The sequence below is a fragment of the Diuraphis noxia genome, unplaced genomic scaffold (assembly GCF_037042655.1).
Source record: "Diuraphis noxia isolate RWA-SAM2 unplaced genomic scaffold, SU_Dnox_SAM2 contig0001, whole genome shotgun sequence".
NCBI lineage: Eukaryota > Metazoa > Arthropoda > Insecta > Hemiptera > Aphididae > Diuraphis > Diuraphis noxia.
In genome coordinates, this window is record NW_028301711.1 from 33,366,423 (window position 1) to 33,427,370 (window position 60,948).

The window sequence follows — 60,948 nt, forward strand, 5'->3', positions numbered from 1 at the left end:
TCCAATCTATAATATATTAATATAGTGCTGCACAAGCCAGTTGGGAAAAAACTATTTATTTTTTAGAAATAAAACAGAAACTTGTTGTATGGCTCTATTAATATAAATAATAAAATGCTGGTATAATCAATGTATTGTTATAGGTAGTTGTCCGACACAGTGGAGCAATCTGACAGCAAGATATGGGCCCAGCGGCGGCGGATTAACCCGATCGAGAGCCCCAAAAACCCGTAGAAAGCGTACGTTAACCCCGATAAACCGCGCGCCGTTTCTCTGCGGCCTGCCGCGGTCACTTTCAGTGACGCGGGCGAAAGTCGATTGATCATAAACTACCTACATCACACGCGCGATGTGTGTGTGTGTGCGCTGCTGTCTAAGTAATTTTTTAGTGAATAAACACACTAATAAAACGTTAATTATTATGGTATTATGTAAATAATTGTACACAGTAAAACCAAAACCTATCGTATATAGTTCATATTTTATACACTTCTAAAAATTAGGAAACTTGCTATTTATAAGTTATAACATAATGAACTATAAATAATTTTAAAAAACAGTGTATTTGGTTAAATTGTTAGTATTTATCATAATTCATGAGTGATGAGTCTATAGCTAGAGAATTAGAATATTTTTGTAACAATATAAATATTTAAAATAATATATTCATAATGCATATTAAATAGATATTAACATTTTGTTATAAAATGGTATGTTATTATATTAATATATACCTAATATTTATTATTAAAAAAATGACCCCCATATATTTTGTTAAACTGCTGCAGTATTTAAAAAAAACGTTTAAAATATAATAAGTATTTAAGTTTATAAATATTAAGCATATATTCATAAAAATAAAAATAGCTAATTTATGTTTTTTTAAATATATGATTACATCATGATGCAGATTAAAGTACCAAATTTTAATAATTTATAATATACATTGTATAGTTAATATCACTTTGTATATATTGCATATTTGTTAACTCAGAAACAATATACATATATATATATATATATATATATATATATAAATACACTTAATTAGTTATTACTTATCAGTGGTGCAACTAGGATCTATTTTCGGGTGAGGTTATTTATATATGGATATTTATATATAAAAAAATTAATTAACAAAAAATGGTCCATCACTTTAAAATATTTGACTTTGAAAAACATTTCAGGAGGGGCACAACCCCAAACCCCTTCCCTGGTTGCGCCACTGTTTCTTATTACCAATGACGTGATAATTAAATACGTCGTATTCATTGTAATTTATATTGCGTAAATATTGTAATATTAGCAGGTAGGTACCTAATCGTGCAATATTTATTTTTTATATAATTATGTCTATATGTAAATGCATAGAGTTTGATTTAAACATGTTAGTTTCGGGGAGTTAATTGACATGTCAATCGACCACGTAATAAGATAGATCGCATAGCTATTGTACAAAATATTCTGAACACGGTAGCGTTTTTATCATAAAGACCTATCTATACATGTAAAATCCAAATACCACTGACTCACTTATCACTGTATCTCAAAAATTGCTCAACGTAGAACTTGAAATTTGGAATATTGGTCCCTTTAATACTTTCATCGTGCAATAGCCAATACGAATGATAAACGGTCACTTTGTACGGTCCATTGTTTAAACTGCATAACTAGAGTTGCCAGATTTAAAAAACGCCAAACCGGGACATCATATTGAATAGCTTTTTTTTCGTATAATTTTTTTATTATCATGTTCAATTGTAATTGTTGAGCTATCATAGTTTAATACTAGAAGCTAATAAAAATAAAAAAATAAAAATAGTAAAAATCTTTTTTATATAATTATATGGAAATTAATAATATCCCATATTTTAATTGAAAAATGTATTAACCAATACAATTTTTTACATAAACTACATTTACTGCATTCATATTTATTAATTGTTAGTAATAACCTAATGTTCATAATTTTCGGTTGAATGAATTGTTTTCAATACAGCTGTATTACCTTTAATTTTTAAATAAAATTCTTTACAAGTTAAACCCCAATTCTATGTTTAATATTATTTTATGTTTTATTATTAAACAAAATAATATTAAAGTTATTTTCTCTTGTCTTCCATAAACCGAAACAAAATCCGGCCGGGACACCGGGACATGCTGTTAAAACGTGTACGATAACGTGTATGATTGGGTAAAAAAGTACATTGCAGAACGCGGACAGTTTGAACTGTTATGTACATTAAGTATATATTGATATATATTGTTATACATAAATGTTAAGCATATATAATATAAATTATTAAAATGTAAAAATTAAATACAAAAAAAAGTCAATTTATTAAAAACTTTATAACATATAGTATATTATCTTAGTAAAAATAATAAAATTGAAAATGTGTATATTTAAGTAGCCTAGGGACCGGTCCAATGTGTGATCTACCGATAAACGGCTGGTCCAATGTGTGATCTACCAATAAAATATGGCTGGTCCAATGTATAATTAACTTGCTATAATTTTGCTTGTTATATTCATACTGCAAAAATATTTTTTAAATCTGATAAAAAAAATCACCAAATATTTTAGTTTGTATTGGGTGGTATAATTGCCACCATTCTTCTAAGTTGGCTGTCTAATAATAGTGGAGATGCACCTTCTACTTTTATATTATACTTGGACTTGACTAACTTTCACAACGACTCTATTGTTTGAGTATGAGCTCTAGTATTCGATCCACAACATTTTCTGTATGATATACAGTTTGATGAATAAATCCGTGGTTCTTCAGAGAACTATATGTTCGCCACTGATCGCTTTAAATCTTTATACCAATTTCTACCTCGCTTTCTATTATTAGTATAAGCGTTTTTCGATTCCTTTTTTCTACAATGAAAAATCGACCTTTAGTATTGTTGTCTTTATTACACCACAAACCAAATACCCACGGTCGCTGTATTCTATTTCCATAATTTCGTTGGTTATTTTCTACCGGAGTTTCATTTTCATAATTTGAAGTTTCTTCACTATCTTCATGTGGTCGTGGGTTGTAATTATCACGTTGTGAGCGATCGTGATTATATTTTCGTTAGAATATAGGTATCTGTTATCGGTAGATCACACGTTGTACCTACAACGCTTTTTCACAGATAGCCGTTTATCTGTAGATCACACATTGGACCGGTCCCGTAGCCCAGTAGGTAGTAGGTACTAACTAGTTCTAAACGATTTGTAGACATTTTTCTTTTGTATATTGTAATTTGTAATTGTATATACTTTTATACTTTATATATATAATACTACAAAGTGTTTGCGTTTTGCAATCTAAAATTTTACATGACATACATAATGACCTAGAACCAATAAGAAAGGATTTTTCAGTATTTTGATTTTAAGTGGTTGAAATTAACAAAAATAAATTTGTACGTGTAAATTGTATATTTATATACATATTGAGTATTTATATAACAAGCTATTAAATAATATTAGTTGGCTGATAAAGTTTGATGCACGTTGGAAGTCGAGACAAAGAAATGTCAATTATGGATTTCTTATATTTTGATCGATTCTGTGTATTGAAATGGTGGTAAATAAGATTTTTTTTGTAAAATGAAACAATTTAAGTGGGGGTCAGAACCCTAAAACCCTAACACTGGGTACGCCATTGGGTACCCATAGGCCATAGGCTCTATAGCTCATGTCACATAAAATAATTCTGCGTATACAAATATTGGTATAGGTACGATTAAAATTTGATATTCGGCATACTGCTTTTTTTTTTAGTTCGGCGTCACTGAATATAACAACAGTTGGCCAGTTTTTAATATTCTGTTTCAAATATATTATTATACTAAATTGTGATTAAACAAAAAATTAATCAACAATTTTAGCATAATATAGGTAATCTTACAACACCAAAGGTACCTTCGTTAATACGCTAATAAATTTAAAATTGTTTACTGTGTATAGTGAAGTAGCCAGTTAGTCAGTTGACTCAGTTGTAATGTATTTAAAGTGATAACTTTTGAGTAGTTCTGTTTATTTATGAGCTCGATGATTTTTTTATTCTATATGCTTGATTCCTGTGATGAGAAATCATCACACATGTGATTTTCAAGTTAAAAATAAACTGTTTGAAACAGCATCATCAAAATATACTTATATTTTTCTTTGTTCTCCAAAAATGTAACTATTATACAGGCAGCTTAATGTTTATGCGTTTACGCTATTATACTATGCTTATACTTATAGTAATTTCGTTGTGCATGCTCTATAATTCAGGTAGACAATAAAATAAAGTGATCTACTGATTTAGCTGTTACCATATTATAACAAAATGCTTTCTGGATCAGTGTTACTATATCAGAAAAAAAAATACTAAATGAGTAAACGTTCTTTCTGTTTTCTATCGAATTAAATAAAGGTAGAATATATAATATCTTGTTGTGTACTAATCAGAACGTGACGCTGCAGGTAAATTATCATCTAAATTACTATTTTTTTTTTTTTTTTGTGAATGATATGCAATAAAAATCTTGACTAAACTGATAAATTTAAACTGAATTACGTGACATATTGAATCGACAGTAAGTGGATGTTAGGTACACGTGCAATATACTTGTCTACAATAGTTGGTTTGAATAACTTCTAGGAATACCTATCTATCGGGAATATATGAACATTTATAAAAAATCATACAAATATGCACATTACGAACATTTGAAAGATTATTGTTTAATGTACATTAGAGTTGGTACAGTTTCTCAATAAACACTTAGCTTGTAATATTATTATGTTGGATATTGGGTTAGCCCGTTTTGTTGAAATTAAATAAATATTACGAGTTAAATATGCGTATGTCTAATTAATTGTACTCGATTCGATGGAAATGTTATAATAAATTTACATCAAGCGCAACATATAGCTGGAGCTATCAAATACTATATAATGAATTTCGTCAAGTATACGAGAGAATCGAATTAAAGGGAATTCACTCGTTGGGCAATCGTTTAGTCACGTCAAAAGCTCTCTCTCTTTCTCTGATGTACGATTTCGCTCGTCATCTTCCTGTCAAGGTCGGAGGCCATGCGTTATAATTCTTTATCGCGTCAACTACGATGATGCGGACGCTCGACGGTGGCCTTACGCCCATATTATAATAATATATATACAATAATATAGCGTGTGCTAAAAAAATTAAAAAAAAAAAAAAGTTCACTACTATAAATAATGATTTCATATAATAACATTTTATGCTTTCTTTCCTTTTTTTCGTTCTTTCTTTCGTTTTCGAAACACTATGCACAGCAGCTACCACGCGTATTATTTTCGTACATGTGGGTAGGTATAGGTAGGCACCTATATATACAAAATATTATTATGTTGATGAATACCTAGGACCATCACACGCATGGATATAAATGACATATTATCAAGTCGAGATCAGGATTTCTACAATAGTGCCAGCTATCATAATACACGGGCGTACTGCATATATTATATACATATAATAATATAATATAATGATATAGGTACATACATATTGTATATTATTCATATTATAATAACATTATATTATATATTGGACAACCATCACAATCGTTGTGGCCTATACCACGTAGGCACAACCGACCGATATTGTTGTCACCACCACCATCGCCGCCACTAATACTATATTATAATATTATTATGCTGCTGCTATTATATGAACGTTACTGCTTAGGTATATATATAATATTATGTATACCTACCTTCTGTCTGCTATTGTGCATCAGATAACTTAAAAGAATAAAATATATATTTTTGCGGGTAACGCATATAGCCATATAGGTATAATCTATGTATGTATACTATAAGTTGCATAGGTATAATGAGCGAAGACGTGTTTATGCCAACAACAGTATAGTACTACTCATACATAATGTGTATAAATATGTGTATGCGTGTGTGTATATTATTATGTTACATTATACATTATACATAATTTATTATTATTATCCTGTTTTTTTTAACACTGTACACTTTAAGCAGTTATCTAATAGATTTTTTTTCAATCTCAACTAAAAACCACCAAACGTGTTATGAAAATTTGATTAAATCACACTTTTTTACGATATGCACGCGACAAATAAACTAACACACATGTATAACAATATTATATACATATTAAAGTAGTAATTTGAATATCACCCAAAAACAATTCTATTGTCCAAGGTTATAAACATGTTTTTACCAATGAAATTTAAACTATTTTTAATACTTATAATGTTTTATTTAGGTGTTTTTTTTTTGTTAAAAAGTTTACCATATGTAAGTAATTAGGTACAAAATATATATAATTAGTAAAAAAAAAGTATCATTATACGAATTTAAAATCAAATATTAATTATTAAACATACCTAATTACAACTATAGCTATCAATAAATCGTATAAGCTAAATTATTAATGAATGTGAAAGTATCTATATGGTAAGCAATATGGTAGTAAACGAAAGTAGATAAAATTGGTAAAACTATATAGAAAATTGTGGGTGAAAGTAAAATAAAATACACAAATTTTAATATAGACATTGACGATTGGCTATGAAAGCATTGAAAGCTTAAAACAATTATTAACCAATCTATATTATACGTAACATATAGGTAAAAAATATATTCTAGTGTTATGAATACGTTGTAATACAATCACCAAATCGTCTATTGATGACATTTTACTTAAAGATTTTTTTTAATGTTTTTAAATAATGTTTATAATATTCATCTATTATCTACCTATGTAACTAAGTTGATTTTAAGTCGCAAATATTTTAGGGTATAATCAATGCGCTATGCGCATCACAATAATTGGACACCATATTTTATGTTTATGCGTTTCACTTGATCTGTAGGTATTGATGACGAAGACTCTCTCGACAATTATTACCTTCGCCTTTTAACCGTCGTTCAAACGCGAACGTGCATTTTATAATTGCTTAACAACATGCAAGTTATATTATGGCATATTGCAACAAATCACTGAATTTTTTTTCTTACATGGCAGCGTGCAGTTAAATGACCCTGAGTGGCTGAATGGTATATTCATGACGCATTCGAAACTTTTTCAGAAAATTTAAAAAATATTTTAAACTATTACGATTTTATCTTTTAACCTTAACATTTAATTGTACATGACTCACAAAATAATTCAAATTACCTATACACACTTGTGTTCATTTTTCATTTTTTTTTTTGTTTTCCAATTAATAACTATTGGCAATTCTTATTGTAACACTTATTTATTTTCATATTATATTCATTTCAAATAATTGTACGCATATTAGTATAAATAACACATTAGTTTATAGTTTTTAGATGTAGATACATAATTTCTGTTGTTACATTTTCAATTGATACCTACCTATATCGAATTTAATTTTAAATATATTTAAATTATTTATGAAACTTATTTAACTTATAACATCAAGGTTAACTTAATGCCATACTAATACCTTCTCCATTAATCCACTACAATAAAAGCAAGAGTATATAGTTACCTATCATATTCTTAGGTTGCAGCCCACATGTATTGATTTAAGTGCTAGTATTGATGATAAACAGTTCCCACCCGTTCTTGATTTTTGAATTGGAAAAAAAAGTGCCTTAAATACCTTAAATTTTAAGGCTTAAAATAATAATATTGTTTTTGTAAAAAAATTTCACAACCGGTGTCAACTTTGTCAACCATGGAAGAAAAAAGGCTTTAGCTACTAGTTTCAAGTAATTTCCGATGCATAGTATGCCCAAAATATTTCCAACGTGACTAGAAATCAGTAATCACCAACAGAAAAGTTTATTTCCTACGATTTTTTTTAATGAATTGGAATTGGTCAGGACTATTCTAGACGATTTTGAGTCTAATAAGCGACTGAACCTTAGGTATATCCGTGAGTCTTATAAGTGATGTCCACTATATATAATATTAACACGTGTTTGTCGTTTGACATAAATTGTACAACTAACATTTTAAAGACTTGGTTTGTATATAATGATTAACAAATATTTAATTTTGCTTAATAATTATTTTTTTGTTAGGTTAGTAAATTAAGTATGGTAGGTAAGTAGATATTTTAGCTTAATGATCATTGACTAATGAAGTAATGACTATAATATATAGCCATAAATGTAAAATTATCTATGTAGAAAAAAAATCAACCTTAGATCTAGGTAGTACAATGGTACATTCTTATTTGTAAATTTTACAGATTATCTGCACAAAATATAATAGTTATTGGTATTTGAGGAAATTCGTACCTATAGTATTTTTTAGTAATTCTCACATTTGTAAACGTTAATAGCAATTAACATTCTGTATAATAATTATAAAACAATTTTATTCATAATTTTTATATGGATGATGTAGTTTACTTTTTACCACACCCCGAGTATAATAATATGTGTATAATTGTATTATTATAGGTACCTATATTTATATCTATTCCTGTACGACTTGTATTCACAATAATATATAACACATAAATATTAGTTATTACCATACCTATACTTGTAGTTATAGCAGTATAGCACTTATAAGTATAATGTATATACTATATATATTATATACTATGTATATATATATATTAGTTAATACTTGATAAAAAGACATACATCTACCAGGAAACAGTAGCCACACTACCTTTACTTACCTATAACTCACTATATATATATTATATTCATTGTCATGTATGGTGTACTTGTTTATATTAATCGTTAGAGGCAACATTATAAAATCCATACTACTGGTTTCGCCCATCACATACAATAAACGTGTAGCTGCTTTGTATGAAGTAGCTGAGGTAAACATAAAAATAAAACCATAATAAGTTGACAACTTGCAATCGTATAAAAACGGTAATTAATGATTGACAAATATAAATTTTTTTTCGAATCAAACCGTTTTAATTCATTAAAAAAATTTCAAGATACACTTCTCATTATTTATTGTACCTATATATGTATATACTGTATTTTATCCCTACATATTGTACATACAATACCAAGAATGAATAAGGAGACGAGTGTGTGCCAGTCATATAGGTATATATAGGCATATATTTTTAGGTAGTTACTATAGATAATGCGTTTCTAAAGTACAATGTTACGATAAGTATCGATGTTTCGAAAAATATAGGTTATATATTTTTGCCTACAAAACGTTTGCGTACAAAATCTTAAAACGTTCGGGATGTTCGGGACCTATATATAATCTATAATAGTGTAATAAATATAGGTATAAAAAATATGTAGATTTTTATGTAGGTACATCAAGTATAGGTACCTATATCATTCTTTATGTAAGTTTTATATAAGTATTAGCTGTAAACCATCTATTATGAGCACGAATTAAAAGAAAAAGTCATTGAAGCTATAAACGCATTATAACGACGTTACATGTCACGTACTTAGTATACTTTTATACTCACGAACTTTAACGATATACATAAATCAAAAAATGCCATGTAGTAATCTACCACGTAAAGCAGCCAACGGGATTTACTACGGTAATTATAATAGACTATGAATTATGATAAAGTGTTATACACTATTATCACAGACAATATCAAAAATTCATATGTAATTTTTCAAACATTTTTATAATTATTATATAATATCTTCTCGATTATTATTTATTACCATACAAATTTGAAGCAACAAATTTTTCACATATATTTTAATTATTATGAATATTTAATTACTAATTAGTAAATACCTATACTTATAATAACCTATTAATAATTTATTATATTATATAATATATATTTATACATATTACCATGTATGACATATACTTTTTATAGGGATATATACTAAGTGCCAAATTTATTGGATTTTTAATATTGAACAGATAACAATGGCCAACTATACCTTCACCGAAAGTATTTTTTAGATGCATTCAATTTGTACTATAGTTATTTAGTTGGAGTTGCACAAGGTGTAGACAAGGTGCACAAGACATAATATATTGCCTGCAGCCACATTTATTCGATAAGTATTCCACTATTCCCTACAAAGATTGACCTACCCACAACCCACTGCACATTGGTATTAGGTATAGTCCATAGGCGATTAGAGGTTTTATTTTTGGAATGTGTGAATCAAAAAATTGGGTTCTCTCTTCCAAAAAATATCAACAACAAATTTTATATTTTTTAAAAATAACTAGTTCTTACGTTTCGAGCTAAAAAATAAAGTCATGATGAATGCTGAATATCAGAATACCTATACATGATAACTTCTTATTTTCTTATATACAAAACAGAATATTATGTTAAAGATAAAGTTGAGTTTATTAAGAGATTTTTATCTCCTTGTATTTTTTAGTTTAGGTATCCTGAAAAAAATCAGTCTATGTATATCAGCCAATGCCCAATTATAATAATGCGACCAGTAAGTACATGTTTGCACGTTGCACGTTTTGGTATTTAGATTCCTACGAGTATATTGTATATGGAATTTATTTTTTATAATATATTTTATTTGGAATACTACCTGTTATAATCATTTTTCTTCACTATTTGGTCTTCAAATACAAAGCTTAATATCCTATAATACTACAATAATTATTTACGTTTTCAATTGATATACAACTATGAACATATTTTTTATTGTATAATTATTATTTACATATCTATAAAATGATTCAAATACAACATAAGATATTATATATACTTGCTGCATGTATTATACTATAGGTATTCACTCATCTTATGTGTAATCTTATAACTTTCGTCATATTATAAAGTCACAGAGTGTATAATTCATAAGTTTGTTAGTTAAAAGTAGATAGGTGCTATAAATGATAATGTTTTAATTATACTATTTTTATTTTTTATATAATATATTTGCATATCTGTATTTATAGGTGGTACTGAAAGTAGGTACCAACATATTTTGGCTGAGTTAGATACAAGATATACGTGCCAAATATAAATATTAAATATACGTTTCAAAGTACTGTAAGAAGTCTGTGAGTACTATAATTTTATTCGTCATGTCTTAATGATTTATTTTATTTTTTAATGTTTGCTCGGATAAGTGTTTTCAAATTTTTACTGCAAGTATACGTTTCATTTTTTATATCAAAAGAATCTAAAACAATCATTTATTCAAAAAAAAAATACATTTATATTTTTAAACATTTGTTATAATCGCCATATTATTAGTACCAATGCCTGTTCTCTGAAAATTTTTAGCTCCACAAACGTGAAAAGTCATTTGAAACACACACGTAACAATACAGAATATTATTATTGTGTTTTACTACAGACCAATACCGGTCGACGGTATTGTATTATAGCTAAATAGGAGTTAAACTTGGATAGGTATCACTTGCAGTAGCAGTAGCAGCATCAACAGCAGCAACAACAGCAACTACAGCTCACCACGCGTCGAAGCAGGCGCCTTCACGCGATCGTATCATAGATATACCTAATAATAATACCATTCTAATTAGTACAGCAGTGGTCAAGGCGTCGTCGTCGCGGTGAAAGTGCGCGCGTGCTTGCGGCGCATGCGCGCCAGAGACAGCGTGCGAAACGCGAGGCGCGTTCGCTGGAGTGGTTGCATGTGGCGGGGGAGGCGAAAAAGACCTCCCGTCAGGAGGAAAATCGGCCACCGAGCAACTTCCCCACCAGCCGGCGAACGCCCAACCGTGCGTTTTGTTTGTCCTGGTGGTATTTACGTTGCGTTGCCCGTATACTATCGTAACGCGGCTGCGCAGACGATAGGGGAGATGACTAGCAGGTCGTGACGGGACCGAGGATATCTACCTATACACCGACAGTGTTGGTCCGCGTCGCTCATTACACGATCCCACACGCAGTAGCGATGACGGGAAAAGCTGCTCTGGCCGTCGCGCTCCTGATGTGCCTGTCGCAGGCCATCGACAACTGTAAGTATATAACATGCATACACATATTATATATTGCTATAAATATATTATTATAAGGCGACCATCTCTCTACATGACAATAATAGATTATAATAATAATAATAATGCGATACCTTTATATATATTATATAGGTACACATACTACACGATGTTCGATTTTGTGTGATCCACAGAGTCCTCGTGGATACCTATGGTTACCTATAATTCGCAACTGTAATATTGTTGTATAGGTACTTTCTATAATAATATAGTAGACATAGAATGATACCAATATGTATAACATTATATATATCATAGTTTTACACTCCAGACGAATTCAAACGCTGTCCGTTATTTTCCAGCGGTCTGTACATCGCCGATTTTATTCTGCCAGACATTTTTTCAAACACAAAATACACATTTTAAGTACACTCTAATAGGCTTTCTGATAGACACAATATATATTATGATACGTGTAAGGAGATCGAACATCCAAATTGTGCAGCAGGGTTGAATAAGACTGCAGTTGTCAACCACCCTGCAGTCCCAGAAAGCGAGTGTCTGTTGGATTATAAATATTATTATTATCGTTTTCAATTTGTAACGAACAAAATCACGAGATACCTAACCCGATACCTATAATATATACGATAAACTATAATAAAGAAAATTTAAAATTTTGCTTATCAGTAAAGTATGTTTAAAAAAAGAAAGCAACTCGTTAGTGAAACAAAATTATCGTCGAGTTCGTTGCTCTCGTTTGTTTTTTGTACAATTATTACTCTTTATACGCCTGCGTTATTATCAAATGGTTACCTATACATAAAACGAAGGCAGGCATTGCAGAGATATTTAAACTATTTTAAAATTTTTTTATCGTATTTACACCATTAATAAATATAATTTTTTGTGTGATTCGCTTATTTAACGTTATAATTTTTATGTATTTTCTGAATATAAATATTGAGTCGTACATTCCATATATTAAAATATTATGTTGCCCACATGTACCATATTCGATTGCCACGATTTCTTTGATCGTATCATCTTTCATCAATCATCAGTAACCGTAATCATTTAAATTATCGAAATGACTTGAATATTGTACATGGTTTTCTGTCAGAATTTCATTTTTTTATTTAAATATTAATAGAAATGAATAGAATTAGTTTAATTTAATAGAAACTCGAACACTCTTCTTGTATAATATTATAACCAGAGAATAATTACTATTTAATAATTTTGTATAGATATATTAATATTATAATCTACTTTTCCACTAACGTCGGTTCAATTAATTTGTGCTGGATTCGGAGCCAACTGATCATGTTTTTTCGGCTCATCGTTCGAGAAAGTTGTTCAATTTGATTGTATTAATTTAATTAATTTATGTATAGTAAACATGACGAGATAATACATGATATTATATTATACTTAATATACTGTGGCACGATAATATACACATATTTGAGTGGGTCTATCTGGAAGTATGATATTGTGTTTATGACGTGCGATTCGACCGATTATTTTCTCTTTTCGTCATCACTCGAACCACATATTATTACACCTGTGTAATATCAACGATTTCCAACGCCTTTTACTCGCGCGTTGCCTGAACAATGGGCACTACGGCCATTCTACGTGACTTGGCCCGCTACACGTTCAATGAGCCCAACCTGCAGACTCTGCATATACAACTGTACTATATATTATATATATATATATTTATATAATATATACTGTTATTATATTGTGTTTTGTTCTGAGAAATATAACGACACTCGTGTGTATAAATCTGCTGAAATACAGAATAGGAAATAGCATGTCAAACACACCCACACACATGTACACGACACGCACACACACATTATTAATACATACGCATAATATAATATTCACGTAGGTACCTATATGGTACATTGTAAAATATAGCTGGTATTATAATCGACGATTTGTCGGTATGTATATGATATTATATTCTAGAACTGAATTTATTATTGAGTTATCTATTCACCACGTGTTATTGGCACTGACGCCAACGGCCACCAACCTTGATCAGTCGATTTGATCAATTGTATTCTTGTTAGTCTTTTTTACTTCAGACACTGTGTATAGAAATTTCTTTATATCGCTATACCCGAACGAATGTACAAAAATAATCATATTTCTCGAGTTTCACAATAAAAGTGACCCGACTGGCGTCATTATGTAGACAGTGTGAGATTGCACATATATAGAGTTTAAGGACAGCTCATCTCATATTATATCGTATGATAATAATTATTAAGATACCTGCAACATTTCAGTACAATAAACACAAATGATAAATTAATTCATATTAGTAGTAAAACCATAGTTTTGGCACTGTGAATAAACATACAGAGTGACGCGGAATTCTGAATTGGTGGAAATGCATCAACTTTAATGTTTTATTTTATTGGGGTTGACGTACATTAAATAAAATCTTAACTTGTTTGATAATTAGAAACATTAAATTTCGTTTTATGCAGGCAATGGGTTTATGACACCAAGAGAGAAACGTCAAGCTGATGAAGGTGATGAACAATCAGTAGATGAACTATGTAAAAACAGACCAGCCGATGAGTACTTTCGTCTGTCCACCGAAGGTGACTGTAGAGACGTCGTAAGGTAAATATCTAAAATGATGTCGATAAAATAGTATAAATGCATCAAATTCGTGTCTAATAAATAGTGATATTATCTATAAACTAATATATTGTGTTAGATGTCAATAACTTTCAAGTTATGACTTTATGTGTAATGTTGAAAGTATTAAATAATTATTATTCATTCCGTTACATCATCGTATAGTGGTACTCAGCTAGTGAACGTAAACTTTACCACGACGTCGTTTTTACAATCGATTAACCTCAAGAGAGCCACTAATTTACTATCAAATTTTTGAAAATATCTTTTAGTTTATACAGCATACACGTTTAGTTTTAACTTAATGCAAGTTATTTTTGTGAGAGAAAAATATATATATTATATAATATATATCATACCTATATCTAATAATAATAAAACAAACAGTAATGCAAAGGTATTAGAATTCCAACAATTTAAATAAAGACCCTAAGAAATAATTCCTCACCACACTATAGACATATATGAATTTAATTCAATTTATGTACATTTAGCTTTGTTTTCACAAAATCTTTTCACTGCAACAATTGTGTACACTTAATCAAGACGTAACTACTTAGTAATGTACCTCAACTATAGTCTATAAGACTATTATTGTACAATATTATATAGTATAATTCTTACTAAAATCAAAAGATTTTTTATTTTTTATAAATTCTACCAAACATTAGTTGTACGTTACGCATAGGTCGATTCAGTGCATGTTCGAAAACTTTGTATTTTTTTTATTGGTATGATTGATGCCCACAATAGGTGCGACCAAGCAGGCGAGAACGGCATTACCCGTCTCGCGGGCGTCCGATGCCCTCAAGGATTAGCTTTTGACATTGAACGTCAGACTTGCGATTGGAAAACTCGTGTGAAAAATTGTGACAAATTAGATAGTAAGTACGATGAACGGCCGGAGAAGGTGGTCTACGGGGCTTTAAGTGACATACGCATCATTATTGTTGTTATTTGAATCAAATAAAATCAAATTGGCCCGGGTTCTAATCTTAAGTCTACACAGCTCGAAATACACATCCATACTATATATATATACACATACTAAGGACACTACTACATAGTATTAAAATCGCCTCGAATATCATAAATATGCCTTTGCCTGTGTTCGTTGTTTTTATTAACAATACCTAACATAACCGTTATAATATAAAGTCGATAAGTATATATATAAATATTATAAATATATACCTATTTTAATGGTGTCTTATTTAAATGAACCTTACATGCATTGCATCTGTTTGTTTTGGCTAAAAAAATTAATTTTCAGCATACCATCGATTGAACATCATAAAAAAAGTGAAATTAAGTTAAATTTGATTATGTCTTTTTTAACATAAAAATAGCATGAACGCATTTTTTCCTTCAGGTGCACTAAAGCCGGTATAAAACAAATCACTTGCCCATCTGGTTTGGCATTCGACGTAGATAAGCAGACGTGTGATTGGAAGGGTAAAGTCACCAACTGTAACCGTTTGGACAGTAAGTGGTGATATCACTGTTTAGAGGTGAAGGACGAGAGTGTGAACTTTACATTGTAAAAAAAAAATTAACATATTCTAATATGTTGTCTATTATTCTATGTGGATGTATGTGTTATTTATCAAAGAAGTTGAGTAGTTTTGAAAGACCTGTGCGCCAAACACAGGTAGGCTTTTTTAGAATTAATCCCGGAATCATGTTTTTTTTTTAGAAGATGCATGTAGCTTTCGTATATATAAAATATAATAAGTATTATCATTTATCCATTTTTTATATTTTTTTAAACTGATTAAAATATCAGTTCATTATTTATTGACTTTGCATGTGCTTTATTATTATTATTCTAACACATTTTTCTGTAAAGAAAAGACTAACACAAACATGCTTAAAGCTTGGAACATGAATTATGATTAATAATTAACTATAGTACTATATATGAAACAGTAAAAGCGTTACTCAATTAGCCAATTAGGTAATTCATTGTTTAAATAATTTTTACAATATAAGATTTTACAGTGTTGATATCAAAGGTTATTTACTATCACAAAAAACAAAAAATAATAAGTTCATCCATTAATAATTATTGACGTATATAAATACAAGTTTCGATTTTTTGTACACATAACAAACGTTTAAGATTTTTAGATATATTGAGATCACGATATTCAATCAAATCACGAATCTCATACATGCTTGAACGTGACTTATATTTTTATGCAATACATGGGCAGGTACGTAATCACATACAATCCAGTTCCATTTAGTCGCCGCCTAGAGAAAAAGTTAATTATATTAAAAACGAGTTTTAAAAATAAAAACAAAACTTGAATCATCGAATTGGCTGAATGATTTAAAGTGTACATATATTTCTGGTTTTTTAGTCATTGGTGTTTGATATTATGAGAATATATTATTTGTTATAAGAAACAATAATTATTAACAGCACGAAGGTATGGCAACAGAACAACCGGTCTGTAAATTGCATAAAAGTACATTATTCTTCAATTGGTTAATAAAAATACTTAATCACTTTCAATATTCCTGTTTACAAAACTGATTAATATTAAATTTAACAGCATTAAGTTCCAGACTAAGAACCTAGTTACTTTTTCAGTACCTTATGTTAATGTGGTACTACCAAATTTAAGATTGGTGTGATAAGGTATATCATAATAAAACATACATTTGCAAATTATACATTATATTTTACTGTAGAAAATAGAATTGAATTTGTAGCACTAGATTAGATGGTGGTGTGTACCTTTGGTGAAATATTCAGTAAGGTACTATAGGTACAGTAAAAACTTATATTTCGTAAAATTAAAGAAATGCTTTTAGTCAACAAAAAACGTTCTTGTGTAATCATTTATCAAGTACCTACTGCACTTCTTATAATTCTTCCCATCGCTTTTTCTTAATTGAACATATTAGTAATTACTTGTATATAATAACTACAATTAAAATAATATTCAACGCCAAAAAAAGTTTTATCATGAAGTTAAAGAATGAAAAAAATTAAAAATTAAAAATATATTTTATCAAAATCATTTTAAACTATGAAACAAGCTCTTAAATAATAAAAAAATATTCATATGGGCGTTGAATATTATAATTTAACATAAATACATTTAAGTATAAAAATCTATAACCTAAACTATTTTCAGAACCCAGAAAAGCTTTGCCTAATTTGAAAACAGACGAACCAGTATGTCCGAAGGACCAATTACAATGTGGTAACGGTGAATGTATAAACAAAGATCTTTTCTGTAATGACAGACCCGACTGCAAGGACGAGTCTGATGAAAACGCTTGCAGTAAGTGTTATTGATTGTAGTAATTATGCAACTTGTGAACTGTAACGTGATCGATTATCGTTTACAATTTATACTCGTGACTTTAGGCGTGGAAACTGACCCGAACCGTGCGCCAGATTGTGATCCGAACCAATGTGTGCTGCCTGATTGTTTCTGCTCAGCCGACGGTACCAGAATACCCGGTGGATTGGAACCTAGTCAGGTAAAACTAAATAAATCGATTTTGTTTTTTTCCTCATTTTTTTTGTGGGAAACATTTTAATATATAACACACAGGGTTCAAAACCATAAAAAAAATAACAAATGTTTTAACTATTCCTTGAATAAATAAAATAATATGAACATGAATCGATTTTATGAGACAATACCAGCTATTATAGATATATAAAAAATTATAAATTGAAAAAAACGTACCAAGGTTTAATAACGGAATGGGATTTTAATAAACGTTTAAAATAATTGTGATATAGGTACCTCAGTTGATCACTATTACATTCAACGGTGCCGTAAATGTTGACAACATGGATTTGTACGAAGAAATTTTCAATAACTCGTTGCCAAACCGAATGAACCCCAACGGTTGTTCCATCAAAGGAACTTTCTTCGTGTCACACAAGTACAGCAATTACGCATTCATACAAGAATTGCACCGCAAAGGACACGAGATCGCCGTATTCTCGCTGACACACAAAGATGATCCTAAATACTGGACTGGTGGATCTTACGATGATTGGTTAGCCGAGATGGCCGGAGCTAGACTCATTACAGAAAGGTAATATTATACTTGCCATATGTCAGTGTTTATACACAATTTATCTGTTTATTAATTTAAGTTTTATTATGTAATACATTACATTTGCTTATTTGAAATTTCTAATCCGCCTTTAAACAGATTCGCAAACATCTCTGACGGTTCGATCGTCGGCATCCGTGCACCGTACCTGAGAGTCGGTGGCAACAAACAGTTCCAGATGATGGAACATCAGTTCTTCGTGTACGACGCTTCCATTACCGCATCTTTGGGCCGAGTTCCCATCTGGCCATACACCCTGTTCTTCAGGATGCCACACAAGTGTAACGGTAACGCTCAGAACTGTCCTAGTCGAAGTCATCCGGTATGGGAAATGGTCATGAACGAGCTGGACAGACGTGACGATCCAACTTTTGACGAGTCTCTTCCAGGTTTGTGATTAGATTCAGTAGAAAAAACGTATTTAGAGAAATGATTCACCTATAAGTCAACCCATACATATTACGTTATTATAGGTTGTCACATGGTCGATTCTTGTTCGAACATCCAAACTGGCGAACAGTTCGGACGCTTACTCAGACACAACTTCAATCGTCACTTCTCTACCAACCGTGCCCCATTGGGATTACACTTCCACGCTTCGTGGCTTAAGAGCAAACGAGAATTTAAAGATGAATTGATCAAGTTCATCGAAGAAATGTTGAAGAGAAACGACGTATATTTTGTCAACATGTTGCAAGTAAGTACCAGTTTTATACCTGTGTCATATGTGGAATATAGGTAATGAGATACTGAAAATAATATATTAGATATGATTGTGACATAAACTAGGACATTAGGGTGTATAAATATAACATGCCAAGTGGCGTGGTTTGATAGTAAAAGGCCCAGGGGCAATAAATTAACTAGTCCACCCCTCTAACTAGTATTATATTATCTTGGTGAACATTTAAAATAAACACGTAATATTGTAGTTCTTCGGATCACTGCTCCAATGTGCCCTATGATAGCTTAGTCATTGAATATGCCTACAGTAATAAGTAATAATTATAAATACTCAAAAGTTTACATTAAATATAATAAGTTCTACTAATTTGTACATACAAGTATACAACTATACAACTGATACATTTTTTAGTACCTATCTATGAAAATAAAATAAAAAAATATTTTAGTATTCATATTCTACATCGTAACATACATTTAGGTGATAGAAAAATATTAATTCATAACGGTATCTTGCTTTAAAGGTTATCCAATGGATGCAAACACCAACTGAATTGGACAATATGAGAGATTTCACCGAATGGAAAGATGAAAACAGCAAATGTGATGTCAAAGGACAACCCTTCTGCTCGCTATCAAATCCTTGCCCATTAACCACCAGAGAACTCCCAGGAGAGACAATCAGACTGTTCACCTGCATGGAATGCCCGAATTATTACCCATGGATTTTAGATCCTACTGGTGACGGATTTTCAACGAGGAGAAAGCGGAACATTCACTTGAACTTTAAAAACAAAAATCACTCCATCTAGTCGCGATTCAAATTCAATGTCAGTTAAAATAAAGACATCTCATCACTTGTGATTTTTTTATCTTTCGTGCTCTATATTTCATTGTTTTTATATTCGTTAGAAAGTAAATTTGAATGTAAAAATAATATTCTAATAATTATTATGAGTACAATATTATTATAAGTTTACTTAAATTATTTTATTCATTTTTTTCTAATTTTGTATTTTTACATTTAATTTTGCTCATTTGAACAAATTTGTTGTATGTGTTTGATTTATTAAATGATTGCATTTGATGAAAATTAATATAATTACTGTAGGGAAAATTACCTTGTAAAATAGATACAATAGCATTCGAGCAATTTGAAAAAATTCATTGCACTTTTTTATATAATATATTGTATAATTAATTTTAAAAGTGTCAATAAACTATTATTTTTGTTTTTAATTTAATGTTTTGAAAATATTTTACTAACAAATAAGACTAATTTATTGGTAAACTAATAAGTTGATAACTATAATTAAGTCAACTGATATATAGTGTCATGGTATAATAAACTTGACCCAACTATAACACGATTGAGCATAAAACACTTTTTTAAGACACGATTAAGCATAAAACATAACATGATTTGTCATATTCAATTTTGAACTACATTATACAAAAAATATTTATTTACATATAATTATAATATTTTAAAATATGGCAAGAGTTAAAACTGTTAAAAGTCTCCAATAAAATTATTGTTATATTATATTTGGAAAATGGAAATTTGGCAATATCCTATATTCCTATGCTCAATCGTGCTTTACTACTAGAACCATTCTAAAATTTCAACATTTCACCAACAAATGTAAAATTAATTATTTAAAACGGATACGTATATATTGATACAATATGTGTTATAATTAAAGCGCGGATTTCTATGAAATTGTTTATTTTTTTCCTTTTAATATTTTTGGATTGTTGTCAGTTATGTCCACAAATTTGAAGCTAATGGTGAAATTTTTTTTTGCATATTTTGGCAAAGTTCAAAATTTATTGCATATTGAAGCGAAAATTTAAAAATAATATTTTGTCAAGTAGAAAAATTAAAACTAAATTTCATAGTCACTAAATAATAACTTATATATATATATTTATTTATTTAAACCTTAATAAGATAAATAATCGATTACGACGTAAAGTAATGCTGTGTCAGTCGGTTAGGTTAGGTTTTAACTTTTAAAAGGTTAGATAGTCATCTGCAATTGTTTGAATGTGACAAAAAACTTAATCATAACTGCGTACGACCATCGAATTTACATAGGTACCAAAGGTATATGTTTAAAAAAATACCAAACGTATTGTGTCACTTAAGTTTTTCAAATGCGATAACTACTGACTTATAATGTTTTAAAATTTCTAATAAACTGTAATAAAAACCAACAATAAGTTATTATAGGCTTTTATAGCTATATGCTATATTATATATAATTTAGAATGAAATACAAAAAAATGCTGATTTAACATTTTTCTTTGCCTTATATAGTTAAATTAATTTTTAAAATCTAATATATGAAACAAAAAGTATCCACAAGCTACGAGTAACTTTTACAGATCTGATAAAGATCAATTTTAAAGGATTCAATGTTGACCTTTTTAAGGAGTTCTATATAGGCAATTTGTTGCCGTAGTGTTCGATGCATACATATTACCATTGAGTATAGATAGTATAGTATAGTATAGAATACTATCTATACTCAATGATATTACGTATGAACTTATGTGCGGGACTGTTGTGTTAGAAAAATAGTAAAGCATTCATTCAGGCACACACATCTAAATACAACGCTATGTCACTATACGACTTATATGAACATTAATAATTTATCTTATCAAGTATCAATCTATTAATAATTGTATTAAATTATTAACTAATTATTATTTATTCAATAATTTTCCTAAAATATATGTATTTAAATTCGTCATGAAAATTACTTGAAAACGACTTTCTTACATTTTAAAATTCTTAGTAAATAGTAATATTCAATATTTTAACACACAAAAATCTAATTTTTAAGGGTTAGGTCGTTAGGTGTTATTATCATGGTATTTTCATGAAAATGTATCTATTCATAACTCAAATAGTATTGTATATTTTCAAATGTTTAATATGGTATTTTATTAAGTTAATAGATCAAAAAGTCGGTATAAATGTACATAAGTTAGGTATACTGAGGACATTTTGGAATTTTTTATTATAACCTAACCTGTCATTTTTTATTTTAAAAAGACGCAACCATTGCATTTGTTATCACATGACATATCGAAATAACAAATTTTCGTCCAACAGTTTCAATAATACTGTAATAACGCGAAAATAAAAGAAAAGAAAAAGGAAAGAGGAGATATTAAAAATGAAATTATTAATAATAATATTATTTAATATAGTAATGTAATTATTTATTATTTATTTATGGGAGATGAATTGGTCTGAATAAATTGTAAGGCAAACACAAGGGACACAAGCCTTGAATGAATGCCTTAAATATATTTATAAGTTATTAATTATTTTTAGTTATCTTAACTTATGTCTTGTTGGTTTAAATTTGCGTATTACCTTCCTCCTGATCGTCGGAGGGTTCTCGAGGTCGTGATTCGAGAACGATCAAGTACACCGCAGTAATAAAATATTAGTTATTAAATTATAAAAAATTGAATAAATAAAATATAATATATAAAATTATATAAATATATGAATATTGATGCGCATGCACCTTACCTTATTCGCAGCTGTATTTGATATGCAGTTGACGTAATAAAATAAATAAAGGTTTTTTATTAAACACTCAGATTAAAGAAAAACAACACTGTTAAATTTCGATTTTAAAAATGAAACGGTCCAGCTGTCGCTCGCAATGTCTGGTTTTGAAAAGTTTTTAGGTGCTCCTGCACTCTTGATGTTGTTTTTTAGTTTTGGATGGTGCTCATGCACTTAAGAGTGGAGACGACTTGGTCAAGCCAGCCAGGGTCGCAGGCGGCTCCATCAAAGGCCTCTGCGTTTCTAAAGATTTACCGTTATCCTTGGTCGCAGAGGTCCTCATTGGGCCCGGTGCAACACGATTGCGGACTTTTTACCTTTTTATATTTGAGAAAAAAACAACACGATTGCGCACCTTAAATATTTTTTCTTTGAGCAAACACAAATATTTAAATAAATTTACCAACATTAATAATAACTTAATACGTATACCTATAGTAAAAAAAAACTCTTATAATATATCACAGTAATTACGCGTCATTATCCATCGGATGTGAATACTCGTACGTTGGAAAAGCACAGCCACTAACATTTATCAGTTATTATCGGTTATTAGAGTAATAAAATATTATTAGACGCCATATAATAATAGTATCCACTGGCCGTAGCAATTGTGTATACGTATACTATACTATAGGTGAGTTTCTTAAACTATAACCATTTATTTCAAATTATTTAAATATTTGTGTTTGCTCAAAGGTAAAATATTTATAAGGTGCGCAATCGTGTTGTTTTTTCTCAAATATTAAAAGGTAAAAAGTCCGCAATCGTGTTACGGCCCATTGGGCCATCCCTTGTCTCTGGCGGCACACAGGCACACAAAATAGATAAAACGTGCGGCGACACATTGTCACAACTACGTCTGGGTTCCTACGTGACCAAACAATGCAGATCGTTCCTTCCATCAGTGATTAAATAAATTTATTGGGGTTTAATCTCTTTTCTATGGGTTTAATGGTTATTTGCGGGCGACATCTTGACCGTTATTTATTTTATTTGATAACTAAGCAATATACAATTATGATATGTGAGCATATTATCATTACAATACGCAGTTCGTTTTGATATCGGAGTGAAATAACCTATAATTGATAAATTTTTACGATATCTGTGCTTAGATTTAATTCGATAAATAAAATTTTCAAGCAAGACAGGAGTATTTTAAATTTGTGATATTTCACATACCTACCCATTTCTTGGTTGAAAATTAAAATATTATAAAATCACCAACACTCAACCATAAATAATGTCCTTACTTAAAAGTTTGATCATAGGTGAATTGACCACTCTAATATCAAAACTAACATCATACTATGTTGAAGCTAGTGAATGAAAACTCTCCATGTCGTACATTTGTAAGAGACAACAAACATAAGCGTAAGCAATGAAGATAAAAAAGTAAAAACAAATAAAAATAAAAATCAATAATAAAGCTAATACAATTTTTTACATTTTCTATAGTAGCTACGATAGGTTAGGTTAGGTAGATAGTTAATGCATTGAAATTGAACCATTTATATGTTATATTTATTACATTTATTACCTAATGATATTATTTTAAGTACCTAAATTTCAATGGTCCAAGAGTAGTATTATGATTGATAATTTGTTGTTTTTCGTTGTAAAAAATATAGTAAGATTTGGTTAAATAGGTTATAATAAGTTTGCATTTTTTTTTTTTTGTAAATGTATTTGTATTCTTATTCAAACGTTATGAAAAAAGTAATCTGTAACAAAAAATATTTATAATAATGTTACCTATTAATAATTATTGTTTGATGAAAAATGGATATTTTCATATCTAAATTTCTTACTTATTTATAGTTATGTGGACACCAAAAAAAAAAAAAAAAAACAAAACAAAGACACAATCAGTTTCTTTAAAATTCAATCTTTCATCCAACACAAATTTTACAACCATCTGAGCAATAGCAAAGAGTGCCATAAATTAGAAACTTTAACTTCGTTGATCTTAAAACAAGTTTTTCTAGAATATGACATTTTTTCACCTAGGTCCTATACTATCAATAGTTAAAAAATTGTTTCTGTGTTATAACATTGTTGTTGAAATATGCTAAGATAATTACTTTTCTTTCAATCAAAGTAAAAAATATTCAAACTTTAAGACAGTATCACAGTTTCGCGTTGAAAATATAAAAAATACTACCATTTGTTCAGATTTATCATGAGAACAACTTGTTAAAATCTAAAATAGGTTTTGTATCTGAGATTAAAATGTTGACAATAAATTATATTTATAATTCAAACAATGAGTTCTAAGATATTTTCACGTGTAATTAATATTGTTTAATTTTATTTTATTCACATTATGCTATTATAAATAATATATTTTGATTTGTTCAATTATTGTTTAACGAATGCCAATTCTATATTTAGAAGAAAGATGATCTGATACTAAATAAAATTATTACAAACTAGTAAATTCATTACTAACGCTAATAATATTTTATTGTGCCTATAAATCACTTATGAGTTTTGAAATATATGATCACTTTGAGAGGGATGCGATTTCAGTTTATTACCACTTAAAAAAAATGAATAAAAATAAATAAATAAGGATGGATTTAAAAGTGAATTAAATTATACCTTTCTGCACTTGAAATACATTTCTAAGATGCCAATAGTAATTTTTTTTTTTTGACTAAAACTAATTTTATTTGAATCTTTAACCAGTGTTTTTGAATTGTTATTACAGTGTTATAAAATAATTAATGTATTTTTATTACAAATAAAAAAATTAATTTAATTTTAAAAAAACATTATGACATATTTTAAATTCTGAGTGGAGATTTTAGAATGATGTGTTAATTTTTTTTATTGTGTCTGTCATCACGTTTTGGGGAAGTTAAGGTGATTCAATTTTCGACTTCAGTACTTTGTTCGATCAGAAAGTGAATCTAGTTAGTACTTTGGTGCAGGGGGTCAAAAGTAAAAGATTCCCAATATTTTTTTTAATAATTGGGATAAACAAAATAAAAATTAAGGAATAAACGGGAATTTTTAGCACAATCAATTTTCGACAAAATCAATTTTGGTTTTTGATGTAAATGACCATAGATACCTGAAATTTTCACAGAATGTTTATATAAGTATATTCTATCCACCATGCAATTTAAAAATAATTTTGACTTAAGATGAACTATTTATAGGCATATGCAATTTTTGATAATTATTAGTTTTTTTTAAAATTAATATCGATAAAAATTTATTTGTTGGGTAGAAAAGCTTGAAAATTTAATACAAGGCTCACCCTAACATATTGTTACAATAGCAGTTAAAAAATAAAAGAAATAATAGACACAATTTTTTTTATACTAGCATTCAAAGTTTGAATTTTAACAACATACATAAAAATCACTTAAATTCATAAATTATTTTAAGCTAGAAATTTCTTAAAAAATTTTCTTTTTAAATCAAACTAAGATTTGAAAATTTGATACAAGGCTCTCAACATATTGTTACAATAGCAGTTGGAAAATATTAAAAATACATAGGCACAATTTTTTTTATAAGCATTAAAAATATTAAGTTCAAATTTTTACTAAACATGTGAAAATTACACTAATGTTAAAATCATTTTAGATAGAAATTCATAAAAATTTATTTTTTTTAAATTTAAGATTTGAAAATTTAATTCTAGATTCCTTATAAGTTGTTTTATCTTAAACAAATAAAAAAAAAAATTTTCATCGGACAGTCAAGTATTTTAATAAGTATTAATAATAATCTATAATAATGTATCCTAGTCAGATAAACCGTCTCCGCTCAGAATCTTTTTTTGTATACTATGATATAATATTATTGGATTCAAATTTAATTCCATCCATTACAGTAACCCGCTTGTAACCTACTGTACAGCAGAGCGATATCCACTTTATCCCTTTTTAAATTTATGAATTCATGTAACTGTTTTTCAGTAAAACAAATACTATTTCCGCAATCATTATTTTTATTAATGTAGAAAACATTTACAATCTGCATTAAAAAAAAAAATAACACAATAAGTAATTGTATTGAAATTTATTTATTTTAATCAATAAATTAATAAATAAAAGCAATTATTTAAAATTAAAATAGTTTATGGAAAAATCCAACATTCTCAACAATAATCAAATCATTTAGAGTTATACATTGACCAGAAAATGAGGTTTTCCAAATAGCCAAATAAATTATTACTTTTAACTTTTTCAGTGGTTAATGGAAAAAAATTTCTAGCAAATTACATAATAAATAATATCAAATTTTGCATTTTTAACCCAAGATTTAGCCAATATTTTCAAACCATTCTGTATTATGATTTATGAAATTAAAATAAACTACCAGAAGTCTTAATTACACAAAACTACAAAAGATTTTATTTGTACTACTACTATTTGTTCTTATTTAAATTTTTAAAAACTAATGGGTTTAAGCCAGCATATAGGGTTCTTTTTTTTTTTTTTAGTTTTCTATTAACTATTGTTTCAGCTTTTTCTTCAGTTTTTGATGTTTTATCAATGCTCTTATTTAGTGTTGAACTTATTGGTAATTTTTCAGTAGATTTTTGATTTGATATTTTATTCTTCTTGTATATTGAACTGGTCGTATTTAAACACACCAAGCATTTCACTACCTAAAGTAAGTATTTAATAAATTAATATGATTATCAATATTGTTATAATTAATTATATTCATCTCAACATTTACCAAATTAAATAACTTTGTAGAACGCTTTTTTTGTATTTTATCATTTTTATTTTTTTGATTTGGAACAGTTTTCAAAAAAAAATTGCCATGCTTCCAAGGAGTTAAACAGTGTTGACAATAGTTTTCTATGTCTGTAAATTTGTTTTCATCTAATGAACTGCTTTGATTGTGCTGAGAACATCTACAAAAAAAAAAGTGTCATATCAAACTCATATTAACCATTGAATAAAACTGCACGTTTTAATACATACAAGGCCGGATTAAGCACCTATTGGGCCCCGGGGCTGAAATTTTATATGGGCCCTTTTGACAAAACATGCTTTACAATATAATGTTAACACAATATGAAAGATAATACAATACACTGCACACGAAAGAAATGTGAACTATAAAGCTTGTAATAATATTTAACCGAAAATGGCAAAAATATCCGACTAAATGAATATTATTAGTTAGTAGTCACTAGTCTCGTATTTGCAATAGTTTTATAAAATGATACTAGATCGTATAGATTAATATATCATAAGCACTACGGGTTACTATAAATAACTTAAATGCATCGAGAATCGAGATAAGATATACTCGTACAATACTAGAGCGCGAGCGATTTCCCGTATTCCACCAATACTGGCAATATTACCCACAGACTTGTAATTATTTTCTAATTTTATGTCTATGTTATTACAGAAATAAAAATAACATAAATTATAACCACGGACTAAGATATACATAATATATATGTCTTAGTGCGTGGTAAAATGCATCTTTTCTACCATTGTGCTTTTGTAAGTATTTACTATTTAGTTATTTTTGTCGATAAAAAAAATGGTTTTTAAAATATAGAAAAACTATTTTTTTTAAATCACTGAAAATTATGTATCGGCTTAAAATTGTTTGGGCCCCTTTCACTTGGGTATTTGAGAGGGCCCCGGGGCTTCCACTATTTATTGTTTTATTATAAAAATAATAATTAAGGGCAAATATTTACTATAAAATATTAAAATTAAAAATAAATATTTCAATAACTTAAATATAAGTTAAATTATTATCATTTTATTTTCATTATTTTTTTTTCATTGTAAATATATAATCAAAGATTCTTAGTAAATAATTAATCCAGACTACTTATTTTTAAAATTAATTTGTGATAAGTTGGGTGAGTAACATATTATACCAATACGTTTCGCTTGATAAACAATATTTTTATATAATAAATTTAAATGTTTGAAATTCTACTGAAATTTTTTTTTAAATTTAAATTGAGTTAACCAAATTTCTTATTAATACTGAAATAACACTAACAATTTTTTTAAATCTAGATTAATCACTAATTATAATATGTATACCCATTATTTAAACATTTTAATATATCTGCAATTTCTTACCATGCTTCATATAAACAGGTAAATCAAAAAAAAAAATACAAATTTATTGAAATATTTGTTTAAACAACATGTATTCAAATTAAGAATTACATTTTTACTAAAATTATTTACAATCTTTAATGTACAATAAGTATGATGAGTAAATTTGATAGTTATGGTTAGTGATAGCATATAAGCATCTATTCTATTGACAGACAATCAACAAAGCCAATCGTACTTCAAACTGAACAGCTGTGCTAATAAGTAATAATATATTACATTAACAACACTGATAACTAATTAAACATATTGAATCTGGTAACGACTAACTACAATCAAGAAAGGATCAATGTTAAAATGATAATGATTTATAAAGAACAATAATCAATATTAACATTTAATATTATTCAGCGAGTTATAAACTTTGATTATAAAAATAGTACAAAGCCAAAATAATTAAATAAGTCTATAAATACATTATTCAATTTCACAAGAGATAATTGATGGTTAGGCAGTATCGTGGCTTTAATTTTACCCGAGATTTTACTTAATATTTATGTTATATTGAAATAAAAACAACGATAATCAATACAATTAAAATTAATATTCAACTCTCCACGCTAACCTAATAAGATAATATAGAATACTATAGTATACCCATAGTATATAGAAATATTGAAAACACAATACATTACTAAACAACGGGAACATTTTTGGTTCCAAAAGTTTGACGTGTTGTAATTATTTTTTTGTATGACTACCTAATAGCAATTTGGAACCATTTTGAAGTTAGAATTTATTCCAGAATTAATTAAAGAATTTTTCAATTTTTTCAAACTCGATTCTGTTTTTTAAAATATGGTTTCATCCACCTCTAACTATCACTATAATATGTGATAAAATACAGTATCAATATAGATTTTTTAGTTTGGTTTTAAATTATAAGTTAAAAATTAAACAAATAATATTGTTTAACAGTTATCTAGTAACACATTTTCAAATTGCAATTAGTTATGCCCAATACTATAATATAATAAATTCGGACAATACTTACAAAATAGAAACCCTTAAGGGGGCCAATGCTCTTTGGTCGTCGTGCAGTTTACTCAACAATCTTAAATATTTGGAAACGTAATCTGCAGTCATCATTTTTGGATCCATGACGTCGTATTCAATTAAATCGTTTTTATGAATAATTGATAAAATTGATTGAATTGTTAATGATAAAAATAAAGTATATTGCTTATACGATGATTATTTAAAATGTATCATTACAAAAAACAAAACTGAAAACACTTATTAAAAAATCGTTGTTATTATTTTTGTCGTGTTTTCACGACGCGTATTATCTACGATAATAAATCCACGAAGACTTGAATGATAACAGTGTTACAACTTACAACTGACTCGTGATTGCTGTGAGTGAGATACCTACATTATTTATTATCTGCAGTTATGGATAAAAACGATCATTAAATCCAATGACATTTAAATGTAATTAATTATAATTTATGTCCGTGATTAAATCGAAAACCTATTAAATATTAAAATTTATTAAAATTTTGGTTTATTTCTTTACACCGTCATACCGATTAAATCGTACATTTCACCAGTTGATATACGTACAGATTTCTTTCACACAATGAAAATCTATTAGAAATTAGAATAATTTATTATTCTATATCTATAGAAAAAAAACCTATAAATCTATATTATTGTCTGTGTTTCTTTGTTGCCATGTACAATAATAAATATTAAATAACAATACTCAATAATATCGTCTCGTCATGTTCTCTATATTATTATTATTCTATATGACGTAAATGTCAGATAGATAACACAACGTTGGTAACACGTTGGTGGATATTGTAAAAAATTATAATAATATATTCAACTTGACAGTACATGATACAGTCGTGAACGAAGCCGCGAGCATGGTTATCTAAATATTTTGTAGACGGGTGTAAGTTGATAACCGTGGTTGGTACACGCTGTTGAAAGGATAAAAAAAAACCAAAACGACAAAAAACGCGACGAATACAATTGTGTACCTATTTTTTTTCCTACAGGTACTATTATTATTATTGTTTAGTAAGTACCTATTGTCCTCGAACGTCGACTGAGATTTTGTTTTCACTAGCGGTGACATTCGTTGTTGTGTGAGGTGACGACAATCAATTATAAAATACAATTAACTTGCTGCTGAAACTTTGGCGCGAGCAGTCATATAGTTCGCCCGTGACTGGCAATCACTACATGGATACATTATTTTGGGATTACTCGACGTCTGTTACCAAAGTCTCTTTTGTGCGTGTTTCACGTACGCCATCGCCATTGCTGCACCATCATAGATCGGGCACCTAACATTTGGATTGCTGTCGTTTCAATTTATTCGGGTGAGTACCACAGTGGCTCAGTCATCCGGTTTTGAGACCGCAGTAGGTAGTATTAAGCACCCATAACGATGCCTTAATGATGAAGGATTAAAATAGTATATAATATAGACACATAGGTAGTTCTACAATATCTGTTTCTCAATAATTAGTTAGGTTAAACAAACAATTTATTTTTAACTTAAATGGAATGGATCAATCGCTATTGGCTAATAGCACTACTTATTAATCTAATGTTTAGTGTTTGTGTATGCAACCTAAAGTTAGAGCACATTGAGCACAGTATAAAGAATAATATAGTAGGGAAAGTCCACTTATCAACGTCGGCCATTTTGAAAACTGCGAAAATTGGCGGTATTTTGTTAAATATTCAAGAATCCCTATTAACATTTAAATATTGTATTAATCTATATTAATAATATGCTATGTTTGTATGTCTGAAAAACAATTCACACTCATGTTTATCATACTTATAGTTCTGAAATGTTGTACTTAGGTAATCCTCTACTCAAGGGTGTGCACCTCAAATGCAATTTTTAAATTTTGCACTTTAAGAGCATGTAACAGTGGTATTTGTTGTCTCCGTCTTACCATTGCGTAATATTACAAATTTACGCTCAGCAGAACACTTGTAGCTCCTTTAGTTTAAAAATTACAGTGAATGAACCTATTATGAAACTTGATGGTAAGAACATTATCTGTGGTGGTACATTGGTTTTATACGATAATTCAATTTTTAAGTGAGTTATGAGCGTATAATATACAGTACATTAAAAATGCTCATAACTCACTTAATAATTGAATTATCGTATAAAACCAATGTACCAACACAGATAATGTTCTTACCATCAAGTTTCATAATAGGTTGATTCACTGTAATTTTTAAACTAAAGGAGCTACAAGTGTTCTGCCGAGCGTACATTTGTTATATTACGAACTGGTAAGACGGAGACATCAAATACCACTGTTATGTACTCTTAAAGAGGGGCTTACTTAAGATCTGGTCGGCTTAAGAAAAACGATTTTTTTTTGTTTGTATATGGTGACCATTGGTATAGGCGCAAATAACTGTATAGTTTGAGATTTGAAGGGAGGGAGGTAGGCTAAAGCTCTACTATTTTGATATTTAATAAGCTTAATCATTTTTTTAGGAAATGTCAAGGGGTGAACTATTGACATTTTTTCTAAATCCCTCCCCTTTATTTGCACCAACGGCCATTGGTTACATAAAATAAAACAGTTATTACGAGTGTATGTAATTTTAGACCTGTATTTTATACTTGGTAAAAATCACACAAATTACATAAAAATATACTGTGTATTTTACATTTAATGAAGTTTAAAACAGAATAAATCCAAGGGAATTTAATTTGTCACAGGCAACTTCACACAGGATCAGCTAGTAATAATGCTACTCATTAGTTATTAATATTTAATAACTACAGTTATTATTGTACAATAATCATGAATTGTGACCATTATATTGTATGTTATAATTGTATTACAAAAATACTTACCTACCTAACAATAGTGTATTATACATTACATTTTATACCATTAATCATACAATGTGAACATTGGTATTCAAATTTAATAAATTTTTAGAATAACCTAGTTGTAAAATACATTTCTTAATTTCTTATATAATATATACCTATTTAATATATTTAAATTATAAGTAGAAATATAGTTGTTTTTAAATGTTTGAGTAATTTATTTTTTTAATTATAAAATGTGTTAAACAATACTGTATGCATATGATACAGCCTTACAGGTTTTTAATTTACACAAATTATAGTTTATAATATAACGTAGGTTGATAGGTATAATGATGCGATCTAACTAAAATTGTACAGTTTCTGGCAAATAATAATCTTTATAAAACAGGAATATAATTACATGTCCAGAGCAGTGAATGCTCCAGGAAACATTAATTTTTAAATTATACCTACATACTCCTAGATTGAATATTTTCATTCTGTAAGATTCGATATATCTAAATGATTACATTTTTCAATTATGTTTTAAATAGTAGGAATGGCAATATCCAATCATTCAAAGTATAAAATAAATAAATGAAATGGTAAAGTAATTCACTGTAAATCTCTTTATTTCCACCACATTACTGCATGGTTGGTTTACATTCCTACAACACTACAACTGTCTAAAAAAAAACAAAAATTTAATTATTGTTGTTGGTGCAGTACCTCTACAGCAATTACTGAAAATAATCCAAATTTTCAATAAAATAATATAATACTAACAAATGATTCAACACAATACAATAAATTTAAATCATTTTCAAAAACAAAAAATCTTAATAACAATGAAGTAAAATAGACATGTGTTCTAATTGATTTTGACTTAAAAATTCCCTAATATGGCATTGTTGATCACAAGAATTCAAACATCCTTTTAGTATTTGCATATAGAAATATAATCTCAGCAATTATTTCATAGCGTGTAAAGTTAATAGTCTAGTATAATTAATACTAATCATTGTAATTAATGATAATTGGAATTTTACGAACATTATAATATGATATTGTAGCCTGTAGGTCCATTATCCATATTAAAATAATATGATAACAGTATGATACACAACACATTAATAACAGTGTATCATTATTCCCGACCTTAACATTATTGGAATTACTACTTAAAAAAATCTTCATCTTCATATATATATATATATATACCTAACAAATCAGAATACACATTCTAATTCATGGTCATTTTGTTTGTTATAACAGTTAGATCAACGTCCACAGTTTATTACAATGTCCAAAATACATAACTTAATCTGTTATAAGAAAAATAATACACAAAAATCAGTACAGTATACATTGAAATATTTTTATCATACCAATATGTTAATAATTTGTGAATATTCATCATAATAATTCGTTATGTTTCGTTTATTTATATTAAAGATGTCTGCTGTTGAAGAAACATTTGTTGGTGCTATTGACGAAGGCACTAGCAGTACACGTTTTTTGGTACGTACTAAATATAATAATACAATTAATGTTCTTTCAAGACTTTTGACAGTAATCTTTCTATTGCTTGATTTAATATTTATTAACATAATACTTTGAAATGATATAGTTTACAGATTGTATTATACTACTACAAAAATAATCTTTGGTTAAATTATATTTTATTTTATAGGTTTTTTCATCAAAAACTCACCAGCCAGTAGCCAGTCATCAAATAAGTACAACTAACATAAGCTTAAATGAAGGATGGGTAGAACAGGATCCAGAAGATATATTAATGAAAGTTAAAGAAACTATAGCTGTAACATGTGAAAAACTCAAAATGATGAACATATCACCTTCAGCTATTGCTGCGATAGGTGTGACAAATCAACGAGAAACTACATTAGTGTGGGACAAGTATACAGGGAAACCATTATACAATGCTATAAGTAAATAAATTTTTACATTTCTTAGTTAACTGTATAAGACATTTTAATTTTATGTTCATAATATCTTAACTCTAAATAATTACAATTCTATAGTATGGATGGATATGCGGACACAACCAATAGTTGATAGATTCATCAACAAACGAATTCCCAACTGTCATACATTGGAAGAAAAAAAAAGGTAAGTTAATATTTAATTTGAACAGTAAACAAGTACAATAGTAAAGTCAGAAGTATTGATTTTAAAACTTCTAACTGATTTAATATTTATAAACAGTTTTCTATTTGAAATTAGTTTCTGCATAACTTTGCTTAATATAGTTAACACTATTGTTAACATTTTAATCTAACTAGTATTCTTCACTTTTACTTTTAAATTTTAAGATACTATCAAATAAAATTATAACAAAATTACATATATTTTTCTATAATTCTATCATAGTATTATTATTTACTAATACTAACTTTTTTGTGAATTATTTGATAGACATTTACAATTCAAATGCGGTTTAACGATGAATCCATACTTTAGTGTGTTCAAATTGGTTTGGTTAATGGAAAATGTACCTGAAGTTTCAAAAGCTATTCAAGAAGAAAGATGCATGTTTGGTACAATGGATTCATGGCTAATTTGGGTAATAACTAATAACTGTGTGTACTGTTAATCAAATATAAAAAAAATAAATCTAATACATTGTAATAGAAATCAATTTAAGGTGTTTTATGGTATAAAAATTAACTTTTTATAGACAGACAGCAGATTATTACATAAAGTTAGAACTTAAGAATAGAATTTCTATTCTATTAAATTTTTGAGCTTCAACTTATATTATGCTCTAAAAATCACCCAAAATTTGCATTTCGAACCAAAAGTGAAGTTAAATATATTTTAAATATAGGTATACAGAGTGTATCAAAAAGATCTGACACTGTAAATAACTTAAATATTATTATTAATACTGTTTATGATAATTTAATACCTAGTTTTATTCAATATAATATTGTTATTTTGGTTTCACTGGAGAATTGTGTTGGAAAAAAGCTTTTTTTTAATGTAACTAGATAACTTGACTTCTCTGATGAGTCAGTGGTATCTGATATATCTGATGTTACATATTATCATCATTTAAAACTGTTTATTACTGAGATTGAATCAAAATGTAGAAACATCAAAATTTAACACAATATAGATTAGATATATGATACTATTTTTTGTATTGTAGCGTTTTATTTGTTTTATGTAATTTATAAGAAAAAGGTTGTAATACTTTTAAAAATCTGATATTTTTAAGTTTTCCAAACTTCAATAACTTAAATATCTTTTTGGAAAAAATAGAAACGCTGTGACACAGTTAAAATTCTTCTTTTTTTAAAATTTGGTTTATTAGTTAAAATTATAGACTTTTGGTTCCTTCTCCACGCAAAACCATTCTTGTTATGTTAACACAATTGTAAGATACAGGCAACACATACGGGTATCACATCCTCTAAATGGATGATTGCTCACATCAAAGTACCACCTGTATTTATATATTTATTATTAATTGTATATGTGAAGTAAAATTAATAAGTATGTTTTTTAGTTAAATTGCATGATTTAATTGATAGATTTTTTTTATTGAAGATAAAGAAAATTAAAAAAATATGAATAAAGTTAATAAAAATAAAATTAGAGCATCATCCAAGTAAAAACTATTAATATTCTACTTTCTTAAGTTTGATTAATCATTAAATATATTTAACATAATCTTAGAAAATAAAACAAATTGTGCTGATTTTTTTTTCTTAAGTTCACTTGTAAGTTACTAAAGGCCAGTTGTACTGTCTCTGATTAAAGTTAACTGGAGTTTAATTGGCTGAATTTGCACGGTTAAATATCTGTTATCAGCTGATTAAGCGTAATCGAAGTTTAAACGTAGACTGTACAACTGGCCCTAAGTGGTTTACTTTCTGTTTGTAGAATTTGACGGGAGGGATAAATGGTGGTGCTCATATAACTGATGTTACTAATGCTTCTCGGACCATGCTGATGAATATTCACTCATTAAGATGGGATAAGGCATTGATCGAGTATGTATATTTTGTAATAGTCATAACTTTATATGGACTGTAATTACTAATACTATTTTAGTATTATCTACTTTGAATTTTATACATTTATGCTACAAAAAATATATAGGTTCATTTTTGATCACCAGGAGGCTAACATCTGTTTGTATATTTTTAATTATTATTCAACTTAGTCTTTTTTTAAATATTTTAAAAGGTGATTATTTTATATTTTCCTAAAACTGCTTTAAACTAAATAAAATACTAATGCAAATACTGAACTTCAAGTATATAAAAACGTGAATTGGATTGCTCCTTTCTCCTCTACAATTCTTACTGTTAACTATATTGGTATAATATTATGTTTTTTCTATAAATTATTTTATTTTATTGAAGATTGTTATTGTAATTAATTAAAATTTTGTTTTAGTTTTTTTGATATACCCAGTAAATTATTATACCCTGAAATACGGAGCTGTTCTGAAGTTTATGGCCATATGACTGACGGACCACTATTAGACACACCAATATCTGGGGTAATAAATTAATATTTTTAACTTCGATAATCATACCCCTTTCTATGAAGGTTCTCAATTTTTTATTATTTGTGTTATTAATATATTATTATAGTGCATAGGTGATCAGCAAGCTGCACTTATGGGCCAGATGTGCTTCTTGGCGGGTCAAGCCAAGTGCACATTTGGTACTGGGTGTTTTTTGTTGTACAACACTGGTCGTAAGGTAATAAAGATTTGTTTTAATATTTTAAATTCAGAATAAAAATGCTTAACAGGATATAGACACCTGGCGTTAAGAGTTTCATCTAGATTTTTTTTTATTTTATCATTAATAATGTTGGTATTTTATTGAAAGTGATGATTAATTAGTGCAAAGCTATTCTGGTAGTTCTGAATATTATTTATTTATTTATAAACTCTAATTAGCTCGAGTCTTAATGGTTCTTGTGTATATTAAGGAAAATATAAAGATATTTTAAGTTCATAAAACTAATACATTTTTTATTCTGTTAAATTAAAAAAAAAAAATGATTTTTATTCTTTTATTCAGCCAGTGATTTCTACCCACGGCCTATTAACTACTGTGGCTTATAAGATGGGAAAACACACCGATCCCATTTATGCTCTTGAAGGATCAGTAGCTGTTGCTGGATCTGCTACAAAGTGGTTGAAAGATAATCTATGTATCGTAGATAGTTACAAAAGCATGGAGGTAATGGCCGACAGTGTTGAAGACACAAATGGAATTCATTTCGTTCCTGCTTTTTCCGGACTTTATGCACCATACTGGAAAAGTGACGCACGTGGGTTAGTAACACTATTTAAATATAAATATTTAATTAATTTTTTGTGGTCACAGTTGAATTTATGTTTTATTTTATTTGAACAATTCTGTTTGGTCTAAATATTGATTTTTGTCTATGTGTAGAATAAGACAATAGACTATAATTTACTATACATAAAAAAAATATCTCATATTACTCATATTTCTTTGTGAGCATTTAAATGTAATTTTGGTTTCATATAAATTAATTACAATTTTTAGGGTAAAAATGGATTAATTAACCAGATTTTACTTTCTATGTATGTTATACAGTACAATCACAGGGTTGACTATGGAAACGACAGATGCACATTTGATGCGAGCAACTCTCGAAGGAATCTGTTTTCAAACAAAAGACGTTATGCAATCTATGCAGTCAGACACTGGCCATCCTATTACAGCATTGAATGTAGATGGTGGCATGTCTACTAGTGATACATTTTTGAAAATTCTCACAAATGTTTGTTGTCTTCCTGTTGGTAAGTTATTCAGATAACAAGTAGTTGAAATCATTTTTACGCTAAAACCTCCTTGATATTAACTTTATAAAAAAAAATTTCTGGTGGTCCATTAATTATAAAAAATCATTATTTAAAGTATGTATTTATTTTTTCCATCTTGTTATTAAAATTTGAGTTACACACAATTAATATAATTAATAAATAATCATGATTTTATGATTCCCTAAGCAAATTTTTATTATCAAAGAGTAATAATTAGAGCTCATAAGCTATAGAGGTTGCATATTTTTTTATATAGGATTTAATACAAGATTTAAATTGATTTTATACAAAACTCATTGACAAATTAAATTTAAAAATACAAAGTGCATATCATTTTTTTTATTATCTGACTTAAATATTTTAGTATAAAACTTAACAATTAATATTGAAAATAAAGTTTTGTTAATACTATTAACTGATTATATATTTTCAGTTATATTATTAACATCTTCAGCAATAACCTGTTGTTTTCTACGCCTCAAATTTACCTTTTTCTTTTATATTATTACAATAACAAATAACAATAAAACTATTTTCATAATCAATAATTTATTTGAAAAAAATATTGTTTCATACCTAATGTTTTTTTTAGATTTGGGTATGAATTATTTAATATTGATGTATATTTCAGTTCCTAAGTATAACCACCAAATCCAATTAATATTAATTTTTGTTTTTGTAAATAGTGCGTCCAAAAATGGTGGAAACTACAGCTCTAGGTGCTGCTCTCGCAGCTGGTTTTTCTGTAGGTGTATGGAGTATGCACAGTGTTAAATCAAACTGTGACACTTTTATTCAGACTTTATCAGAAGAAGGCAAGTACTTAATAAATTAAATGTTACCAGATTTTTGTAAATTTAAAATTAACACAAATTCTATAATAATAATAAAACAAGTTTATTAATTTTTAATCTTTTCTGTTCTAGAACAAAAATCAGAATATGTTTTGTGGAAAAAAGCGATAGACCGGAGTATAGGTTGGAACAAAGATGATGAAGAAAATGAATATGATGACTTTGCTGGTTTTTAACCAATTTGAATTAATCAAAAGCTGAGTTATAATATTTGTATGTGAATTTTTAATACTATTGTGTTCAAATGAAATGTTAATTGTATAATTCTATAGTACATTAATGTTTTTTAATAAAATATTTAAAACCGTACTACTATAAGCATAAAATTAAAATATTTTATTTTACTTTAAAAATAAGTGATTTTTTTTTTGTGATTTCTCAAAACCAGAATATTATCAATTCGATGTACCATTTATGATAGGATTGGCAAACTTCTTGAGTAAATTACCATAATTTTATAATCATTTAAAAAAAAATGTCATATTCCAGAAAAAAAAATTATGCTAGTATTTACACGTTTTTTCACGAAGATCGGGATCTGGGTAGAGAAAGTTTTATTTAAAAAAATTGATCAAATGTCATGTTAAATAATTAATATTATCTTTTTATTAAATGGGACTGAACTTAACACTTATTATGTTTTCATTAAACTCTATTCTGATTTATTATTATTATTTTTTTGTCTTTGCAATGTTTTATACCATCTGTTGTAAAAAAGAATAGTAAGAGAATTAATTAATGAATTCTTTTAGGAATGGAGATATGGAATTAACGGGTCAAATTTTTTTTGTTAATTGATCAAATTTGTAAAAAACACTTTTAGTGTAACTCTTATTCAATTTTCAAGTAAAACTTATACAGGGTGATTCTTTTATCATTGAACATTCATTATTTAAAAAAAGTATTTACTTTTTTCAAAATATTTTTTTACATAGTTTCAAGTTGTTAAAAAACCAACGTTTTTATTAAAAAATTATATTTTTAAATATTTTTTATCCATATCATTTTTTAAGTTTTTTACTTTTTTGAATGACAACATAGTTTTAATATCATATTCCAAAGCAGAATATTTTTCTAATTATTTTGATACGTAAAAATCGAATTTTGGACGACTATATGAGTTATAAGTATTTAAAGTTTAGATTGGCGGAGTAGAGTGGTACGGAGTTACCCCGCAAAATGTTTGTCCACTACTCCGCTTGTCTAAACTTTAAATACTTATAACTCATAAACTACTCGTCCAAAATTCGATTTTTACGTATCAAAATAATTAGAAAAATATTCTGCTTTGGAATATGATATTAAAACTCTAGGTTGTCATCCAAAAAAGTAAAAAACTTAAAAAATGATAAGGATAAAAAATATAATTTTTTAATAAAAACGTTGGTTTTTTAACAACTTGAAACTATGTAAAATAAATATTTTGAAAAAAGTAAATACTTTTTTTAAATAATGAATGTTCAATGATAAAAGAATCACCCGGTATATCTACTTCAATATCAAATAGATTTAGATTATATACTAAGAATTAAGATGTAGTGTCTGCACTTACCATTGTGTATGCTACCCTGACTAAGTAATAGTTTATAAAAAGTAAAAATACTGAAAATGAGGGTGTTCAATCTTACGAACAGTAAAAATCATATCTCTAATCAGGAGTATTTTTAAAACAACACTAGCAACATTATATAGTTTCATCCATAAATGTATTTCTCTCAAATCTAAATAGAAAATCTTTTTTTGACTGTTTTTAAGCAAATATTAAAAGTATGGAATAAACTATTTTTGTTTCAAAGTAAAAAATATATAATATTTATATTGAACATTTTATAAAATAATAAAAGATTATTTTACATTAAACACCAAAATATAATAATGAAATAAAAATAGTTTTATTGTGACATTAAAATTTTTCAACAAGCCATTCTTAATCAAATGACTGTGTGGTTACACAAATAATAGTTGTGGTTGTTGTCATAAGAGGGTAGACTTATATTTATAAATAAATATGAATATATTATGTATAATATATTAAATATATTTTTTAGATTAATACTGTGTTCATTTAACAAAATATATATTTTTTAATTTCATACCATGCCACAATTAAAATGATTGGCATTTATTTTTTTAAACCGCACAAACATAACTATTTGGTCTACCTTGTAATATTTTATTTCAACATGCCAAACATATTGAATGTAAAAAAAAAAAAAAAGAATACTTATAATACTTTTTTAAACACAATTAATATAATATTCTTATGGATATAAATAAATTAACATAAACCTAGTAGAAACTTGTGGTTTTTTTGTAAAATAATATTGTTATGTTAGTAAATTAAATATTAAACATAGAAATATATATATAATTTAACTCTCTTAGTCGATATCTGAAATATCATCTGGTGACGTCTTCATTTTTTTATGTATATGTTTTACACTTGAATTACTGTCGGGGGTACTCAAATTACTGTCTTCTTGTCTATTAGATAGTTCATGATCGTCATCAGAAGAATCCTCATTTATCATATTCTGTATGGAACATAATATAAATAATACATTAAAACAATAATTAAAAGTGAAGCAAAGCAAAATTACATAGTCAATATTACACAATAACTGAACATTATTAAAAGAGGATAGTACAATTAATATATGGGAGTCTGAATTAAGCCTATGTAAATTTAGGATAACTTTATAATTAATCTATGTAATATTGATTAAATTAAAAACACAATAAAAACTGTTGTTTCTTTCTCATAAAAAAATTAAGATATTTTTTAATTTGTAAATATTAAGATTAGATATTTTGGTCCATAGAAGTTATTAACCACAGGACATTTAAGACCTCTCAGTTTCTTAAATTCAGTCCCTAAAATATCCAAATTTTTGTACTACACACATAGTCCTAAATCCGTCAAATCTTAACTATACATAGTACCTATCAATTAATAATAATATGTATTTACAATAAATAATTTTATTTAAATAAAGTAGAACCTCTATTTAACAAATTTAAAGGTTCTTTAAAAAAAAATTTTTTTTTTAAATAAAACTCATTTTAAATGAATAAAATGCATGAAAATAATAATACATAATATCAGTAAATAAATATAAATAAATTTAAATTACCTATATTAAGTATGTAAATTATAGTTTTTTTTTTATTCTTTGTGATCGAAGAACTTACTGATATCCTGTATTAATATTGTTATTTTAAAATTTTATAGAATATTATTATAAAGGTTTAATGTGAATAACACACTTTTAAATTTCGCACTACACACAATTTTAGGGACAGCAGTTAATTGCTATTTCTTAAGTGAAATTTAAATATTAGACAATTATATAAAGTTTTAATTGATTCAATATTATTTCTTGATAAACTAGGTATTTTCTTTTAAATAAAAATAAAAATAATACTAGTCTTATTACCAAGTTTTCAGATAAATTTGTATATCAAAACCCAAAAAATAAAATTTCCCACTATCAATATAATATGCCAGGGCCTAAATATTGTATGGCTAATAATTGAAGTCTTGGGATCAACAACCAGACATCTCCAATAAGTAGCATTTTTCAGAAAGAACTAGAAACTTTTATATGAATTAACCCTTCTTTTATATTTATGATTGTCACCAATAATTTAATAATCAAAATCAAATTCCTTACCTCTTAAATTCTAAAAATAATACTTTGGTATGTCTGATTGTTGTCCGGTAAAACATTATATTTCCTTAAGATTTATAATATTATTTATAAATAAAATAGTTTCATTTATATGTTACATTGTTTGAATTTGATTTTCAATGAAAAGTTATTTAAAAAGCTTATACATATTTTAAAATAAGCAATTAATAGTTTAATCTTATTTAATAATATTCTAATCAAAGATATATTATTAAAATAACTATTTCATTAAAAAAAATCAACAAAATTCATATATATTTTAATGTAACTTTTTCATGCTTAAAATGTTTTAATTTTAACACATGAAAAACAATTATAACAAATGAAAACTTTTAAATAACATTAACCAGGCACTTACATAACAAAAACATAATAATAATGAAAAAACAAACAAAATAATAACAATAAATTAACAAAGTTAAGTTCAAATTTAATATTTACATATATTCTAGTTATATCTGTCTGTTTTTTAGTTATCATAGTAATATTATTATTTTAGGTATTCCACATTAGTTATATAGAATGATTAAATTAAGATAAGATACTCATTATTTTTAGAAAACATAAACAATTTAAAAAAAATTTCTTTTACATAATTATAGACCATTACAAAAACAATATTATTGGGGAAAAAAATTATATTTAATATTTTTTAAATGTTATATTCTATCAAATAAGAACAAACATTTTTAATTCTAGAGTATATATAATTATTTGGAGTATTTTAATCCATTAAAATCAGAATTTGGACAAGTAGTTTATAACTTACAACTATCTACAGTCGATGTTGGAGGAGTGGTAAGCCAAATTGTTTTAAGGGATATCTGTACACCGTCCAGTCCTACAACGTCGATTATAAATATTCATAAGTTAAGAGATAGTTCAGGCTTCTGCGCTTTTTTGAGAGGTACATAAACACACTCATGCTGACCATGTTATTTATAATATAATGTTAGTACTCCAACAAGGTGTGCTAGAGCTGACAAGGAGACATCATCTTACAATATTTTATATTAATGTCAACCATCTGTTTATCTGATTATATACTTGTAATAAAATACCAGGAAAAATTATTCACCTTAAGAGTGTTGACAAGATGAGTTGTGTTATTGACTAATACCTCTAAAGACAAATTCTCTTCTTCTAAAGCAATAGCTGTTGCATGTAATCGTTGATGTTCATCCAATGCTTCTAATAGAGCTTTTCTTCGACGTTCAGAGATCACTTCCCAATATTTTTCACTTGGGCCAGCTACGAACAATATAGGTATACAAAAACATGAAATTTATCTGACTTTACTGAATGTCTATAAATACTTACCTTCAGAAGTGAGATCTTCAGTTAACAATTTTATGTATAGCGACGAAACAACAGAAGATGTTTCATTAACGTTTACTTCCGTCTCGTTGGCTGTCTGTTCAGGTTTTGAAGATTTTCCGTCGAGTCTAAACAAAAAAAAATATAGAAATATTTTAAGTTAAAATAAAAACAATGCTACTGTAGACAAAACACTCACATCATGTCACGTGTTGTCCTACCAGCACCCACCAAGCTTTCCTTTCCGGTGCTTGATGGTTGCAAATTTTGCAAAAACTTCCTCATTTCTTTCTTTGACACCTGAAAAAAACGAAACAACAAATGAATATTAAAATTTCATTTTTGTGCGGCCACTCAACTATTTCATTCTTTCAACGACGGCCGAAGTACACTTCGTTATTACCAGTTTCCTCGTTTGAAACAGTTTTCAATGTTTTTAATTTTAGTAACTTTATAGAAGTGAACCGGTTTACAAAACGAACAAACTTGGTGGCGTCTATAATATTAAAGTAGATAAAGTTAGATAAGTATAGAAGTAAAAACACTCATATTTTCCAGTTTTCACTGCGCCTAATGGGCCGACATGACGTCGCCGCCGAACGAAACAAATTGTTTATCAAAAACTTAATTATTTTATATTTTATTATAGAAGCAATGAGTTTTTATAACCGTCGCGCGTCGTCCGGTCATGACGTACGTGATACGGACGATGGTGGTAAACTCGTTCTATCGTACACTTGGTCCACAAAATACGATCACCGATGATTATAATTATAATTATTATTATATTATCATATCTTGATAATATTATCATTATTATTTATATTTATTTTGTAAACAAGTATCAGTATAAAATTAAATTCAAATAGGTAATATACCATAGATATTAAAGAATTTAATGTAATATACAGACATACGGTTAGTAGGTGTAAAGACAAAAAAGTAACTAAATTTTTGTATACATTACTATTGAGTATAGTCTATAACCTCTAATAACATATTAATAACTTTCAAATTAATTGGGTACTTTTCTTGTTTACCGGATACCCCCAATTTCGGCCATTTTTGGGGGAACTTTGTCAATTTTTGGTCGAAAAAAATGTTGGTGAAATCAGAATTTGGCGGACGGACTTAGTTTTGAAGTTATAGCTAATTAAAATTTTAACTTTATATGATAAGCCGTAAATACCTATAATGCTTACTGAAATTCATATTGAACTGTTCCGCGGTGGTAACTTTGCTTAACATTTAAGGTAAGAGTACAGCGATCTTAACCCCCAATGCACAAAATTTTTTTGCACTTTTTTCTGAGAACGAAAACATCAAACTTGTAATGTATCTAACTGGTGTTATACTACCAGCGTGGTCACTCGCTCGGACATTAAATTCGAAAATATCTTTCTACTTTTCGCTTAAAACCACCTCGGGTGGATCTTGAGTTTCATCAATGTTTTTTTCTAAATACCTACACTGGTCACAATTACTACCAGCGTGGTCACTTGCTCGCATTTTATTATGTCTACAATAATCGATGCAGGCGTATTTCACATTTTCGATAAAATAAAATATAAAAATGGTAATATTGGTATAGTGTATTTATTATATTAGATTCTGAACGAAGTGATGAATGTATTGATTTTACAATGATGTGTGTTTTTTTTTTTGTGTGTGTGTGTCTGTGTACAGCATAACTAGTCGAAATAATGCTTCGATTTCAAACTTTGGGGGTGGTTTCTGATGTAAAAGTGAAGATCCTTGGTGCATTATAGAGGTCAAAAGTAAACATTTTCCAAAATTTTTCAAAAAAATCGAGAAAAACAAAAAAAAATGACAGAAAAACGGGAATTTTTACGCAAAATCAGTTTTTGACCAAATCGATTTTTTTATATGGTCGTAATTCAAAAACTAATCACTGTAAATACTTGAAATTTTCACCAAATGTTTATGTTAGTGTTATCTATATACAGTTTAATTTTCAAAAAATTTTAACTTTTTTTGAGTTATTTATAGACCACTGAAATTTTAAATTTTTTTGAAGTGTCGGTAAAAAAATGTTGGACTACCAAAAAAACTTGAAAATTTAATACAAGGTTCCTTATGAGTTGTTCTTATTGCAGCTAAAAAAAATTAAAAATCGTAAGTCTCAATTTTTTTTAATAAGCGTTTATAGCTCAAAATTTTACGAAATCTGTCGAAAACGCGAAAATTTGCAAGTAATTTTGAAGTTGAAAAATCATAACATTTTTGCGTTTATAACTAAGGATTAAAAATACAACACTAAGTTTTCCATAAGTTTTCCTTCAAGTAGTTAAAGAGACAACTCGAAGCATCATTATAGGGCAAATTTTAAGTGCGTTTAAATTTTAAATTTTTACGAAATAGTGTAACGATAACGATTTATCCTGAAACGATTTTAAATATTTGTTATTATTCAAAAAGTATAAGTCCTTGATACTTGAAAATTTTACCAGTTATTAGGAATGGCATTTTCTTTACATGATTTAATTTTCAAAATATTTTGACTTTTTTTGTGATATTTATAGACGACTGAAATTTTCAATTTGTCTGAAAATTTTTTTTTGAAGTGTAGATAAAAACTTTTTGGCCCTATCAAAACACTTGAAAATTGAATACAAAGTTCCTCATAAGTTATTCTTATAGTAATTAAAAAATTATAAAAATACATAAGCACAATTTTTTTTATTAGCATTTGAAGTTCAAATATTGACTTAATACATAAAAATTACGGCAATTTTCAAATTATCTTAGATAGAAATTCATAAAAATTTTTCTTTTTAGATCTAAGATTTGAAAATTTAATACAAGGCTCCCAACATATTTTTACAATAGCAGTTGAAAAATAAAAGAAATATATATCCACATTTTTTTTTTACATGCATTCAAATTTTAATTTTGACAACATACGTAAAAATCACGAAAATTCGTAAATTATTTTATTCTAGAAATTCATAAAAAATTTTCCTTTTATACCTAAGATTTGAAAATTTAATACAAGGCTCCCAAAATATTTTTACAATAGCAGTTGAAAAATCAAGAAATGTATAGTCACGTTTTTTTTTTTAAGCATTTAAAGTTCAAATTTTGTCTAAATACGTAAAAATTACGTAAATTCGCAAATTTTTATAAGCTAGAAATTCATAAAAAATTTTTTTTTTAAATCTAAGCTTTGAAAATTTAATACGAGATTCCTTACAAATTTGTCAATCTTTATCACAAAAAAAATGTCCACCGGAAATTCAAATTAAATTTTTATTAGCATTTGAATTTCAAATATTGACAAAAATTCGTCAAAACCATGAATATTTTTAAATTATTTTGTAGTTCAAGATTCATAATATTGTTTGTATTTATATCTAAGGTTATAAAATTTAACACCAAGTTTTCCATAAGTTTTGCTTCAAATAGCTATAGAGAAAATTTGAAGCGTCATTATAGGAAAAATGTTTTGAGCGTTTAAGTTTTAAATTTTTATGAAATCGCGTAATGATAACGATTTATCCTCAAACCAGGTATATGTATATCTATGATAATATAAGGTATTATGAATTATGATAACTACACTAATTGATTAACTATACCTTATGCAAAATGCAACTTAATTGAAAAATAAAATATTTATTTCAAAATAGAATATAATATGACAATATTTAAATATAATATATCCTAGACTGACAAATCATCTCCGTTCAGAATCGTTTTTCGTATACAATGATACCTATCATTGCATTCAAATTTAATCCCATCCATTACAGTAACCTACTGTACAGCAGAGCGACATCCACGACTTACCCGCTTTTTTTAATATAAATTTTATTATGTCTACACAACTTAATACAATCGTTTTCCACATTTTTGATAAGATAAAATGCATTACAAAACATTCAATTTTGTTATACTTTTAACTAAATAAATTATTTTAATAGTAATTTAGATAATTATTCAGTATTTACTATTTAATAATTAACTAATTCACAATACGAACAACATAGTATTATTAGTATTGATATATTATGGGCTACACGGCAAAACCTCGTTAGTTACTTTTATCAAATTATAAAATAATAATAATAATAATACGTACCTATTATGATATTATCATTATGATATCAAATGTACAGTGTATTCCATAGGCATAAATAGGGGGGCTTAGGGGTATTAGCACTCTCAAATAATGATCGTGATTGGATCAAAAATTTCTTTCAAAAAAAAAAAAAAAAAAATGACAAATTTCATAGCATAACCTACCCTAAGTTTTTTTATTGAAATTGCGCCTATGGTGCATCCATCAAAAGAAACACTTATCGACATACAAACTAATTATAATTATTGCCTTGGTTATTTTTATCATAAGAACAATGGAAAAAGTGCAATAAAAAGTCGTGTGTCGAAGAATTTCGAACGCTGGGCAACAATCATAAAAGTTAGCAAAGTTACCACTGCGCAACAGCTCAATATGAATAAGTTTTAGCATTATAGATATTTAAGAGTTATCATATAAAGTTGAAACTTCAAAATCGACGGGTAAGCCACTATGCTAATCAGAGTACAATATTTTGATAATCATGATAATCTTGTGATAATCATAATAGGTAATCTTTGTGAACCATAATTAAATTTCAACTAAATTATAAGAATTTTACTATTATGTTAGCGCTTGGACTTTATGTTATGAACCATAGTGATAGCAGTAAGTTATGTATTCTGTTCCAAAAGAGAATAATCACATTTTCTGACTGATTTTCATCGGCACTGCGCATCTCCCGCCAACAACTAAAGCAGCCGCAGGCCACCGCGCGTAATATCCCGCCTTTAATATTGGCCTAGGCACTTCCGTAGTCGTCAGTCGTATGCGCGAAAATGATTATATTATTAATTTCTTTTGGAACAAACAACAGTGTACATAATACTATCCGAGTTACTATAATATTATTTATGTATTCAAAAATCAATGGTAGATCAATTCCTCGAACAATTCAATGTGTAATTGTTTATGAAGTTTGTTTTGTGGCAAGTTTCCATTGGTTCTGTAATAAATGGTAAGTACCTTATAATATCTTAAAAAAACTTATTTATTTAAAAAACTATTATCCTAGCTATTATCATACAATATGTTTTGAATTTCAAGATTTTTTAATGCTGATATAATATATACATATTTAATAAAGCCACAAAAAACGAACGTTATCACCCAAGTTATCATTTTTATCTATTAAGTTAATTAACCCACATCAAATTATTTTAAATTTAAACCAAAATTAAACATTTACGTTTATTTGTTCAGTTGTTCTATACATTTTAATGTAGGTAGTTGTTTTTTTGGTAGCTATTTTGTTATTTATTTTCTATAATACAAAACAGTTATGATAACCTGAATTATACTTGGCCACTTGGGTGTATAAAATAGTTTGTAAGAGTTTTTTTTTTCCCCAATAGTTTGTTAGATATTTATTTATTTTAAGCTAATGTTTTTATTCTCGATTTTAAATTTAATCTAGAATTTAATTGAATGGAAAATCAGTTGAACTGAATACTGAACAATTTAACAAATAATAATATCGAGATAATAATAATGATACATAACTGTACATAATTTAATTTAACATATTTTCGAGCATATTTTATTAGCACACCTTATAATATTTATAATATAGGTCTTTTAATTTTACTCCCAATCGAGCTTCTAATTTCAATAGAATCTAGTTGATGGCTATAATTATAACAAAAATAAATAAAATAAATAGATGTCTATAATAGTTAGCCACCCAGATATCTATTGAAACATAAAAATATTATAATACCTATATTTACATTTTAGTAATTTTATATTTACATACTCGATGAAATATTAAACCAGGTATAAACCTTACCTATAAACCATACACCTTCAATTCCAACCCTGAAAATGTACTACCCACGGGACTACACAGGTACTTACATTTTCTAGTGTTTTATTGTTAGATTTATATGCGACACTCGGTAGAAACCCATGTAGCAGTGATCGCTTCTCATGATTTGTGTGAGAAGCTTGCCTCCTCGCTTGTCGCCCACCTCCAAATACCGCATCTGACAAGATGTTATACATTTACTAATATGACTGACAGCTTAAATGCATATATTTATGTTGACGTACACAGATATACATAAGCTAAAGGTAAATAATAATAAGATGGAATATATGCACGGTCTTAGAAGATAAGGTCGGACGACTTGTTGTAATGGTTGCGAATGGCTTTTAAAAAAAATGCCATAAAAATGGCAATTAGCAATGGTTGTAATATTGGTTGCGAATTGCGATTTACGAATTATTTCAATTTCAGTATTTTACACGAAGTAACAACAATAACCTTTAATTATTAAAATTATATCATAATTTATAATATTTAAATGGCACTCGGGGACCTGGGTTAATTTCATTTTTCATGGGCTGTAATTGAACTATAATAATATATTTACTTGGGAATTGGGTTCATGCTTTCATGGTTATTTTAGTTTTAAAAATGAACACTAATTTAACGACCCTTTAAAATCACTAATGACTAACGTGCGATCACGATGAGCTAATTAATTGTTACATAACATTTAAGTGTTTACTATTTATTCGACGAATAACTTTTATAGGCTTCTATGCGATCGGGGCACCAATTGATAACTACAACAATCTGTTTCTCACTTAAAAATATTATTAGAAACATTTTCAAAACACAAAGACTTTTTAACTTTGAACGATCTTGTTCCTAATGATAAAATGAACTTTCGATTTGCAGAAAAAATATGTGCTCTTATAGTAGAAGAAATGTTGAAACACGTGCCATAAAGTCACTTTCCTCTTTTTTAGATAAATCTTCAACTGTAGAAGACCGAATTTATAAAGTATGGCGTAGTGTTTACTTCCTGAGGATATGGAGATACTCCATTTTAAAGAATAAAGAATACAGCTTAAAAGATAATTTTATTACTACTAATGCCTATTCATGTATTGAACTTAATGCGTTATCATTAATCCTTCTGGTAAACAATTCAGAGACAGCACTTATTGCTTAAGACCATATATATTCATTCCTTGGCACTTTAGTAACTATCATTAGTCCAGTTAATATCAGGCAAATTAAAGTCACCAAGAAAAATATAAGTGTGGTTAGATAATTGGAAGATATAGTTCTCAACTGCAGACATATATTGCTGTGTACACAATGCGCAAACTCACATACGCGTTTCCACGAATTTACCGATATCTGAATTACAAGTAATAACTACAGTCACAGTTTCCACGCAATAATAATAATAATTATTAAACGACTATAATATAATATAGATAACATTTCCACCGACAACTTTACTGCGACCGATTATTCAAACGTATAAAAATAGATTATAAATTATCGGATTATCCATTTTACCGTTTACGCGATAAACACCAGTGGCGGATTTGATTCGTCTTCTAGTGGGGGGGGGGGGGGGGAATATCCATTGGGTCCAAAAATGATACTACTTTTTAACCTACAGGGGAAAAAACATGTAATAGGTAGGTATGAAGGTAAAAATATAAAATAAATATTTATATTAAAAAATTTAAATGGTGTCAATTTCTACATTTCTTTTCTTCATCGATGCAAATCGACTACACCCTACAGAGGCCGTGATTATATTTCTTAGAACTTATATACAGATTTCTGAAAAAATTATTATTTATACGTAGTTTGATGTCTAGGGAGTGGCCATGGCCCCTATGCCCCCCCCCCCCCCCACTGAACGCCGCGCCTAATAAACACAGTTTTTGAACAATTAAATTCGTTTTACATTGTTTATTGTTTAGGTATATAGCGTAATATTAAAAAGATTGTTATCATATAATTTTAATATATTTCTAATGTTATTTAATAAATGCCAAATTATAGTAAAACAATGTTATGTTTAGGTATGTATTATTAAAAAGTAGTTCTTAATTTTAGGTAGATTTGCCCCGGGGCGCAAAATATCTTAATCCGGCCCTAAATCTATAAGTACTTCGTTGCTAAGTGAAAATGATTTTTACTGTCCAAGGTAATTTCATGCATAATTTTTAAAAATGTTCAGTTTTTTATAACTGTAACTGTAACTTGTACAGTGATTATTGTATAATGAAACTTGTACAATCTAGTTACTTTGTACAGCAATATTGTACAATTAGCGATGTATAAAAAAAAATCACTGTAAAAATTACGAAATGTACAATTCCGGACATTGTATGTAACATAATATACAACTTATTAGTTATTTTATTGATGTTGTATTATTTATTTTTTAATAGATATAAGGACATCTACACTGCAGCTGATCTACAAAAATTTTGAAAATGACACAGATGCTAGCCAAAGTAATATTATACATACCTATTTCATAAAATTGTTTTAATATATGTTTTACCTGATTAACTGTTATTATTATTTATATTATTTTTTATATATAGATATGATACCTACAAAATTGCATATTGATGTTGGACATTCTTCTACCACTTGTCGTGAATTCTGTAATGCTACAAATATGTACTTAAGTAGATTACTGATTAGACAAGAAGTTGGATCTTGTTTTAGAGCGTTTGAACTATAGTTCAAACAGTGTACGTCTTCCAATTGATACTATTTTTTTGAATAGTTTTCTATTGAAATATATTGATGGTTTAAAAGAAATAGAAGAAAAGATTAAGACTATAAAGCTAAAATGGTAAGATAACATACATTTTATATTGAATAAATACCTATATAAATACTTAAATTCACTTATATAGTCCTACGAGTATTTTTAATAATATAATATTATTGCAGGGCGTACTAATGAAGGGGGTAGTATAACATTGTTATGTTCAGGTGCCACGTCATCCAATACGTATATTACAAAATTAACCCCCCCCCCCCCCCCCCCCGAAATTTCAGGTCTAAGTAGTACGCCACTATATTATTGTATACATACATACATATGTATATATATATATATATATAATATGTATCAATAATACAATAATAAATTGTGACAACCCTTGAATGTTACATAAATGTCACAATTGTGTGATCACAAAAAAAGGTATGTGGATGATACGATATGCGATATCCATGTGGCAATCTATGTAGATACATTTGATGTACTATAGATGGTCCGTTTCAACTTCCCATAAGTGATATCCCTCAACGTGTCATTTGGCATCTATAGATTGTCATATATTGGTATATACGCTTTAAAACAAAACATCGCATATCGCCGTGTGAAATCTATAGGATATCTATTTTTCAATATATTGCACACAGGGGCATTGTTTTCGTGTACAGATAGGGGGTCTTAATATTATATATGTTTTGTGGAATTTCAGTGCGTTACAGTTTTTAAGATAAATGGTTTATGGTGGGTCTAAAGATATACTCACATTCTCTTTGACTGGAAGTAGGTACAGGATTAAAAGGGTCCAAGAACCCAAGGGTGTCTTTTCAGTTAAAATATATACCATTGGTTTATAACTCACATATTATTGTACCCACAATTATTTTATACTGTACACAAATATTTTTTAATGTTATGAATTGTTAATTTTTATTATAATAGGTATGTACAATGCTGAGGTCTCATGTTGTTGAGAACCGGAATAAGTATATTTTATCACCAATACAATCATATGGTACCTATATAATGCTGCTATATACAATACAAGAATTATATAAATACAGTGTTTTAAAATCAGTACACAACTATTAACAACTGTGAAATATGGGAGCTATTGAGACAGTATAACTACTATTTTTAATTTTTAATAATAGTTATTAAGCACTCTTGGTTGTGTTTCATAGATACCTATATATTTAACGTACGTGAAGTTGGCCACTCTCTAACAACCAATCTATTATCTATTTTTAATTAAAGTACACATTTTGCAAATCATTTCCCACCTAGTTATAAATAAAATCGGAGGGCCAATGTCACGCAGTTCCCCTTAAATTGAGTAAGAAATTTCAAAATTTTGGTAGCATTTTGAAATTCATAGCTTAAAAGGGGGTTGCTGTGTGAAGTTAAACCTAGTGGGCTAAACCTGTTCTATTTTGTTTATACCGGGCAGGGAAATAATTTGCAAATTTTGAAAACTGATTAGATCAATTTGCAAATTATTTCCAAATGTGTATTTAACTTTCAAATATATTGGCGGTGGAGTGGGTAACTTCACGTACGTAGTAACAGATTATTCTATGTATTTTGATTACTAATGTATAATGTAATTCAGTAATTGTATATATGTATAATGTATTTTTTTTAACTATGACTAATAACTAGTAATTAATAGTTTATTATTTATTTATTTAGCATTGATCATAAATACCTAATATAAGACTCTAAATACGTATATATATATACTCCTAATATAATAGTGCAATATTTGGGGTTTGCACCATTGTAATTAAAAATGTATCAATAATATCCAGTGGGCCGTTATATTGCTTAAACATTCTGCTGGTACTGATTAATTTATAAATAAACCTATATTGAATTTAATCTTCATATAAAAACAAAGAGGACAAATGGCAATAATATTATATTGATAATAAATCTATTCCCTAAAATTTTCAAAACAAAAATCCAAAAATACCATTGTAAAGTATCTATAGATTCTAATAGGTACTATGGTTTCATACAAAAATATCTAAGTAAAACGATGTTATTATAGAACAAATCTCCAGATTTTTAAATTAATAGTAAGGGAAAAACCCGGATTCTTACGGAAAAGACTTGAAAAACGAGAAAAAAATGTTTCCCGTTGGTATAACTTTCGTCGGACAACGGGACACAAAGTTAAAACATATATTATATAAGTATATTTATACTTACATGATAAAACTATTTGTTTATAAAAGCTACATGTTAATATGTTATACTCTTATTTGCCTGTATTAAATTATCTTCGTTAATACAAATAATATGTAGATACTACCAGTGCCGTAGCCCCGTAGCTAGATACTTGTGTGCCCCGGTGCAAATTGGTCTAGGACGTGTAGGTGCCCCATAATTTTATAACATACCTAATTTTCCTTTTTCTTTGTTGTATATTTTAGGTCACATTGGCCCTTTAAAGATCAAGTGCCCCGGTGCATTGCACCACCTGCACCGGCGGTTTCTACGGCACTGGATACTACCTAGGTAATGAGTGAACCCAATTATCTCGTCGCGTCCGTGTATTGCCGCTGGCAATCTTGCCGCCATCGTTGATGTAGTTAGCCTTCAACACCCTTTGAAACCGTTATTTGTAATTTGTATACATAATTCAGATAATAAATTATTATATTATGAACCCAATAGCTTTTTAGTAAAATTTAATAATTATTACTTAACCATGTAGCTAAATTGTAAAGAAAAAAGGGCTAAATATGTTTGGTGAATGTATTAAATACTACTGCTAGGACTAAACACTATATAGTTTAATGTTTGTTATACGCGTGGTGAAGTAATAAACTAAGCATACAGTTTTTATTTAATAGTTAATAACTGACAATAAATCATCTCAAATCGTTGAGTTGTGTCATAATAATTATTTCTTTTCATTATAATATAATAATTATGCCTATAGACAAAAATAATAATATAATCGCAATTTGCTGAAATATTTTGGGAATTTTTCCATCATTCCACGCTTAGTGTTTGGTATTTAGTTATTATATTAAGTACGAAATCATGTATAGTTGTATAAATATTTTTCTTTCTGAATTCCATAGAAAGAACGTAGGTAGGTACATATAACATTCCACAACCAACCGTATAGGTATTGGTGCGTCTACCTGACCCACCCGACTACGTATAGATGTGTGGTATAATAAGCGATTTCGAGACGCCGGTCGATTATAAGTTAATCCCTCGATGACAGTCGTTTCCTTTTAAAAAGGTCTAATATAAAATATAGCCAAAATATATTTTTGTGTCCATTCTAAAATCGTACACAATTTATATAGTCAGCATCAGACATATGGGACATTATTAAATGTTGTACATCTGTAGACTAGACTTCCTGTGGCTTACCCGCTGTGGCACAGATGTACATTAAAATTATAACGTTTCAAACTATATTATCATTGTGTATATGAAAACGATTATAAGGGTCAAGGGTGTATATTGGCAATATAATATGGGTTTTAAAAAGTAGAAAAAAAATACCAAACGTAGGCAGTTGGATTTATTGTTCCAATTTAATACCGGAAATCACCATATAATACATATACCTACCTTTCTTTTTTTTTTCCTGTTTGAACCGACAGCAGGGGTGGATCTGATATAATACATATACCTACGACGCAGAATGTGACGGTTCCATGTTCCACTGTTCAACAGTGACAATGATACGAACAAATACTGAATACATTTTTCGAGAACGCTAAACCTGCCAAGGTTTAGCGTCCTCTCAAGTTATAGATATTTAATAAGTCATTTATGTTTTGCAAACTGTAAACTATTTTTAATCTATATCTTTAGCTATTATATTTACTATATCATATTATTAGACCCAACTTTTGTTTGGTAATACTATTTATTATAAATTATAATTTATGAATATTATTATTGCACTATTGCTAAGACTCATGATTAGGTGAATTCTAAAGGAACGCCCAATTTAGATATTTTATTCTATTACCAAACAAAATATGTATGTTTATCACCCCCCCCCCCCCCATATCATTGAAAAATTAGTCCCCACTGTTCAAACATTTTTGAGGTAAGTCCTTTTAAAAAAACTTGGTTCTATAATTTGGATCTTCATTAAATATAATATACCTATTATTTTTATGTCTCACCCCTCTCCCTCATATCACATATTAATTTTTTTGCAATTTATCCAACGTCAATATTTATTTCAGAATTAATATTAATTCAATCATCCTCGTCCTGCCATAAACGTTTTACTAATATACATGCGTCTCCTAATAAGCACATAAAAAAATTAGGAAAGATGGGAATTGAAAAGCAAATTTTGGGTTTAGTTATATCGATTCGTACTAATTACGTACTATGGAGTAATCAGGATAGCCACAAGTAAACATTTGTCAGTTATTCAAAACTAGCTGCAACCTATTATCGAAAAACATAGAACGTAGGCACTACACGCATATGCACATTTATGCGCATGCGCTAAAATTCCCACCTCCCACATTAGCATGCGCACAAGAGCGATTGTCGCACTCGATTCGAATTGTCACAGTCCATCCCGTGAAATATTTCGGCCGCTCGTTCCTCCCTATCAATTATCTCCTGGAAGGTTATTCTATACTGCAGCAGAGATAAGATAAAACTATGTTCACCAACAACATATACGTCCGGGGACTGATGATGTTCATCATAGTATTGCTAATTGGCGTCGTCCTAGGCAATAAAGGTATGCTACATTCATAATATTGTATAGCATGTTGAATCAGCCTTGATTTATTTTTTATATTCCTAACTATTTTATTTAAAGATTAAATGAATAATTTCTATACAATAGAAATTACGTGAAAATCTATACATGTACATCGTAAATTTCTATTTTTGTAAGGTATTATATTTCTCTATTTTCTAGTACCCTTTTAGAATAATATGTTAGATAGCTTTACTGTCTAATACTGAACGAATATTGATAATTTGTACGATAACTTGAACGATAATTGTTTATTAATACAGTTGGTAATAATAAGTATGCTGAATTCTGATGACTATGACAGAGCTTAAGTTCATTTGATATACATGAATTTTCAACCTCAAATGAATTTTTTGAAATCAAATTTTAAATTAATTGTATAGGTTTATATCATTTACCTCCTAAGGGTACTGCAGATATATTATTAAGAATTATTTTCGATTGTTTTTAAGATCATAGATGTCACAGACCGACTGTAGAAAATTGCGATGCTTCAGAGTCTTTTGTTAAAGGCTGGAAATTTACCGGATGGTACTACGACACTGTTATGGGGGCATGCCGACCTTTGTACACAAAAAATGGATGGTATCTTTGCACCGAAAACTATAATCTGCCTTATTCAAGAGAAGCGTGTGAAGAATTATGCGGTAAGTTACACGGACATTTTATGGATGTATAAGCAGAGATTGGATTAAAGACAAATATATTATATAACTTATAACTTATAAACTTTAAATTTGTATACTTTTTTTTATTTGCGGTTTTATCACCAAACAATATAATTTATTTTGACGATTATTAATATAATTTAGGAAACAACCATTGTATTTTTTGGGTTTATTTATTTTATTTAATGTTTTTTAAATCAAATTAAATAAATGATTAATTACTTGGTCAAAAATATGATAAAACGCTGAATTGGCAAACTTGGGGTGAGAATACAGGTAGTGGAGCATTAGTCCAATTATAACATCTCAATGTATAACTATCCCTCATTATTATATTTTGATGGAACGATGCATATGGACATTTATTATAGTTAAGTAACAGACGTAAGCACTGCATCTTGCACAAGACTAAAAAACATTTAACAGCCCACTCAAAATTAAATTCATGATGATACAGTATAAATGAGCTGTCACGTAGATATTATTACATTATAATATTTAAAAACTACCGGATGAGACTCCGCAAGAGTACAAACGCATTACGACAAAAGTAGGTAGTATTTAATGCCTTGTTGAGTACTATCGAAATTATCTACAAGAGTTTATTCACTATTCACAAGGTATAACAATATTGGCGAACTTATGGATTTTTTTTTGTTACAGCTGATCCGTGTACCATGAATAATGGTGCGCCGGGCATTTGCATGTTCAATGAAATATGCAAGGTGTATAATGATAGGCTCCCTAAATACAGAGGATGTGGCAGTAACAGCTTAAATTGCTGTCCGAAGGTACCCGACAAACACTTGAAATCACTCGGAGAACTTAAAGGAGACAGGGACGGGATCGTCCAAATCGGAGTCATAGGTATCACAGACCCAGCATATCCACCCGATGTATTCAGTTATATCTATTTTCTCCCGAGTCCATTTAATAAGGATGGCAAACATTACTATTAGTTTCTTGTGCTATGTGTAGTACTCACACCAGCTGTATTGTTATTCTGTGTAGCAAATAGTTTTTTTATTTAATTAATATTATTAATATCATAATTTTTTAAATCTTATACCATTAATTATTGTACCTATAATCTTATACCTTATCTACACAGCAATTTTACTTTTTAACAATACTACCACAAACTATAATAAAAAATATCTATGTTCTCATAAAATTAATTTTTGATTTATTTTGATTTATATAATTTTATAATAACATTATTACGTAATTTTTTGGCCGCCATAAATATGTTATCACAATATTAATAGTTAACATTGCTGTAATAATATTACTTTAATATATTAATGTTATTCTAATATTATTAGCTAACATTGCTGTAATATTATTTAAATATATTAATGTTATTCTAATATTGCCAAAATATTGTTAATATACTGTCGTAACAATACGTCTTAATCTTTTAAGAAACATAATTATAATACTATATTTCTGTTGTTTAAAAAATAATAAGACTTATTTAGTACAATATGATATATCAGGAAGGATGTCGGGACAATTATTAATAATGACCAAAATATTTCTTATTTAGTGATTTTACTTTATTTAAAATTGACTCCCTTGGTCAATAGTGTATAACTATATGTAATAGCATTTTTTTTTTTAAACAACAATCCCTTAATAAATAATTATGGTATCTAGCTATATATATATATATAATTATTAATAGGTACATATTAAATAGTTTTGTTTAATTTTTTAACACACCTAAAATGTGCATAAGCTAGCCATGTTCCTATATCATTATCAATATCTTTTTCTAGTACAGTTTTGTATTTGATGTTGGTCCTCAATACATAAAAAAAAAATCACAGATACAGTAATAGTGGTATCTTATTATAATAATACATAGCAAATCAATATGTGGGGTTTTTTTTATTATAATACAAAAATTCTAGTTTAATGGCACTTATAATATAAGTATCTATTTTTTTTCAATTATACAATATAAGAAAATGTCTAAGTAATTATTCAATAATTAAAACTTTCAAGACAGAAATTGTTTTTTTTTTTTTTTAATATAAAATTTTGTGAAAATTGACAAAGTTAAAGTAAGTTAAGTTTTTGTTTTTATAAGAATAATAATAGATTATGCTTTTGTTAGCAAAATATATCACATCTACTTTAATAAAATCCATAAATATCTAATTAATATTGGAGCTTTCAGCAATGATTAATTGATAAATACAAATCAAACTAGTATTTTTTAACTTTATTCCGAATTTAAAAATAAAATGATTTTAGTATAAATAAA

At 27.9% G+C, this 60,948-nt stretch overlaps 5 protein-coding genes and 1 long non-coding RNA gene across 10 annotated transcripts; 4 read left to right on the forward strand and 2 right to left on the reverse strand.

Annotated features, from left to right (window-relative positions):
• Window positions 1-11,763: 11,763 nt before the first annotated feature.
• verm (LDLa and CE4_CDA_like_1 domain-containing protein vermiform) lies at window positions 11,764-20,585 on the forward strand. Of its 2 annotated transcripts, none has more exons than XM_015514095.2 (9): window positions 11,764-11,924; window positions 14,414-14,552; window positions 15,324-15,454; window positions 17,720-17,869; window positions 17,956-18,071; window positions 18,340-18,641; window positions 18,762-19,051; window positions 19,136-19,359; window positions 19,871-20,585. In XM_015514095.2, the coding sequence occupies exons 1-9, from the start codon at window positions 11,861-11,863 to the stop codon at window positions 20,156-20,158; spliced, it is 1,704 nt and encodes a 567-aa protein (XP_015369581.1). In that variant the 5' UTR covers window positions 11,764-11,860; the 3' UTR covers window positions 20,159-20,585. The 2 variants fall into 2 exon arrangements, with proteins under 2 accessions (XP_015369581.1, XP_015369582.1); XM_015514096.2 differs by lacking the exon at window positions 15,324-15,454 and adding an exon at window positions 15,943-16,055.
• Window positions 20,586-26,967: 6,382 nt separating this feature from the next.
• On the reverse strand, window positions 26,968-30,373 carry LOC107165729 (uncharacterized). Its single transcript, XM_015514091.2, has 3 exons — window positions 30,067-30,373; window positions 27,649-27,829; window positions 26,968-27,574 (listed from the first exon to the last, which is right to left on the reverse strand). Exons 1-3 carry the CDS (start codon window positions 30,171-30,173, stop codon window positions 27,332-27,334), a joined length of 531 nt encoding a protein of 176 aa, XP_015369577.1. The 5' UTR covers window positions 30,174-30,373; the 3' UTR covers window positions 26,968-27,331.
• Window positions 30,374-30,822: 449 nt separating this feature from the next.
• Window positions 30,823-40,212, forward strand: LOC107165734 (Glycerol kinase 1). Of its 3 annotated transcripts, XM_015514100.2 has the most exons (14): window positions 30,827-31,081; window positions 31,153-31,408; window positions 34,159-34,239; window positions 34,339-34,404; window positions 34,577-34,835; window positions 34,929-35,016; window positions 35,323-35,470; window positions 36,796-36,905; window positions 37,315-37,420; window positions 37,515-37,625; window positions 37,953-38,209; window positions 38,499-38,704; window positions 39,415-39,543; window positions 39,655-40,212. In XM_015514100.2, the coding sequence occupies exons 3-14, from the start codon at window positions 34,186-34,188 to the stop codon at window positions 39,756-39,758; spliced, it is 1,638 nt and encodes a 545-aa protein (XP_015369586.1). In that variant the 5' UTR covers window positions 30,827-31,081; window positions 31,153-31,408; window positions 34,159-34,185; the 3' UTR covers window positions 39,759-40,212. The 3 variants fall into 3 exon arrangements, with proteins under 3 accessions (XP_089073904.1, XP_015369586.1, XP_015369588.1); XM_015514102.2 differs by having other exon boundaries at window positions 30,828-31,408; window positions 34,159-34,244; XM_089217778.1 differs by lacking the exon at window positions 37,515-37,625 and having other exon boundaries at window positions 30,823-31,408.
• A 1,240-nt stretch (window positions 40,213-41,452) lies between these two features.
• Window positions 41,453-45,242, reverse strand: LOC107165730 (geminin-like). Of its 2 annotated transcripts, none has more exons than XM_015514094.2 (5): window positions 44,995-45,242; window positions 44,791-44,891; window positions 44,595-44,719; window positions 44,353-44,525; window positions 41,453-42,116 (listed from the first exon to the last, which is right to left on the reverse strand). In XM_015514094.2, exons 2-5 carry the CDS (start codon window positions 44,874-44,876, stop codon window positions 41,964-41,966), a joined length of 537 nt encoding a protein of 178 aa, XP_015369580.2. In that variant the 5' UTR covers window positions 44,877-44,891; window positions 44,995-45,242; the 3' UTR covers window positions 41,453-41,963. The 2 variants fall into 2 exon arrangements, with proteins under 2 accessions (XP_015369580.2, XP_015369579.2); XM_015514093.2 differs by having other exon boundaries at window positions 44,951-45,242.
• Window positions 45,243-49,294: 4,052 nt separating this feature from the next.
• Window positions 49,295-54,774, forward strand: LOC149060577 (uncharacterized). The gene is made up of 4 exons (XR_016189505.1): window positions 49,295-49,648; window positions 52,900-52,965; window positions 53,059-53,315; window positions 54,186-54,774. It is a non-coding gene; the product is annotated as an uncharacterized LOC149060577 (long non-coding RNA).
• A 2,743-nt stretch (window positions 54,775-57,517) lies between these two features.
• On the forward strand, window positions 57,518-59,806 carry LOC149060578 (uncharacterized). The gene is made up of 3 exons (XM_089216358.1): window positions 57,518-57,987; window positions 58,461-58,655; window positions 59,340-59,806. The coding sequence occupies exons 1-3, from the start codon at window positions 57,906-57,908 to the stop codon at window positions 59,633-59,635; spliced, it is 573 nt and encodes a 190-aa protein (XP_089072484.1). The 5' UTR covers window positions 57,518-57,905; the 3' UTR covers window positions 59,636-59,806.
• The last annotated feature ends 1,142 nt before the right edge of the window (window positions 59,807-60,948 follow it).

Coding starts and splice junctions, on each gene's coding strand:
- LOC107165730 (XM_015514094.2), bottom strand. CDS start 44,876: ATGAGGAAGTTTTTGCAAAATTTGCAACCATCAAGCACCGGAAAGGAA. Junction 44,526..44,594: donor TGAAGATCTCACTTCTGAAG/GTAAGTATTTAT, acceptor TATTGTTCGTAG/CTGGCCCAAGTGAAAAATAT. Junction 42,117..44,352: donor ATCTTGTCAACACTCTTAAG/GTGAATAATTTT, acceptor TGTTCCATACAG/AATATGATAAATGAGGATTC.
- verm (XM_015514095.2), top strand. CDS start 11,861: ATGACGGGAAAAGCTGCTCTGGCCGTCGCGCTCCTGATGTGCCTGTCG. Junction 14,553..15,323: donor GACTGTAGAGACGTCGTAAG/GTAAATATCTAA, acceptor TGCCCACAATAG/GTGCGACCAAGCAGGCGAGA. Junction 17,870..17,955: donor GTCTGATGAAAACGCTTGCA/GTAAGTGTTATT, acceptor TCGTGACTTTAG/GCGTGGAAACTGACCCGAAC.
- LOC149060578 (XM_089216358.1), top strand. CDS start 57,906: ATGTTCACCAACAACATATACGTCCGGGGACTGATGATGTTCATCATA. Junction 57,988..58,460: donor CGTCGTCCTAGGCAATAAAG/GTATGCTACATT, acceptor ATTGTTTTTAAG/ATCATAGATGTCACAGACCG. Junction 58,656..59,339: donor AGCGTGTGAAGAATTATGCG/GTAAGTTACACG, acceptor TTTTTGTTACAG/CTGATCCGTGTACCATGAAT.
- LOC107165729 (XM_015514091.2), bottom strand. CDS start 30,173: ATGGATCCAAAAATGATGACTGCAGATTACGTTTCCAAATATTTAAGA. Junction 27,830..30,066: donor CCCTTAAGGGTTTCTATTTT/GTAAGTATTGTC, acceptor TTTTTTTTGTAG/ATGTTCTCAGCACAATCAAA. Junction 27,575..27,648: donor CTACAAAGTTATTTAATTTG/GTAAATGTTGAG, acceptor TACTTACTTTAG/GTAGTGAAATGCTTGGTGTG.
- LOC107165734 (XM_015514100.2), top strand. CDS start 34,186: ATGTCCAAAATACATAACTTAATCTGTTATAAGAAAAATAATACACAA. Junction 34,240..34,338: donor AAAATAATACACAAAAATCA/GTACAGTATACA, acceptor TTTATATTAAAG/ATGTCTGCTGTTGAAGAAAC. Junction 34,836..34,928: donor ACCATTATACAATGCTATAA/GTAAATAAATTT, acceptor ACAATTCTATAG/TATGGATGGATATGCGGACA.